This window comes from Taudactylus pleione, unplaced genomic scaffold (genome assembly GCF_031769625.1).
Source record: "Taudactylus pleione unplaced genomic scaffold, aTauple2 ptg000490l, whole genome shotgun sequence".
Taxonomy (NCBI): Eukaryota; Metazoa; Chordata; class Amphibia; order Anura; family Myobatrachidae; genus Taudactylus; species Taudactylus pleione.
In genome coordinates this window covers 4199548-4271636 of record NW_028284892.1, presented here as the reverse complement: position 1 = coordinate 4271636, position 72089 = coordinate 4199548, and the positions used below count along the sequence as shown (strand labels likewise).

General features: G+C 46.6%; 1 protein-coding gene across 4 annotated transcripts; it reads right to left on the bottom strand.

Moving 5' to 3' along the window:
- Positions 1-46733: 46733 nt before the first annotated feature.
- On the bottom strand, positions 46734-62151 carry CIART (circadian associated repressor of transcription). Of its 4 annotated transcripts, none has more exons than XM_088449681.1 (6): positions 62092-62151; positions 54955-55512; positions 53637-53712; positions 50623-50701; positions 49740-49872; positions 46734-49535 (listed from the first exon to the last, which is right to left on the bottom strand). In XM_088449681.1, exons 1-6 carry the CDS (start codon positions 62149-62151, stop codon positions 49005-49007), a joined length of 1437 nt encoding a protein of 478 aa, XP_088305807.1. In that variant the 3' UTR covers positions 46734-49004. The 4 variants fall into 4 exon arrangements, with proteins under 4 accessions (XP_088305807.1, XP_088305804.1, XP_088305806.1 ...); XM_088449678.1 differs by lacking the exon at positions 62092-62151 and adding an exon at positions 61881-61967; XM_088449680.1 differs by lacking the exon at positions 62092-62151 and adding an exon at positions 61767-61807.
- Positions 62152-72089: the final 9938 nt, after the last annotated feature.

Sequence of the window (72089 nt, the reverse complement as noted above, 5' to 3'; positions counted from 1 at the left end):
AATGCCCCTAGTTGTAATGCCCCCTGTAGTAATGCCCCTTCCCGAGTAATGCCCCCTGTAGTAATGCCGAGTAATGCCCCCCAGTAATGCTCCCTGTAGTAATGCCCCCCCGAGCAATGCCCTCAGTAGTAATGCCCCCCCAGTAATGCCCCCCAGTAGTAATGCCTCCCCAGTAATGCCCCCTGTAATAATGCCCCTTCCCGAGTAATGCCCCCTGTAGTAATGCCGAGTAATGCCCCCCCAGTAATGCCTACTGTAGTAATGCCCCCAGTAGTAATGCCCCCCCGAGCAATGCCCTCAGTAGTAATGCCCCCCCAGTAATGCCCCCTGTAGTGATGCCCCCCAGTAGTAATGCCCCCCCAAGCAATGCACTCAGTAGTAAATCCCCCCTGTAATGCCCCCTGTAGTAATGCCCCCCAGTAGTAATGCCTCCCCCGAGCAATGCCCTCAATGGAAAAGCCGCTTGCGCTAAAAAGAAAAAAACCTCATACTTACCTTAAGCCCGGCTCCCGCTGCCTTCTGGTCCGCCCGGGTGCTCCTCTGCACTATGGGAGAGTCATGACGCCTCTCCCATAGTGCACTGCGTGAGCCGGAAGCCAGAGCTCACGAGTGAGCTCTAGCCTCCGGCTCTGGCTGCCATTGCGGGGAGGGAGCCGGGCGCCCGCTGGTTACAATCTCAGCTGGCGCCTGGTCAATGGTGCCTCCCTGCGGCGCCGGGGTTAGGCGTCTGGAGGAGGCAGAACTGGTTCCGTTTCCTCTGGTTCACTTTAACCCCGATGGCTGGATGTGGGGGCCCTTCAGGTGTGGGGGCCCAGGGACGATCGCACCTGTCGCCTCCCCTTTAATCCGGCCCTGCCCCCCGGGGATGCCTAAACCTAACCCTCTCCCACGCGGCTACATGCTACGATTCCCCGCATTAGTTCGGGATGCCGTCTGTCGGGCTTTCGGCGTCTGGCCAGGTCGGGCTTCCAACGTCGGGATTACATCAGCGGGCATTCCGGACGCCGGTAACTGAACTGCAATTGGACACTCTGACGGTTTGTCTCAGTGTGTGCCCAGCATTATATATTGGTTTGCTCATATATTATCGTTGCCTTGTCAAACTCAAATAAAAGTCACATTAGCTTGTAGAGATTACAGAAACCGCGCAGACCAGTCTAGCAACATTCTATCTATATATTTCCTTACCCTATAGCTAGTGAACGTGATATGGGAGTGGTTACTGATAACAATAACACAGTTACTGTGCCTTGTATCATTCTACATCTCTCATGAACAGCGAGGTGGACATCTTTAAGGCAAAAATAGGTAAAACTTTCTGTTTAATTTGAATTTGTGTCTGTTTATTTTACCTGACTGCTGTCTAGTACACCTAAAGCAAGAGAGACAGAGCATAATGGCACATGTCACAATTCTCTCTGACTTTATTATACAACACATTGGTGTAGCTAAAAACCAGTGAAAAGTGTAAGAAAGGAAAGTATAATTATTAGATCATGATATAACAACGCCTCTCTAAAGCAAAGTGAATTTAGCCTCTTACATTCTGCATTGTGTAGCCACAGTTATTCAACATCAGTGGCAAACACAGGATTTCTAGAGGGGGGTTTCCAAATGCTTGATTTTAGAACGAGTGTTACCAGTCCATGAAGAGGGCAGAATTAGTACTTTATTAGCTTTAATATGCATGATACAAAGTGTATTGTGTGTCATAATATCAGCATATACAGGACCAGCGATCACAGTAAGCCATTATATGCATCATACAAAGTATATGTGTGTCATAATTCCAGCATATAGAGGACCAGCAATCACAGTGAGCCATTGCATGCAGCAATAGGGCCATCCTGCCTGAGCTGGATGTTTTTATTTTAGATGTGGGCACCATTCCAAGAACATGCAGCACTTGTAAAATTCTATTATATTTCTATTTCTATTGTGGTAATGGTGTGGACTGGGGAGGGGGGTTTCCAGGCAGACGGAAACCCCCCCTGCTTTTGCCTATGAACATAGTTCATTTTTCTTTATCCCTACAACATTTAATCCATTGTAATTCTGCCTTGTGTGCTTATAGATTAAGGGGGGAAATCAATTAAGGGTGAACCTGTTCGGCAGGAGCCGCGCTTTACTGCAGCGGGATCTCACACAAAAGTGTTTGCCACCCCAAAGGGTAGCAAGCACTTTTGTGCGAATCGGGCATTCTGCCAGCCAGACAAAGGGTGCGAGATGGGATACTGTTGCCTGAGTTTAAACGCCACAGCAATGGCAATTCGCAACCTTTGCCGGGAAAATAAATTCCCCCCAAAATGTAAGTATTGGAAACTATTATTGTATTAAAAAAAAAAAAAAATACTTATTATTGATCAGTGTGAACAATTTTACATCATCATTTTGTGCCCACCATCATTTTGTGCCCACTTGGTATAGGGATGGTTGTAACCATATTATATGGTAGACAGAGCTGCCTCTAGCATTCAGATGATTGATGAGGTAACTGAAATGGCATTTTCTCATCTCTACTGTAAATTACCATAGATCAGTGGTTCTCAGTCATTTACCCAGCAGGTACCCCAGTTGTGTTATTTATACCCCCAACGTCTGCAAAGCAATACATTTTTAATTAATTAAATTCCTATTATATAAAAAGTATAGATGCTTCTATATATATATATACAAAATCAATTCAAGTACTATAAACAAGATTTAAAAAGACACATGGCTAGAATGCATTGTACATAGATATATCACACATTTAGGAAATATATAGTCTACGCATATTTTCTCAGCGATTTTGACAGCTTTATAATGTCCTAACAATTCTAGGAAAAGGATAGACATTTTGAGCCCTATTCATAAAACAATAAATGACCCTGTAACCATGCGGAAACACTAGTTTCCGCATATTTTAGTTACCGGGCCATTCATCATCAGGGGTCCGACAGGACCCCCTGATATTCAGCAAACTCCGAAAACTGAACGATTTCGGATTTTGCTCACAAGAAAAGTGCCATCTTCAGACGACGCTTGCTCTCATGGCCGCTGTCCCCTCACCGGAGCAATGATGAATTGCTCCGGGCGAAACTATCCCCCGCTGCGAGTTGGATACTTAAGTATCACTCGCAGCGAGTTCAATACTTAATCATTGGAGGCCATACGGCCTTCACTGCGTGCGATGAAGTTAGCAATTTCTGAGTAAGATCAGACCTGTAGCAATTGTACATGATGCTCCGATGGTACTCGATGTAAACAATGTTTTCGCTTTTTTGCTAAGTATTACGGATGTGTGTAAGGTGAGGTGGGCGTCCTGATGTTATGCTGCAACATCATTGCGATAGCAATCATTAGCATATTTTCGCAGTGAGACTGTGTGCGATTACGGAGCTGCGTCACAGCTGTGATCCGTAATGAATCTGGCCCTTAATACAGAACTGAATATTGCAATCTTTATTGGATAATATTATTATATGTAAAGGTGCACAGCAATGTTTTTATACACACTTTCTTGTTATCTCTTCATCCTTTTTCTATGGATATGTAATAAAAGGTAAGTTTTAATTAGAGCACCCCACCCCAAGACAGCAGACTCACAAAAATGTTAGACCAAAAAAAGACAATTTTTTTTTTTTAAATTTCAGCTCCAGAACTTGGACCCAGAGCACCAATTGATCATGACTGGAGTCGGGCAGCACTAGGTTGCAACTTGCGTTGCTGGCTGGATCTTATGCGGTTAAGCCTAACACTTACACACAGACAGAAAATAAATTGACAAAAAAATATATATATTTTTCAGCTCCAGAACTTGGGCCCAGAGCACCAATTGATCACGACTGGAGTCGGGCAGCACTAGGTTGCGTTGCTGACTTGCTAGATCTTGTGTGGCTAAGCCTAACACGCACAGACACACAGACAATTATTAGAAAAAAAAGACAATTCTTTTTTATTTTTTTTCAGCTCCAGAACTTGGGCCCAGAGCACAGATTGATCACGACTGGAGTCGGGCAGCACTAGGTTGCAACTTGCGTTGCTGGCGGTATCTTGTGTGGTTAAGCCTAACACGCACACACACACACACAGAAAAATATTACACAAAAAGACACTTTTATTGTTTTGGGGTTTTTTGACAATATTTTTTTTTTTAGTCCAGAACTTGGGCCCAGATGGACGCAGCACCAGCCCAGATGTATTCTGAACCAGCCCAGATGGACACAGCAGACGGCACAGCACCAGCCCAGAATGGATCAGCAGCACCAGCCCAGGACACAGCAAACAACAGACAGCACAGCACCAGCACCTCTCCCCGCCCTACACTACCCACCCTCCCTGTTCAGTCTCCACAGCCGGAGTGAACAGGCATCCGCCGCGTGGTCCCTATATACTATATTGATCATAGAGACGTAAGCTCGCGAGCCGCGAGATTTCCGACTCCATGGTTTTGCCTCAGTTTTGAGATCCGAGTCAGGCGGGAAACCCCGAGACTGCTTGGATCCGACTCGGATCTGCTAAATTTGGGTGGGTTCGGATCTCTGAGATCCGAACCTGCTCATCTCTAATTTTGACACATCTATGCCAGTGGCAATCTGTATGACATACCACCGGGTGTAAGCACGGCAGATGTAATACCGATGCCGGAAGGCAGAAAGCTGAAAATCCCGACAAAGGTAAGTTCTAACCCTAACCCTCTCCTCTCCCCCCCCTAGCCCTCCCTTAGGGGTGCCTAACCCTAACCTCCCCCCTAGTGCCTAACCATAACCTCCCCCCAGTGGTGCCTAAACCTAACCCCCCTCCACGCACACTAAACCTAACCCTCCCTGGGGGGTACCTAAACCTAACCTCCCCTCTGGTGTGCCTAACCACCCCTTCCCGTAGCCTAGCCCTAACCATCCTGGGGGGGAGTGCCTAACCCTAAGTCCCCCCGGGAGTCCCTAAACCTAACCCCCCCTCCCGCAGCTAAGAGGTCCCGACGACCGGTTTACCTTTGTTCGGTATGTCGGGCGTCGGGATTTCGGCGTCTGGATAATGATAGGCGTCGGTATTTCGACGCCTATCATTAGTCCAATGCCGAGATTTCACGGTCAGGAAGCCGGCGGTCGGCACTTCGCCCGCCGGCTTCGTGACTACATACCATGCCAGTGTTATATGTACATGACTGTTTGCACAGGAAAGCTATATTTCTGATAAAGATGAATAAATCAGTTGACTCACCATTGCCAGTGAGTCATTGACACCTGGCGGTCAGTGTTGCCAACTGTATAAGGGGAAAAAAGGTCAAATTAAATTCCAAAACAAGCCCAAGCCATTACCAGAAAAAGCCCAAGTGTACCCCCTCAGTATCAAATTAGGGCCAATCCCAAAAAGAGTAGTCTCTCATTACAAACTATACCCATAGCTAGATTAAGATTTTGGAAGGGCTAGGGTACTTAAGACAACGTTACCTAAAATTAGGGGTGAGCGGGTTCGGATCTCTGAAATCCGAACCCCCCCGATCCGAGGCCGATCCGAGGCCGATCCGAGTCAGGCTCGACTTTTCCCGCCTGACTCGGATCTGAAATCGAGGCAAAACGTCATCATCCCGCCTTCCGGGTCTCGCGGGTTTTGGATCCTATATAAGGTACCCGCGTCGGCGGCATTTTCTCACTCGGCTGTGGACAATGAAGAGGGAGGGTGGGAATTAGGGCTGGCTGGGCTGTGTAGTGTAGTGTAGTGCAGAGTAGTGTTGTGCTGTGCTGCGCTGTGCTGCTGTTGTCCATAGGGGCTGTGTCCACTACTTCAAAGTCCATAGGGGCTGGCTGTGTTGTGCTGTGCTGCTGTTGTCCATAGGGGCTGTGTCCACTACTTCAAAGTCCATAGGGGCTGGCTGGACTGTGTTGTGCAGTCAGTTGTCCATAGGGGCTGTGTCCACTCCAAAGTCCTGTGCAGTGTCCCAGTCCTAAAGGGATGCTGTAGTGTTGTCCAGGGGGTGCTCTGTCCGTCAGGGGTGCTCCCCCCAAGTGCTAAAAAAATATATATTTTTTCTGTGTTTGTGAATTGTGTGCGCAGTAGCCGCACGTGCATCAACAAAGTAGTGCCAAGCGTGCGCCTGTTTCATAAGTAAAGGGCCGGCTGGCTTGACCGTTAAAGGGTGCTGTAGCCCCCAAAGTACACTCCAAACCAAATAAAAAAATATTTTCTGTGTTTGTGAATTGTGTGCGCAGTAGCCGCACGTGCATCAACAAAGTAGTGCCAAGCGTGCGCCTGTGTCATAAGTAAAGGGCCGGCTGGCTTGACCGTTAAAGGGTGGTGTAACCCCCAAAGTACACTCCAAACCAAATAAAAATATATTTTCTGTGTTTGTGAATTGTGTGCACTGTGGCTGCACGTGCATCAACAAAGGAGCAGTGCCAAGTGTGCGCCTGTGTCCCATAAGTAAAGAGCCGGCTGGCTCATTTCTTAAAGGGTGGTGTAACCCACAAAGTGCACTACTCTCCAGCAAAAAGAAAAAAATATTTTCTGTGTTTGTGTGCGCCTTAGCCGCACGTATATATCAATATAACATAAATGGAGGACCAAACTTTCTCCGATAAAAATAAAATAGGGAAAGATCAAGAACCACTTCCTCCTAGTGCTGTTGCTGCTGCTGGGAGTTGTTCATCATCCCAGAGAGGAAGTAGGAACTACACTACTTTTACTAAACAATTGACCCTCCAACAGTCCCTAGCGATGAGGATGAAGTACGACAGCAGTCATCCTGAAGCAAAATGTATAACTGAGGCCTTGACTGCTATGTTGGTGTTAGACATGCATCCGGTATCCGCCATTAGTGCAGTGGGATTTAGACAATTGATGAAGGTAGTGTGTCCCCGGTTCCAAATCCCGTCTAGATTCCACCTGCATCCTCAAAGCAGCAGCGACAAGCGTGCATCTGTCTGTTAAAGGGTGGTGTAACCCTCAAAGTGCGCTCCACAAACAATAAAAAAATTCTTCTTTTTGAGGTGTGGCCTAACTCCTGAACAGAGCAGACGTGTTCTCCAACAGCTCCCTATACCACCCACCTATAAGCCTGTCTCCTGCTGGACCCCGCTGCCTTAGTGGGTCCACTTTACCACCACCGACCGCCTGCTGCCCCGCTGACCCTTTACCCGGACTCTGGGAGTGACCTGAGGCTCCGGAATCGCTGAGGCCTACACCTCTTCCAGAAGCCCCGGCCTCAATTTTGGAGCTCCACAGACCGGAGCGGGCCGGAGCGATTGCAGTCGCCGCTGGACGGGACCGCGCTCTCCATATGCCCTCCGGACCCCTGCTTGCAGCCAAAGACTCCAGGTGAGGCCGCATGTGACCCCAAAGGACCTCCTGAAACACCCGCGATCGGAAGCGCGGGAGGCCGCCATCTTCCCTGCAGGACTCCACAGCTTGGTGGTGACTCCGCTTGGGGCCTGAACTTGCGGGTGTCTGACTCTGACTTTGACTTTCACTCTCACTGACTCTCGATGGCTTTACTGCCGCTGCACTACTATTAGCACGACTTACCTTTATCAGGGGATATTGGAGCTGCGAGCCTTCTCACTCAAGTGCCCACAAGTTTATACTGCAGCCCTGCAAGCTGCGTGGTGCCTGTTTACAACCACTATTGACAAGCCCCATATAGGTTTATTGGCCCTGATTTATTTATTTTTATTTATTTATTTATTTATTTATTTTTTTATTTTTATTTTTTCCCTGCAACCCTCCATATTACAGAGGTCTAAACAGTCAATCCCAATAGACTGCAGACTAATAATATTGTTTTTCTATTATATTGTTGTACATACAACTCAAACAAAAACCTAGATCAACTAACTAAACCATATTACAACCTATATAAAGAAATAAAGATCAAGTGACAAGGAAAAAAAAGTGAGATGAAGAAATTATTTGCTCTTAATTCTGAAGTACTGGCTCCCTCTTGTGACGACTTGTTGTAATTTCACTATCTGTACAACTACAACACTCTTTAACAGTTCCATTTAACATCTCAGTACCTCATTTATGGCTCCCTAAACAACAGATTTCATACCCTCTGGAAGTCTATTCACTGGCCTTATCACCAATCATCTCCCTGACCTCTCTCCGACAGTAAACTGCCTTAACATCATGAACAGATCCAATACGAGAACCAAGAAACCAAGTGGCGATATCGCTCAACATTTCGCGAAAACGGACAAAATGTCACAACCGCAAAATTCTACCTCTCCCTCACTCTCGCTTCCAGATGAAGATAGATCATCTTCCCCTGCCCTTTCTACCAAGGACGATATTCTAGCCCTAAGATCACTAATCACCGATTTTAAAGATTCCTTGGAGACCAAATTTGACAAAGCAGTTTTATCTATTAAATCAGATATCTCCTCCTTGGCCTCTAGAACGTCTAAACTGGAATCACGTCAGGATATTCTTCATAAAGCTCAGACTGAGACCCACAAAGACCTAGATCATATAGCACAAGAACTTTCGGATCTTCGCACGAAAAATGAGGATCTTGAGAACCGTGAAAGGCGAAATAACCTCCGTATTCGAAATATACCAGAATCCATAACCTTAGAATCTTTGGAACCGTACCTTTATAGGATGTTCTCTTTTATCCTCCCAGATCTGGGCTCTCGTCACATGCCTCTGGAACGGGCACATAGAGCACTCAGACCCAAACCTCGGGAGGGCGACCCCCCGAGAGATGTCATTATAAGATTTCTCAGCTTCAAAGATAAAGAATCTATCCTAGCCCCAACCCGAGGCAAACCTCACGTCCTATACGAGAACACCAAACTTCAGTTTTACCAAGATCTTGCACCTACCACAATAATTAAAAGAAGAGAACTCAGAGAACTGACAAGAGCTCTATGTGATCGTGGGATTCGATACCGCTGGGGGTTCCCCTTCAAACTTATTATCGATCTACACGGAAAAACGATTATTATTCGAGACCCTAGAGAGGGTAAAGACTTGCTGAATCACCTTGAAGAATCCGGACCCCCTCCTCATTCAACTAATGACAGCACTTGAACTTTTCATTAATCAAAAATGAAAATACACTCGTCTAATAGGTTTTGTTATTTTACATAGATCCTACTCAGTCATACCTATTACCTTGGTTTTTTGACTCCCACTCATACATCAATATCTAAGTCGGCCTATATTTTTTATTTTTTATTTTTATTTTTTTTTGTCATTATAGGCTTTTCTTATTGCAAAATTTAAACACCATGATGTTTTTGTTTTCCTACCTATATGTTGTTTATCCACAAATGGTTCATCAGTCGTTTACCACATATTCTAGAAAATGTCTTTCAAACTTATTTCAGTTTAAAATTATAGCGAATGTCTTATTTTACGGTTCTTGAAGTTCTTATTACTGGATTATATATACTAATTATATGTTTTTTCTAATACAATATAGGCCTTATCATACATTTATTATTGTTAGAACACACCCAGAGGGTTCTATCTAAATCCAATTCTGTTTAGATTAATTTATATTTAACCAGTGAATATTTTGCATACTAAAATCATTATTATTTTTCTTTTCTGTTTGCTACTTTTTTATTTTTATTATTTACATATTCCCTAGAGGTTATAGAGATCAAGTTTCTTAAACCTCTCTGGACTCTTAAGTCCTAATCTCTGTATGTGATATTCTCCGCTAGACTCGGGGATTTCATAACCGATCTTCTTCCTTATCCCCTTTTTTTTTTTTTTCTCTTTTCTTCCTTCTTTCCTCTCCTCCCTTTACCCCGTAGGCGAGTCAGGACCCAACATTTATTTACTTTCCCCCTAAACCTAATCTTGCATTCTAAAATCCATCAAAATGCCTTTGACCTTCGCTTCCATGAACGTCAAGGGTCTCAATACGCCACAGAAACGATCACTATTATTTCGCTCCATTCGTGGCCTTAAAGCTGGCATTGTACTCCTACAGGAAACCCATTTTCGTGCTTCCTCTCACCCGTCTCTCCAATCTAAACATTTCTCAAACGTGTTTTACTCCTCCAGTCCGACTAAACACAACGGTGTAGCTATACTAATCAACAATAAACTACCCTTTGTTCAAGACTCTGTCTTTACCGACACAGATGGCAGGTTCATTATTATAACAGGAAAATTGGGACATATAGACCTGACGATAGCTAATGTATATGCTTCTAACACAAACCAAATTTCCTTCTTCAATTCATTTTTTTCAACTCTAAATAAACGAAGGAAGGGTTGTCTCATTGTAGGTGGGGACTTTAATGCGGTTCTTAACCCAGAACTCGATAAATCGCACTCTCCAAATCGTCCCCAATCACATCAATTAAGCAAATCTCTTAACAAACACCTACGAGAATCGGGACTTTTTGACGCTTGGCGAGCATTTAATCCCTCCTCTCGTGACTACACTTTTTTTTCTCCCCCCCATCAAACCTATTCTAGAATTGATCTATTTCTCTGTTGCACTCAATTCTCAGAACACATAGTCAATTCCTCTATTCTACCCAATACGTGGTCGGATCATTCTATTCTTACAATTGCACTCAATCTCCTAGAGACACCTATGTCTAAACATCCTTGGCGCTTAAATGAAACGCTTTTGAGGATACCCCAATTTCAAGAAAAAATTAGATCTGCATTGACCGATTATTTTTCTATTAATAAAGCAAATTCCTCCTGTTCACCCTTAGTTTGGGAAGCTCATAAATCAGTTATACGCGGACGTATAATTAGCTATGCCTCCTATAGAAATAAGACTAATAAACTTCAATTAGCTCATTTAACTGAAGAAGTTCAAAGATTAGAAACCTCTCACAAAAACAATCCTTCTTCCCATATTTATAAACAACTCACATCAGCTAAAAATGATCTTAACGCCCTTCTGGCTGAAAAAACAGAGAAATCCCTCCGCTGGCTTAACCAACGTTTCTATGAAAAAAGTAATAGGGCGGACACTCTACTAGCTAATAGATTAAAATCCCGGAAAGCTAAATCTGCCATTCAAGTCCTTAAAGATGACAATGGGGAATCTCAATACAACCCAGCCATAAATACTATTTTTAAGACCTATTATAGCCATTTATATAACCTTTCAGAATCAGCCAGTTCAGATCCCAATGCTGACTCTCAAACTGTAGATTATTTATCCTCATGTGATCTCCCTTGTATTGACCAACAATTGTCGGGAACACTTGGTCTCCCCATAACAGAAGAAGAAACATGTAATGCTCTGAAATCACAAAAACCATCTAAAGCACCTGGCCCTGATGGATTCCCAATTTCCTATTACAAAACGTTTCAAGCTTCTTTAATTCCCCATCTTACTGAAATGTTTAACCAAATTTTAAATGGTGAAACTTTTCATCCCTCTACCACAAGAGCTACCATCACGGTCATTCCCAAACCGGGTAAGGACCCACTCCTCACCTCTAATTATCGACCCATTTCATTACTTAACGCGGATTTAAAAATCTTCGCTAAGATCCTGGCAAACAGGCTTAACCCCCTTCTACCCAACCTTATTCACCCGGATCAGGTAGGCTTTGTTCCGTCCAGGCAAGCACTTGATAATACTAGGCGACCAGTGGACATTATCCACTATATAAATAATCATCAACTTCCTTCTCTTGTGCTTGCTCTGGACGCGGAGAAAGCCTTTGATAGGGTTTCCTGGTCATTTATGATGCACACGCTTACATCTTTTGGTCTCGGGGGTAAATTTTTACAAGCTATTAAATCCCTTTATTTTAATCCAACTGCATCTGTTCTGGCTGGGGGGATACGCTCAGATCCTTTTTCTATAACTAATGGCACCCGACAGGGTTGCCCGTTATCGCCCCTTATATTTGCAATGATTATCGAACCACTAGCTAGGAGAATACGGGCTAACCCTGACATATCTGGTGTAACTATTGGAAACTCTCAATACACTCTCTCTTTATTTGCTGATGATATTCTTCTTACTTTGACCAAACCACTTACCTCTCTACCAAATTTATTCCATGAATTGTCCCTATATGGAGACCTGTCGGACTACAAAGTCAATCAAACTAAATCTGAGGCTCTTCCCATTCACCTCCCAGGTGATCTGAAACGGCTATTGCAATTGAATTTTAATTTCCATTGGAGAGTAGACTCTTTGCGATATCTTGGTGTTAATATTACTAAAACATATGATCACCTATATAAAGCGAATTATCCTCCTTTGTTTAAAACAATTGAACAGGATATCCTGCAGTGGAAAACTTATTTTATCTCATGGATTGGGTGTATCAATGCCATAAAGATGAATGTTTTACCAAAATTGCTTTATCTGTTTCAGACTCTACCTGTGGCAATACCAACCGAAGTCCTCAACCAACTCCAATCTTTATATTGTAAATTTATATGGAACTATAAGAGACCTCGTATACGTTGAGATATCTTAGCTAGAAGACCATCAGACGGAGGTCTAGGTTTGCCTCTTTTGTCACGCTACTATAAAGCTTCCCATTTGAGTCAGATGGTGGCCTGGCATGCTCCTAGTTTTACTAAACGCTGGGTTGATATCGAAAATGATTTAGTGGGTTATGATTCAATCTCACATCTGCCTTGGTTACCTTTCAAACTCAGACCACGCACTGCCCTCTCCGTACCAACGGTAGCTCTGACACTCCTCATATGGGATAATCTTAATAAAAAACTCTCTCTCTCCACCTATCCGTCTCCTCAAACCCCCATATGGAACAACCCTTCCTTCCCACCAGGCCTCTCACCTATCATGGCATCTACCTGGACCAGGGCGGGTATTACCCGCCTTCGTCATATTATAGGACAATTCGCCCCTCAAACGTTTAATGATATTCAGGAAAAACACATGATTCCCAACTCGTTACACTATCAATACTTACAAATTCGCCACTTCATCACCTCCTTATTTTCCACTACCTCGCCCCGAAATCCTTCTCCTATAGAAAGATACTGCATTCACCGATCCACTGACAAGGGTACTATATCTTTTCTTTACCATTCTATATTGGCACCGGAATCCCCCTTAGCCTTGACACACGAGCTGGCATGGGAGTCAGATTTGGGACACCCATTGGGCGATGACACCTGGGAGACAATACATCTTACTATTTCTAAATGTTCCATCAGTGTAGCAATCAAAGAAAATTCATATAAGGTTCTCACAAGATGGTATTTAGTCCCAGAACGCCTCCATCATATGTATCCCAACACCTCTAACCTGTGCTGGAGACAGTGTGGTCATGTCGGCACATTTTTTCACATTTGGTGGTCGTGCCCAAGGATAGTCCCATTCTGGAATATGCTTTGCTCCCTCATATCATCTGCTGTCACCCTACCTATCTCTCTTTCCCCCGCTAACATCTTACTTTGTCTCCCGTTGGATCAGGTTTCCAAAGACACTAATAAATTAATTCTCCACATCTCCTGTGCGGCTAAGTATCAACTAGCACGCAACTGGAAAAAAAATAATACCCCAACTAAACAAGAACTTTTAAATAGAATCTGGTTTGTTTCTAAAATGGAGTATACTACCAGCCTCTTGAATAACTCAGTGCAGAAATTCCATTCAATTTGGTCACCCTGGTACTCCTCTCAAGCAACTCCTCTTCCAGGTCTTTCATGAATCGTATCCTCTATATCTATTCTCGATGTTTTCATTTATTTATTTATTTAATATCTATTTATTTTTTCTTGCATTACCCCGACTCGCCTACACACTCCCCCCCCTCGTCCTTTTTTAATTTTTTTTTTTAGACTTTCCCTTCGTCCCAAATATCCTTCACCTGAATTAAAATTTTTACTTTCTTACCACATTCTACCGATGTTGTTATAACTACTTAAGATAATATTTTTTTTCAATCTCAAATTAGTTGAAGAACTTCTTCTATTATAACATTACCGGTGTATTTTTTTCTATATGATTATGTGTATGTGTATGTATATATATGTATGCATGTGTATATATATATATATATATATATATATATATATTGTTTTCGAAGAATATATTTACTGTGACACCAAATTGTACTGTTGTTTACCTTTAATTCTAATAAACGATTTAAAAAAAAAATTCTTCTTTTTTTTTCTCTTTGTGAAATGTGTGGGCTGTATCCGCACCTGCATCCTTAAAGCAGCAGCGAAAAGCGTGCGTCTGTCTGTTAAAGGGTGGTGTAACCCTCAAAGTGCGCTCCACAAACAATAAAAAAATTCTTCTTTTTTTTCTGTCTTTGTGAATTGTGTGGGCTGTAGCCGCACTTGCATCCTCAAAGCAGCAGCGACAAACGTGCGTCTATCTGTTAAAGGGTGGTGTAACCCTCAAAGTGCTCCAAAAAATAAAAAACTATTTTTTTATGTGTTTGTGACTTGTGTGCGATGTAGCCGCACGTGCATCAACACAGTAGCAGCGCCAAGCATGCGCCTGTGTCATAAGTCAAGGGCCGGTTTGGACATCTGGTCCGGACTGAAGGACGTGCCAACAATTTCTGACAAGTCTACTGTCACTGCATATGATACTGTCCTCAAAGCAGCAGCGACAAGCGTGTGTCTGTCTGTTAAAGGGTGGTGTAACCCTCAAAGTGCGCTCCACAAACAATAAAAATATTCTTCTTTTTTTTCTGTCTTTGTGAAATGTGTGGGCTGTAGCCGCACCTGCATCCTTAAAGCAGCAGCGACAAGCGTGCGTCTGTCTGTTAAAGGGTGGTGACACCCTCAAAGTGTGCTCCACAAACAATAAAAATATTCTTCTTTTTTTTTCTGTCTTTGTGAAATGTGTGGGCTGTAGCCGCACCAGCATCCTTAAAGCAGCAGCGACAAGCGTTCGTCTGTCTGTTAAAGGGTGGTGTAACCCTCAAAGTGCGCTCCACAAACAATAAAAAAATTATTCTTTTTTTTTCTGTCTTTGTGAAATGTGTGGGCTGTAGCCGCACCTGCATCCTTAAAGCAGCAGCGACAAGCGTGCATATGTCTGTTAAAGGGTGGTGTAACCCTCAAAGTGTGCTCCACAAACAATAAAAAAATTCTTCTTTTTTTTTCTGTCTTTGTGAAATGTGTGGGCTGTAGCCGCACCTGCATCCTTAAAGCAGCAGCGACAAGCGTGCGTCTGTCTGTTAAAGGATTACATCGGTGACAGCATCCAAGTAGACATGTCAGACAGTCCGTACCTGTACTGGCAGGAAAAAGAAGCAATTTGGAGGTCCCTGTACAAACTGGCTCTATTTTACCTGAGTTGCCCCCCCTCCAGTGTGTACTCCAAAAGAGTGTTTAGTGCAGCCGGGAACCTTGTCAGCGAAAGGCGTAGGAGGTTGGTTCCACAAAATGTGGAGAAGATGATGTTCATAAAATGAATTATCAACTCTTCCAGGGAGATCAGCCTCCAGAACGTACAGAGGGACCTGTGGTTGTGGATTCCAGCGGGGACGAATTAATACTCTGTGAGGATGAGGATGTACACAACACTGAAGAGGGTGAGGAATCGGTGGATGAGGAGGATGAGGACGACATCTTGCCTCCGTAGAGCCAGTTTGTGCAGGGACAGATTAATTGCCAGTTTGTTTTGTGGGGGCCCAAACGAACCAATCATTTCAGCCACAGTCGTGTGGCAGACCCTGGCGCTGAAATGTTTGGTTTGTTAAAGTGTGCATGTCCTGTTTATACAACATAAGGGTGGGTGGGAGAGCCCAAGGACAATTCCATCTTGCACCTCTTTTTTTTCTTTGAATTATGTACTGTTTGGGGCCTAGTTTTTCAAACTGCCATCCTGTCTGCCACTGCAGTGTCACTCCTAGATGGGCCACGTGTTTGTGCCGCCCACTCGTATCTCTTAGCATAGTCATCCAGCTACCTCGGGGCAACCTTTTGGATATAAAAACACTATTGTGAGGTGTTCAGAATAGACTGGAAATGAGTGGAAATTAAGGTTATTGAGGTTAATAATAGCATAGGAGCAGAAAAACCCCAAAATTCTGTGATTTTAGCTGTTTTTATGCTTTTTTTAAAAAAAAATACAGATCCAAAACACAAAACCCAGAACCCAAAACACGGAAGGGTGGTTTTGGCAAAACCAATCCAGATCCAAAACACGAAGAAAGATCCAAAACCAAAACACAGAACACAAAAAGTGGCCGGTGCACACCCCTAATATGTATGTGTATATATATATATATATTAGGGGTGAGCGGGTTCGGATTTCTGAAATCCGAACCCCCCCGAGCCCCCCGATCCGAGGCCGATCCGAGTCAGGCTCAACTTTTCCCGCCTGACTCGGATTTGAAATCGAGGCAAAACGTCATCATCCCGCCTTCCGGGTCTCGCGGGTTTTGGATTCTATATAAGGTACCCGTGTCGGCGCCATTTTCTCACTCGGCTGTGGACAGTGAAGAGGGAGGGTGGGAGTTAGGGCTGGCTGGGCTGTGTAGTGTAGTGTAGTGTAGTGCAGAGTAGTGTTGTGCTGTGCTGTGCTGCGCTGTGCTGCTGTTGTCCATAGGGGCTGTGTCCACTACTTCAAAGTCTATAGGGGCTGGCTGGACTGTGTTGTGCAGTCAGTTGTCCATAGGGGCTGTGTCCACTCCAAAGTCCTGTGCAGTGTCCCAGTCCTAAAGGGTAGTGTTGTCCAGGGGGTGCTCTGTCCGTCAGGGGTGCTCCCCTCAAGTGCTAAAAAAATATATATTTTTTCTGTGTTTGTGAATTGTGTGTGCAGTAGCCGCACGTGCATCAACAAAGTAGTGCCAAGCGTGGGCCTGTGTCATAAGTAAATGGCCGGCTGGCTTGACCGTTAAAGGGTGCTGTAACCCCCAAAGTACACTCCAAACCAAATAAAAAAATATTTTCTGTGTTTGTGAATTGTGTGCGCAGTAGCTGCACGTGCATCAACAAAGTAGTGCCAAGCGTGCGCCTGTGTCATAAGTAAAGGGCCGGCTGGCTTGACCGTTAAAAGGTGCTGTAACCCCCAAAGTACACTCCAAACCAAATAAAAAAATATTTTCTGTGTTTGTGAATTGTGTGCGCAGTAGCCGCACGTGCATCAACAAAGGAGCAGTGCCAAGTGTGCGCCTGTGTCCCATAAGTAAAGAGCCGGCTGGCTCATTTCTTAAAGGGTGGTGTAACCCACAAAGTGCACTACTCTCCAGCAAAAAGAAAAAAATATTTTCTGTGTTTGTGTGCGCCTTAGCCGCACGTATATATCAATATAACATAAATGGAGGACCAAACTTTCTCCGATAAAAATAAAATAGGGAAAGATCAAGAACCACGTCTTCCTAGTGCTGTTGCTGCTGCTGGGAGTTGTTCATCATCCCAGAGAGGAAGTAGGAACTACACTACTTTTACTAAACAATTGACCCTCCAACAGTCCCTAGCGATGAGGATGAAGTACGACAGCAGTCATCCTGAAGCAAAATGTATAACTGAGGCCTTGACTGCTATGTTGGTGTTAGACGTGCGTCCGGTATCCGCCATTAGTGCAGTGGGATTTAGACAATTGATGGAGGTAGTGTGTCCCCGGTTCCAAATCCCGTCTAGATTCCACCTGCATCCTCAAAGCAGCAGCGACAAGCGTGCGTCTGTCTGTTAAAGGGTGGTGTAACCCTCAAAGTGCGCTCCACAAACAATGAAAAAATTCTTCTTTTTTTTTCTCTTTGTGAAATGTGTGGGCTGTAGCTGCACCTGCATCCTTAAAGCAGCAGCGACAAGCATGCATCTGTCTGTTAAAGGGTGGTTTAACCCTCAAAGTGCGCTCCACAAACAATAAAAATATTCTTCTTTTTTTTCTGTCTTTGTGAAATGTGTGGGCTGTAGCCGCACCTGCATCCTTAAAGCAGCAGCGACAAGCGTGCGTCTGTCTGTTAAAGGGTGGTGTAACCCTCAAAGTGCGCTCCACAAACAATAAAAAAATTCTTCTTTTTTTTTCTGTCTTTGTGAAATGTGTGGGCTGTAGCCGCACCTGCATCCTTAAAGCAGCAGCAACAAGCGTGCGTCTGTCTGTTAAAGGGTGGTGTAACCCTCAAAGTGTGCTCCACAAACAATAAAAAAATTCTTCTTTTTTTTTCTGTCTTTGTGAAATGTGTGAGCTGTAGCCGCACCTGCATCCTTAAAGCAGCAGCGACAAGCGTGCGTCTGTCTGTTAAAGGATTACATCGGTGACAGCATCCAAGTAGACATGTCAGACAGTCCGTACCTGTACTGGCAGGAAAAAGAAGCAATTTGGAGGTCCCTGTACAAACTGGCTCTATTTTACCTGAGTTGCCCCCCCTCCAGTGTGTACTCCGAAAGAGTGTTTAGTGCAGCCGGGAACCTTGTCAGCGAAAGGCGTAGGAGGTTGGTTCCACAAAATGTGGAGAAGATGATGTTCATAAAATGAATTATCAACTCTTCCAGGGAGATCAGCCTCCAGAACGTACAGAGGGACCTGTGGTTGTGGATTCCAGCGGGGACGAATTAATACTCTGTGAGGATGAGGATGTACACAACACTGAAGAGGGTGAGGAATCGGTGGATGAGGAGGATGAGGACGACATCTTGCCTCCGTAGAGCCAGTTTGTGCAGGGACAGATTAATTGCCAGTTTGTTTTGTGGGGGCCCAAACGAACCAATCATTTCAGCCACAGTCGTGTGGCAGACCCTGGCGCTGAAATGTTTGGTTTGTTAAAATGTGCATGTCCTGTTTATACAACATAAGGGTGGGTGGGAGGGCCCAAGGACAATTCCATCTTGCACCTCTTTTTTTTCTTTGAATTATGTACTGTTTGGGGCCTAGTTTTTCAAACTGCCATCCTGTCTGCCACTGCAGTGTCACTCCTAGATGGACCACGTGTTTGTGCCGCCCACTCGTATCTCTTAGCATAGTCATCCAGCTACCTCGGTGCAACCTTTTGGATATAAAAACACTATTGTGAGGTGTTCAGAATAGACTGGAAATGAGTGGAAATTAAGGTTATTGAGGTTAATAATAGCATAGGAGCAGAAAAACACACAAATTCTGTGATTTTAGCTGTTTTTATGCTTTTTTAAAAAAAAAATACAGATCCAAAACACAAAACCCAGAACCCAAAACACGGAAGGGTGGTTTTGGCAAAACCAATCCAGATCCAAAACACGAAGAAAGATCCAAAACCAAAACACAGAACACAAAAAGTGGCCGGTGCACACCCCTAATATGTATGTGTATATATATATATATATATTAGGGGTGAGCGGGTTCGGATTTCTGAAATCTGAACCCCCCCGAGCCCCCCGATCCGAGGCCGATCCGAGTTAGGCTCGACTTTTCCCGCCTGACTCGGATTTGAAATCGAGGCAAAACGTCATCATCCCGCCTTCCGGGTCTCGCGGGTTTTGGATTCTATATAAGGTACCCGTGTCGGCGCCATTTTCTCACTCGGCTGTGGACAGTGAAGAGGGAGGGTGGGAGTTAGGGCTGGCTGGGCTGTGTAGTGTAGTGTAGTGTAGTGTAGTGCAGAGTAGTGTTGTGCTGTGCTGTGCTGCGCTGTGCTGCTGTTGTCCATAGGGGCTGTGTCCACTACTTCAAAGTCTATAGGGGCTGGCTGGACTGTGTTGTGCAGTCAGTTGTCCATAGGGGCTGTGTCCACTCCAAAGTCCTGTGCAGTGTCCCAGTCCTAAAGGGTAGTGTTGTCCAGGGGGTGCTCTGTCCGTCAGGGGTGCTCCCCCCTAAGTGCTAAAAAAATATATATTTTTTCTGTGTTTGTGAATTGTGTGCGCAGTAGCCGTACGTGCATCAACAAAGTAGTGCCAAGCGTGGGCCTGTGTCATAAGTAAATGGCCGGCTGGCTTGACCGTTAAAGGGTGCTGTAACCCCCAAAGTACACTCCAAACCAAATAAAAAAATATTTTCTGTGTTTGTGAATTGTGTGCGCAGTAGCCGCACGTGCATCAACAAAGTACTGCCAAGCGTGTGCCTGTGTCATAAGTAAAGGGCCGGCTGGCTTGACCGTTAAAGGGTGCTGTAACCCCCAAAGTACACTCCAAACTAAATAAAAAAATATTTTCTGTGTTTGTGAATTGTGTGCGCAGTAGCCGCACTTGCATCAACAAAGGAGCAGTGCCAAGTGTGCGCCTGTGTCCCATAAGTAAAGAGCCGGCTGGCTCATTTCTTAAAGGGTGGTGTAACCCACAAAGTGCACTACTCTCCAGCAAATAAAAAAATATTTTCTGTGTTTGTGTGTGCCTTAGCCGCACGTATATATCAATATAACATAAATGGAGGACCAAACTTTCTCCGATAAAAATAAAATAGGGAAAGATCAAGAACCACGTCTTCCTAGTGCTGTTGCTGCTGCTGGGAGTTGTTCATCATCCCAGAGAGGAAGTAGGAACTACACTACTTTTACTAAACAATTGACCCTCCAACAGTCCCTAGCGATGAGGATGAAGTACGACAGCAGTCATCCTGAAGCAAAACGTATAACTGAGGCCTTGACTGCTATGTTGGTGTTAGACGTGCGTCCGGTATCCGCCATTAGTGCAGTGTGATTTAGACAATTGATGGAGGTAGTGTGTCCCCGGTTCCAAATCCCATCTAGATTCCACCTGCATCCTCAAAGCAGCAGCGACAAGCGTGCGTCTGTCTGTTAAAGGGTGGTGTAACCCTCAAAGTGCGCTCCACAAACAATGAAAAAATTCTTCTTTTTTTTCTCTTTGTGAAATGTGTGGGCTGTAGCTGCACCTGCATCCTTAAAGCAGCAGCGACAAGCATGCATCTGTCTGTTAAAGGGTGGTGTAACCCTCAAAGTGCGCTCCACAAACAATAAAAAAATTCTTCTTTTTTTTTCTCTTTGTGAAATGTGTGGGCTGTAGCCGCACCTGCATCCTTAAAGCAGCAGCGTCAAGCGTGCGTCTGTCTGTTAAAGGGTGGTGTAACCCTCAAAGTGTGCTCCACAAACAATAAAAATATTATTTTTTTTTCTGTCTTTGTGAAATGTGTGGGCTGTAGCCGCACCTGCATCCTTAAAGCAGCAGCGACAAGCGTGCGTCTGTCTCTTAAAGGGTGGTGTAACCCTCAAAGTGCGCTCCACAAACAATAAAAATATTCTTCTTTTTTTCTGTCTTTGTGAATTGTGTGGGCTGTAGCCGCACTTGCATCCTCAAAGCAGCAGCGACAAGCGTGCGTCTATCTGTTAAAGGGTGGTGTAACCCTCAAAGTGCTCCAAAAAATAAAAAACTATTTTTTTTATGTGTTTGTGACTTGTGTGCGATGTAGCCACACGAGCATCAACACAGTAGCAGTGCCAAGCATGCGCCTGTGTCATAAGTCAAGGGCCGGTTTGGACATCTGGTCCGGACTGAAGGACGTGCCAACAATTTCTGACAAGTCTACTGTCACTGCATATGATACTGTCCTCAAAGCAGCAGCGACAAGCGTGCGTCTGTCTGTTAAAGGGTGGTGTAACCCTCAAAGTGTGCTCCACAAACAATAAAAATATTCTTCTTTTTTTCTGTCTTTGTGAATTGTGTGGGCTGTAGCCGCACCTGCATCCTTAAAGCAGCAGCGACAAGCGTGCGTCTGTCTGTTAAAGGGTGGTGACACCCTCAAAGTGTGCTCCACAAACAATAAAAAAAATCTTTTTTTTTCTGTCTTTGTGAATTGTGTGGGCTGTAGCCGCACTTGCATCCTCAAAGCAGCAGCGACAAGCGTGCGTCTGTCTGTTAAAGGATTACATCAGTGACAGTATCCAAGTAGGCATGTCAGACAGTCCGTACCTTACTGGCAGGAAAAAGAAGCAATTTGGAGGTCCCTGTACAAACTGGCTCTATTTTACCTGAGTTGCCCCCCCTCCAGTGTGTACTCCGAAAGAGTGTTTAGTGCAGCCGGGAACCGTGTCAGCGAAAGGCGTAGGAGGTTGGTTCCACAAAATGTGGAGAAGATGATGTTCATAAAATTAATTATCAACTCTTCCAGGGAGACCAGCCTCCAGAACGTACAGAGGGACCTGTGGTTGTGGATTCCAGCGGGGACGAATTAATACTCTGTGAGGATGAGGATGTACACAACACTGAAGAGGGTGAGGAATCGGTAGATGAGGAGGATGAGGACGACATCTTGCCTCCGTAGAGCCAGTTTGTGCAGGGACAGATTAATTGCCAGCTTGTTTTGTGGGGGCCCAAACGAACCAATCATTTCAGCCACAGTCGTGTGGCAGACCCTGGTGCTGAAATGTTTGGTTTGTTAAAGTGTGCATGTCCTGTTTATACAACATAAGGGTGGGTGGGAGGGCCCAAGGACAATTCCATCTTGCGCCTCTTTTTTTTCTTTGAATTATGTACTGTTTGGGGCCTAGTTTTTCAAACTGCCATCCTGTCTGCCACTGCAGTGTCACTCCTAGATGGACCACGTGTTTGTGCCGCCCACTCGTATCTCTTAGCATAGTCATCCAGCTACCTCGGTGCAACCTTTTGGATATAAAAACACTATTGTGAGGTGTTCAGAATAGACTGGAAATGAGTGGAAATTAAGGTTATTGAGGTTAATAATAGCATAGGAGCAGAAAAACACACAAATTCTGTGATTTTAGCTGTTTTTATGCTTTTTTTTAAAAAAAATACAGATCCAAAACACAAAACCCAGAACCCAAAACACGGAAGGGTGGTTTTGGCAAAACCAATCCAGATCCAAAACACGAAGAAAGATCCAAAACCAAAACACAGAACACAAAAAGTGGCCGGTGCACACCCCTAATATGTATGTGTATATATATATATATATATATTAGGGGTGAGCGGGTTCGGATTTCTGAAATCCGAACCCCCCCGAGCCCCCTGATCCGAGGCCGATCCGAGTCAGTCTCGACTTTTCCCGCCTGACTCAGATTTGAAATCGAGGCAAAACGTCATCATCCCGCCTTCCGGGTCTCGCGGGTTTTGGATTCTATATAAGGTACCCGTGTCGGCGCCATTTTCTCACTCGGCTGTGGACAGTGAAGAGGGAGGGTGGGAGTTAGGGCTGGCTGGGCTGTGTAGTGTAGTGTAGTGTAGTGCAGAGTAGTGTTGTGCTGTGCTGTGCTGTGCTGCGCTGTGCTGCTGTTGTCCATAGGGGCTGTGTCCACTACTTCAAAGTCTATAGGGGCTGGCTGGACTGTGTTGTGCAGTCAGTTGTCCATAGGGGCTGTGTCCACTCCAAAGTCCTGTGCAGTGTCCCAGCCCTAAAGGGTAGTGTTGTCCAGGGGGTGCTCTGTCCGTCAGGGGTGCTCCCCCCTAAGTGCTAAAAAAATATATATTTTTTCTGTGTTTGTGAATTGTGTGCGCAGTAGCCGTACGTGCATCAACAAAGTAGTGCCAAGCGTGGGCCTGTGTCATAAGTAAATGGCCGGCTGGCTTGACCGTTAAAGGGTGCTGTAACCCCCAAAGTACACTCCAAACCAAATAAAAAAATATTTTCTGTGTTTGTGAATTGTGTGCGCAGTAGCCGCACGTGCATCAACAAAGTAGTGCCAAGCGTGCGCCTGTGTCATAAGTAAAGGGCCGGCTGGCTTGACCGTTAAAGGGTGCTGTAACCCCCAAAGTACACTCCAAACCAAATAAAAAAATATTTTCTGTGTTTGTGAATTGTGTGCGCAGTAGCCGCACGTGCATCAACAAAGGAGCAGTGCCAAGTGTGCGCCTGTGTCCCATAAGTAAAGAGCCGGCTGGCTCATTTCTTAAAGGGTGGTGTAACCCACAAAGTGCACTACTCTCCAGCAAAAATAAAAAAATATTTTCTGTGTTTGTGTGTGCCTTAGCCGCACGTATATATCAATATAAGATAAATGGAGGACCAAACTTTCTCCGATAAAAATAAAATAGGGAAAGATCAAGAACCACGTCTTCCTAGTGCTGTTGCTGCTGCTGGGAGTTGTTCATCATCCCAGAGAGGAAGTAGGAACTACACTACTTTTACTAAACAATTGACCCTCCAACAGTCCCTAGCGATGAGGATGAAGTACGACAGCAGTCATCCTGAAGCAAAACGTATAACTGAGGCCTTGACTGCTATGTTGGTGTTAGACGTGCGTCCGGTATCCGCCATTAGTGCAGTGTGATTTAGACAATTGATGGAGGTAGTGTGTCCCCGGTTCCAAATCCCGTCTAGATTCCACCTGCATCCTCAAAGCAGCAGCGACAAGCGTGCGTCTGTCTGTTAAAGGGTGGTGTAACCCTCAAAGTGCGCTCCACAAACAATGAAAAAATTCTTCTTTTTTTTTCTCTTTGTGAAATGTGTGGGCTGTAGCTGCACCTGCATCCTTAAAGCAGCAGCGACAAGCATGCATCTGTCTGTTAAAGGGTGGTGTAACCCTCAAAGTGCGCTCCACAAACAATAAAAAAATTCTTCTTTTTTTTTCTCTTTGTGAAATGTGTGGGCTGTAGCCGCACCTGCATCCTTAAAGCAGCAGCATCAAGCGTGCGTCTGTCTGTTAAAGGGTGGTGTAACCCTCAAAGTGTGCTCCACAAACAATAAAAATATTATTTTTTTTTCTGTCTTTGTGAAATGTGTGGGCTGTAGCCGCACCTGCATCCTTAAAGCAGCAGCGACAAGCGTGCGTCTGTCTGTTAAAGGGTGGTGTAACCCTCAAAGTGCGCTCCACAAACAATAAAAAAATTCTTCTTTTTTTTCTGTCTTTGTGAATTGTGTGGGCTGTAGCCGCACTTGCATCCTCAAAGCAGCAGCGACAAGCGTGCGTCTATCTGTTAAAGGGTGGTGTAACCCTCAAAGTGCTCCAAAAAATAAAAAACTATTTTTTTTATGTGTTTGTGACTTGTGTGCGATGTAGCCACACGTGCATCAACACAGTAGCAGTGCCAAGCGTGCGCCTGTGTCATAAGTCAAGGGCCGGTTTGGACATCTGGTCCGGACTGAAGGACGTGCCAACAATTTCTGACAAGTCTACTGTCACTGCATATGATACTGTCCTCAAAGCAGCAGCGACAAGCGTGCGTCTGTCTGTTAAAGGGTGGTGTAACCCTCAAAGTGTGCTCCACAAACAATAAAAATATTCATCTTTTTTTCTGTCTTTGTGAATTGTGTGGGCTGTAGCCGCACCTGCATCCTTAAAGCAGCAGCGACAAGCGTGCGTCTGTCTGTTAAAGGGTGGTGACACCCTCAAAGTGTGCTCCACAAACAATAAAAAAATTCTTCTTTTTTTTTCTGTCTTTGTGAATTGTGTGGGCTGTAGCCGCACTTGCATCCTCAAAGCAGCAGCGACAAGCGTGCGTCTGTCTGTTAAAGGATTACATCAGTGACAGTATCCAAGTAGGCATGTCAGACAGTCCGTACCTTACTGGCAGGAAAAAGAAGCAATTTGGAGGTCCCTGTACAAACTGGCTCTATTTTACCTGAGTTGCCCCCCCTCCAGTGTGTACTCCGAAAGAGTGTTTAGTGCAGCCGGGAACCGTGTCAGCGAAAGGCGTAGGAGGTTGGTTCCACAAAATGTGGAGAAGATGATGTTCATAAAATTAATTATCAACTCTTCCAGGGAGACCAGCCTCCAGAACGTACAGAGGGACCTGTGGTTGTGGATTCCAGCGGGGACGAATTAATACTCTGTGAGGATGAGGATGTACACAACACTGAAGAGGGTGAGGAATCGGTAGATGAGGAGGATGAGGACGACATCTTGCCTCCGTAGAGCCAGTTTGTGCAGGGACAGATTAATTGCCAGCTTGTTTTGTGGGGGCCCAAACGAACCAATCATTTCAGCCACAGTCGTGTGGCAGACCCTGGTGCTGAAATGTTTGGTTTGTTAAAGTGTGCATGTCCTGTTTATACAACATAAGGGTGGGTGGGAGGGCCCAAGGACAATTCCATCTTGCACCTCTTTTTTTTCTTTGAATTATGTACTGTTTGGGGCCTAGTTTTTCAAACTGCCATCCTGTCTGCCACTGCAGTGTCACTCCTAGATGGACCACGTGTTTGTGCCGCCCACTCGTATCTCTTAGCATAGTCATCCAGCTACCTCGGTGCAACCTTTTGGATATAAAAACACTATTGTGAGGTGTTCAGAATAGACTGGAAATGAGTGGAAATTAAGGTTATTGAGGTTAATAATAGCATAGGAGCAGAAAAACACACAAATTCTATGATTTTAGCTGTTTTTATGCTTTTTTTTAAAAAAAATACAGATCCAAAACACAAAACCCAGAACCCAAAACACGGAAGGGTGGTTTTGGCAAAACCAATCCAGATCCAAAACACGAAGAAAGATCCAAAACCAAAACACAGAACACAAAAAGTGGCCGGTGCACACCCCTAATATGTATGTGTATATATATATATATATATATTAGGGGTGAGCGGGTTCGGATTTCTGAAATCCGAACCCCCCCGAGCCCCCCGATCCGAGGCCGATCCGAGTCAGGCTCGACTTTTCCCGCCTGACTCGGATTTGAAATCGAGGCAAAACGTCATCATCCCGCCTTCCGGGTCTCGCGGGTTTTGGATTCTATATAAGGTACCCGTGTCGGCGCCATTTTCTCACTCGGCTGTGGACAGTGAAGAGGGAGGGTGGGAGTTAGGGCTGGCTGGGCTGTGTAGTGTAGTGTAGTGTAGTGTAGTGCAGAGTAGTGTTGTGCTGTGCTGTGCTGCGCTGTGCTGCTGTTGTCCATAGGGGCTGTGTCCACTACTTCAAAGTCTATAGGGGCTGGCTGGACTGTGTTGTGCAGTCAGTTGTCCATAGGGGCTGTGTCCACTCCAAAGTCCTGTGCAGTGTCCCAGCCCTAAAGGGTAGTGTTGTCCAGGGGGTGCTCTGTCCGTCAGGGGTGCTCCCCCCTAAGTGCTAAAAAAATATATATTTTTTCTGTGTTTGTGAATTGTGTGCGCAGTAGCCGTACGTGCATCAACAAAGTAGTGCCAAGCGTGGGCCTGTGTCATAAGTAAATGGCCGGCTGGCTTGACCGTTAAAGGGTGCTGTAACCCCCAAAGTACACTCCAAACCAAATAAAAAAATATTTTCTGTGTTTGTGAATTGTGTGCGCAGTAGCCGCACGTGCATCAACAAAGTAGTGCCAAGCGTGCGCCTGTGTCATAAGTAAAGGGCCGGCTGGCTTGACCGTTAAAGGGTGCTGTAACTCCCAAAGTACACTCCAAACCAAATAAAAAAATATTTTCTGTGTTTGTGAATTGTGTGCGCAGTAGCCGCACGTGCATCAACAAAGGAGCAGTGCCAAGTGTGCGCCTGTGTCCCATAAGTAAAGAGCCGGCTGGCTCATTTCTTAAAGGGTGGTGTAACCCACAAAGTGCACTACTCTCCAGCAAAAATAAAAAAATATTTTCTGTGTTTGTGTGCGCCTTAGCCGCACGTATATATCAATATAACATAAATGGAGGACCAAACTTTCTCCGATAAAAATAAAATAGGGAAAGATCAAGAACCACGTCTTCCTAGTGCTGTTGCTGCTGCTGGGAGTTGTTCATCATCCCAGAGAGGAAGTAGGAACTACACTACTTTTACTAAACAATTGACCCTCCAACAGTCCCTAGCGATGAGGATGAAGTACGACAGCAGTCATCCTGAAGCAAAACGTATAACTGAGGCCTTGACTGCTATGTTGGTGTTAGACGTGCGTCCGGTATCCGCTATTAGTGCAGTGGGATTTAGACAATTGATGGAGGTAGTGTGTCCCCGGTTCCAAATCCCGTCTAGATTCCACCTGCATCCTCAAAGCAGCAGCGACAAGCGTGCGTCTGTCTGTTAAAGGGTGGTGTAACCCTCAAAGTGCGCTCCACAAACAATGAAAAAATTCTTCTTTTTTTTTCTCTTTGTGAAATGTGTGGGCTGTAGCTGCACCTGCATCCTTAAAGCAGCAGCGACAAGCATGCATCTGTCTGTTAAAGGGTGGTGTAACCCTCAAAGTGCGCTCCACAAACAATAAAAAAATTCTTCTTTTTTTTTCTCTTTGTGAAATGTGTGGGCTGTAGCCGCACCTGCATCCTTAAAGCAGCAGCTTTTCAGCCACAGTCGTGTGGCAGACCCTGGTGCTGAAATGTTTGGTTTGTTAAAGTGTGCATGTCCTGTTTATACAACATAAGGGTGGGTGGGAGGGCCCAAGGACAATTCCATCTTGCACCTCTTTTTTTTCTTTGAATTATGTACTGTTTGGGGCCTAGTTTTTCAAACTGCCATCCTGTCTGCCACTGCAGTGTCACTCCTAGATGGACCATGTGTTTGTGCCGCCCACTCGTATCTCTTAGCATAGTCATCCAGCTACCTCGGTGCAACCTTTTGGATATAAAAACACTATTGTGAGGTGTTCAGAATAGACTGGAAATGAGTGGAAATTAAGGTTATTGAGGTTAATAATAGCATAGGAGCAGAAAAACACACAAATTCTGTGATTTTAGCTATTTTTATGCTTTTTTTTAAAAAAATACAGATCCAAAACACAAAACCCAGAACCCAAAACACGGAAGGGTGGTTTTGGCAAAACCAATCCAGATCCAAAACACGAAGAAAGATCCAGATCCAAAACCAAAACACAAAACACGAAAAGTGGCCGGTGCACACCCCTACCTAAAATTAATTGCATAGTGTCTTTATGTATGAGAAATAAATTGCTAAAAAAGGTGCTAAATACAAAATATCTCTAAATACAAAATATACAAAATGAAACAAACAAGATGTGCTTCAACTGCAGACTTTCAGATTTAATTTGAGGGTAATTACATCCAAATCAGGTGAACGGTGTAGGAATTACAACAGTTTCTATATGTGCCTCCCACTTTTTAAGGGGCCAAAAGTAATGGGACTATCAACTCAAAAGCTATTTCATGGACAGGTGTGGGCTATTCCCTCATTATTTCATTATCAATTAAGCAGGTAAAAGGTCTGGAGTTGATTATAGGTGTGACATTTGCATTTGGAATCAGTTACTGTGGACTTTCAATATGAGATCCAAAGAGCTGTCACTATCAGTGAAGCAAGCCATCATTAGGCTGAAAAATCAAGACAAACCCATCAGAGAGATAGCAAAAACATTAGGTGTGGCCAAATCAACTGTTTGGAATATTCTTAAAAAGAAAGAACGCACCGGAGAGCTCAGCAACACCAAAAGACCAGGAAGACCACGGAAAACAACTGTGGTGGATGACAGAAGAATTATTTCCCTGGTGAAGAAAAACCCCTTCACAACAGTTGGCAAAATCTAGAACACTCTCCAGGAGGTAGGTGTATATGTGTCAAAGTCAACAATCAAGATAAGACTTCATAAGAGTGAATATAGAGGGTTCACCACAAGATGTAAACCATTGGTGAGCCACAAAAACAGGAAGACCAGATTCGAGTTTGCCAAACAACATCTAAAAAAGCATTTACAGTTCTGGAACAACATCCTATGAACAGATGAGACAAAGATCAACTTGTACCAGAGTGATGGGAAGAGAAGAGTATGGAGAAGGAAAGGAACTGCTCATGATCCAAAACATAAAACCTCATCAGTGAAGCATGGTGGTGATAGTGTCATGGCATGGGCATGTATGGCTGCCAATGGAACTGGTTCCCTTGTATTTATTGATGAGGTGACTGCTGTCAAAAGCAGAATGAATTCTGAAGTGTTTCGGGCAATATTATATGCTCATATTCAGTCAAATGCTTCAGAACTCATTGGACGGCGCTTCACAGTGCAGATGGACAATGACCCGAAACATACTGCAAAAGTAACCAAAGAGTTTTTTTAAGGCTAAAAAGTGGAATGTTATGCAATGGCCAAGTCAATCCCCTGACCTGAATCCAATTGAGCATGCATTTCACTTGATAAAGAAAAAACTGAAGGGAAAATGCCCCAAGAACAAGCAGGAACTGAAGACATTTGCAGTAGAGGCCTGGCAGAACATCACCAGGGATGAAACCCAGCGTCTGGTGATATCTATGCATTCCAGACTTCAGGCTGTAATTGCCTGCAAAGGATTTGCAACAAAGTATTAAAAAGTGAAAGCTAGATTTAGGATTGTTTCGTTTGTCCCATTACTTTTGGCCCCTTAAAAAGTGGGAGGCACATATAGAAACCGTTGTAATTCCTACACCGTTCACCTGATTTGGATGTAATTACTCTCAAATTAAATCTGAAATTCTGCAGTTAAAGCACATCTTGTTTGTTTCATTTCAAAGCCATTGTGGTGGTGAATAGAGGCCAAAATATGAAAATTCTTTCAATATCCCAATATTTATGCACCTGACTGTATATACTATATATATATATATATATATATATATATATATATATATATGTATATATATATATATATATATATGAAAAGTAATATATTGTTATAGGATCACTGGTAAAGTGGTCTGTGGCAGGTACATTTGTCCCAGATTCCTGTCTTTTGTGTTTTAAACCCCCAGGAGAAAGTCTGCACTGTAGCAGGTTTGAGTTTTGGCTTTTTGAAAAGCCGGTTTGGGACCTGGGGGTTGTGGGTGAGAGGAGAGGGAGGGCTCCACCCACGGCCACTCCAGGTTTTGGTTCTCGCAGCCTGGTAACAGGTTGTTAGGGTTTCCACCTGAGAGTGGCCAATATAAGCCTAGTGTGTTTAGGGCTGAGTGTCTCACCTGGGAGAGCAGGCAGGGAGTTTGCTCAGAGACACTGGAAAAACCTAACTGTAAGTGTTGTGCTGTGCTTTTGTTGCTGGTGAGGGCATTAGGCTCTGCCAGGTTCTGGTAGTGAGGGAACTACCTGTGAAGTTAGTGCCCCGACAGGGCTAGGATTTATGTTTATGGTTTCTTTTGTTGTTTCTGTTTTGTACAATAAAGACTGGCGCCGACCAGCTTGTACTTGCATCCAGACTGGTGTGCTGCTTCCCTGCTGCTGTGTGTGTGTGTAAGGAAGGAGTCCTCTACCCAGGAGAGGGACCCCCTAACCTAACTGTGTCACAATATATATATATACACACACACATACACACTGGTGGCAAAATTGCCGACACATTTTGAAATTAGAATGTTTTTCAATTTTGAATGCTTATAAAAACTGTTTCACTTCTCGCAGTGCAATGATTCATGTATCAAATGAAAACCTGACGGTAAGCGGCCGGCTATTTTCAGGCACTCAGTGCCTTTCACAAGTAGCGGCTTTGAGCCGCTTTTATGTTTTTTTTTTGTTTTTTTTTAAACCTTTTTAAGCCACTGCTGCACAAGCCCTGCCGGCACAAGCCAGTGTGTGTGAAAGGAAACATTATTTCCTTTACACCACTGGCGTGCAGGGATGGCGCGGACAGATATTCCTGGCTTTAACACGGCGACCATGCCGTGGCCGTGCCGTGTGAAAGGAGACAGCAGATTCCCTGCTGTACTATATTTCACAGCTGGTTAAAAACCGGCAAATGTGAAATAGCCCATAGACTGTTAGAGGACGGGACGGCCGCCATGCTGCTGCGCTGTTCAGCTGCCCGATCAGAGCTGATAGCGGCAGCGTGAGGGTCATTGAAGGGTGCGTGGTAGGCTCGGTGGCTGCCGGCCACCAGGGGGACCGGCCCAGCGGGAACTGGCCCGGCAGCCTAATCCGCCACTGGGTACAGGTGTGAGGACAGGACATTACCCAGTGCCCCCAGTCACACTGACCATGCATCAGGTACGGGGAGGTACAGGTGTGAGGACAGGACATTACTCAGTGCCCCCAGTCACACTGACCATGCATCAGGTACGGGGAGGTACAGGTGTGAGGACAGGACATTACTCAGTGCCCCCAGTCACACTGTCCATGCATCAGGTACGGGGAAGTCCAGGTGTGAGGACAGGACATTACTTAGTGCCCCCAGTCACACTGACCATGCAACAGGTTCGGGGAGGTACAGGTGTGAGGACAGGACGTTACTCAGTGCCCCCAGTCACACTGTCCATGCATCAGGTACAGGGAGGTACAGGTGTGAGGACAGGACATTACTCAGTGCCCCCAGTCACACTGTCCATTCATCAGGTACAGGGAAGTACAGGTGTGAGGACAGGACGTTACTCAGTGCCCCCAGTCACACTGTCCATGCATCAGGTACGGGGAGGTACAGGTGTGAGGACAGGACATTACTCAGTGCCCCCAGTCACACTGACCATGCATCAGGTACGGGGAGGTACAGGTGTGAGGACAGGACATTACTCAGTACCCCCAGTCACACTGACCATGAATCAGGTACGGGGAGGTACAGGTGTGAGGACAGGACATTACTCAGTGCCCCCGGTCACACTGACCATGAATCAGGTCCTGGGAGGTACAGGTGTGAGGACAGGACATTACTCAGTGCCCCCAGTCACACTGACCATGAATCAGGTCCTGGGAAGTACAGGTGTGAGGACAGGACGTTACTCAGTGCCCCCAGTCACACTGACCATGCATCAGGTACGGGGAGGTACAGGTGTGAGGACAGGACGTTACTCAGTGCCCCCAGTCACACTGACCATGCATCAGGTACAGGGAGGTACAGGTGTGAGGACAGGACATTACTCAGTGCCCCCAGTCACACTGTCCATGCATCAGGTACGGGGAGGTACAGGTGTGAGGACAGGACGTTACTCAGTGCCCCCAGTCACACTGTCCATGCATCAGATACGGGGAGGTACAGGTGTGAGGACAGGACATTACTCAGTGCCCCCAGTCACACTGTCCATGCATCAGGTACGGGGAGGTACAGGTGTGAGGACAGGACATTACTCAGTGCCCCCAGTCACACTGATCATGCATCAGGTACGGGGAGGTACAGGTGTGAGGACAGGACTTTACTCAGTGCCCCCAGTCACACTGACCATGCATCAGGTACGGGGAGGTACAGGTGTGAGGACAGGACATTACTCAGTGCCCCCAGTCACACTGACCATGCATCAGGTACGGGGAGGTACAGGTGTGAGGACAGGACGTTACTCAGTGCCCCCAGTCACACTGTCCATGCATCAGGTACGGGAAGGTACAGGTGTGAGGACAGGACATTTCTCAGTGCCCCCAGTCACACTGACCATGCATCAGGTACGGGGAGGTACAGGTGTGAGGACAGGACATTACTCAGTGCCCCCAGTCACACTGACCATGAATCAGGTACAGGGAGGTACAGGTGTGAGGACAGGACATTACTCAGTGCCCTCAGTCACACTGTCCATGCATCAGGTACGGGGAAGTACAGGTGTGAGGACAGGACATTACTCAGTGCCCCCAGTCACACTGACCATGCATGAGGTACGGGGAGGTACAGGTGTGAGGACAGGACATTACTCAGTGCCCCCAGTCACACTGACCATGAATCAGGTACGGGGAGGTACAGGTGTGAGGACAGGACATTACTCAGTGCCCCCAGTCACACTGTCCATGCATCAGGTACGGGGAAGTACAGGTGTGAGGACAGGATATTACTCAGTGCCCCCAGTCACACTGACCATGCATCAGGTACGGGGAGGTACAGGTGTGAGGACAGGACATTACTCAGTACCCCCGGTCACACTGACCATGCATCAGGTACGGGAAGGTACAGGTGTGAGGACAGGACATTACTCAGTGCCCCCGGTCACACTGACCATGAATCAGGTCCTGGGAGGTACAGGTGTGAGGACAGGACATTACTCAGTGCCCCCAGTCACACTGACCATGAATCAGGTACGGGGAGGTACAGGTGTGAGGCCAGGACATTACTCAGTGCCCCCAGTCACACTGACCATGCATCAGGTACGGGGAGGTACAGGTGTGAGGAAATCCGGGAGGGCCCTTAGTGCCCCCCATCGGGGTAAGGTAGGGGTGACCGGGGCATCAGCAGCAGCATACCCTCATGTCACAATGACTGACCCGGGGGCAGCTATGTAAGGTAATAACCACTGTACTGTATTATACTGCTGATCATTACACATGACAAGACTACAACTCCCATGATGCAGCGTGACACAGAGACCAGATATCCAGCCAGGGCGGCTGACATGTCCTTGGTGAGGGGGCAAGTGTCGGATTTACATTCACCACTGACTGACTGAGCAGAAGGGGGCTCATGGTGTGTAGCTGCTGATTTCCATTCATTAGCACGGACCATGGGTTCCCTCATGGTGATGGGCAAGGAACCCAGCTTTACATACAGCAGAAGAAGAAGCTGTGACTGATCATAGGGGTCATCCAAGCTGTGTTCCATCTGCTGGGGGTCCAACAGGAATTTGCTGAGAGTAGACAGCAGAGGCCGATGATGATCCCGGACAGCAGTCATAGGGCCTGATTCAGCACGGAACGCAATTCTGCAATCGCACACACCAACTTGATGTGAAAATATGCAAATTAAGCAATCGCAGCGCGAGTGCAGCAAAATATAAAGACGCTGACCACTTTATCCAGCCGCCCACTTCCCTTTACTTACATCCGCGATTCCTTGCGAAAACATCGGTAACATCGAGTAACATCGGACCCATACGCACAGTTGTAGGTGACCTGGCCTCACTCACAAACTGCTAAACTTCCTACACGCAGTGAGACCTCAGGCTGGGTATGCCATCGCAACGGATAATTTAGCACGTCCCTGCAACGGCGTTCAAACGCACTGGCACACCTGCGTTTCATTGACCACACCCCCGTCACCACCACCCAAAGGAGCACTTCCTGTCAATCACTTATGTATGCGCAGAATGCAAACATCGGCCAGGTGTGTCCAAATTGCGTCTGCGTTCCTTTCTGAATCAGGCCCATAGTGACTACAGCAAATCACTTATTCCTCGGTGATCCCCTGGTTGCAATAAAGAATCCAAATAAATCGGGGAATTTGATTTACAATGCAAAGGAGAGGGAGATTCAAGCTTGAAAAGGGACTCTCCCAGATGATTCGGGAGTGAGGGCAACTATGGAAGGGTCCTGTCTCCCATAGTTGCTGCTCTCCATTCAGTTTTATAAATCAGTGGTTCCCTGGTACCAAGGCTGGCTCCAGGGGGAGCCGTGCCCTGTGCAGAACGAGACTTAGGCGCCCTCTTCCTGCACTGAATGGATGCCTCCGGGGAAGGCACCGCCACATAACTGGGTTGGTGTAGGTGCCCAACTTCCCGACCGCCCTCGGGACTCTACGCCCCGCGGGTAGATCAGCAGGGCAGTGCCCGAAAAAAGGGACTGTCCCGTTGAAATTGGGAATGGTTGGGAGGGGTGGCGCCCTCTATGGGGCGGCGCCCCTGTTCGACTGCACTGGTCGAAAGTGTCTCGAGCCGGCTCTGCCTGGTGTTTTCTGAGAACCCTATAAACATACCTCCCAACTGTCCCGCTTCCAGCGGGAGAGACCCGTTTTTCTGGGACTGTCCCGCCCGCGGGCCGCAGTGTTCCGTGGTGGGGGTGAAGTTGGGAGAGCACAAACCGCTGCTCTGCATGTGCAGTAGGAGAACAGATGCCGTGCGCATGCGCACGGCATCTGTTCTCTTGTGTAGGGAGAGCCTGGGGGCTGCCCAGCGTCTCAGAGACTGCTGGGCATGCCCTCAAAGTGACGAAAACGGGGAAGCTGTGAGGCTCCGCCCCATTTTCTGTAAGCTCCGCCCATTTTTATTAAGCTACGCCCTCATCTTCGGCCGCACGCACGACCTGTCCCTCCTTTGCAGGATGAAAAGTTGGGAGGTATGCTATAAACATATCCTTGTACATTCAGGTATCTCAATTTGAACCCAATCATACATCCAATCTGTATCTGTGCCATGTGATTATACAGTGTACACATATACTGTACATGTGAGAAGAGCAACAACCTGCCATACACTCCCCATGATAATCTGAGTTGCACCACTCCCAGCTTCTGTTTGTACTAGACCAGTACTGGGAAGGAGGCAGACAGTGGTGTCATGCAGCAATAAGATAGGGAAACAATATAATACTGCAAGATCCACCTGAAAATAGAGAACTCGTTATTTACAAAACAAAGTCAACAAATTAAAAATTAGTTTTCGGGCCTCACATGGCCATGCCGTGTAAGAAAGCTCCAGGCACATGTCTGCATTACCGTGATATTCACTGCTCAGTAAATTTACTGACGAATAACAGCCAGACAGGGCCTGATTAAAATAAAAAATCTGTTTGATTTAACCAATTTGTCCGTTTTCTGGCATTTGGGAGCAAATGGCGATTGTCATTTGCTCCCAAACATTACCAGATTTTTGTTCCGACCAGCCAGATTGCACAGATAATCTTAAAGTGTGTACCCAGTTTTAGTAGTTATAATCAGACACTTTTCTCATGTACGGTTCATTTGTGTATCCTCGCCCTGACCGCACTAAACTTATACGATGATGTCTGTATCCAGCGATGGGACGACGTGATGGAACGATACATCGAGTGTCCGTACACACGCACGATGCAGTGGAGAATGGCGCGATGCATCATTCCATGCTGCGTTTAACAGCATGGCGTCGTTCATAGCACAACAGATGGGTCGTTGCGATGAACGACCCACGGGCACGCGCTATAGCGGGTACACACAATGCGATCCACACGATATATCATTACGATCCGCGTCGGAACGATATATCGTGCTATAGATTGCAAAGTGTGTACCCAGTGTCTTTCTAAAAATTTTAATTTCAAGAGAGGTATTCATTCTGATAAACAGGAGCAGAGTGGTTGGTACTTTTATCTCTCTCCAAGCCTTGATACATCTCCCCCTGACACATACGAAACACACTTCAATAACCTACAGCATCCAATCCAATGGGTGCTTTTATCTGTTTTGTGCGAGTGAAACTAATATATATGCTAATATGCGATTGGTTTGTTTGGGTTACAATTGTGCATTTCTTCACTGTGGGGGAGATTTATCAAATCTTCTAAAAGCTGGGGTATTCAACATGCGTCCCACCAGCTGCTGTGAAACTACACATCCCAGCATGCCCTGCCACAGTTTTGCTATTAGGGCATGCTAAAACTGTAGCAGGGCATGTTGGGATGTTTTGTTCTATAGCAGTTGCTGCATGTTGAATTACCCCTGTTCTAAAGAGTGAAGAAGGGGAGGAGTTGCCCATAGCAACCAAGAAGCTTATAGCTAGCATTTATCGTTATGTAGCTACTATGTCGACAATTAGAATGTCGACGCTGTAATTTCGAAAGGTTCAGAATGTCAGCATATTCTGTCAGAACGTCGACACGTTCATAATGTCTATACTAAATATCAACATGTTTAAAATGTCTATATTATGAATATATGAGAGTTAGGGTTAAGGCGTAGGGCATCCATTGAGTGCTGGCGTTGTTCCTGCTGTCAGCATTGTGGGTAACAACGTTGTACAAGGACGGAGGAATGACGGCTCACATGGACTAGCAAGGTACAGCCGTGAGGCACATTACTCACGCCCCTGTTCCATCTGCAGTTATAACTTTTTGTTCTTACCTACTGCACGTGGAGTGTGTAAGCATATGTTCCTGGGGCCGAGCCAAGTTCTTACACAGAAAGCTGGCACAGAGCTCGCTGTTTATAGACATGTAACCTTTACTAGGCATCCTGCAAAGTCAGGCTCGTTGTCTACTGGTGAAAATATTAATGACTGAAGGAGTCAGTCAGTAAAGTGTAATCCTGGGCTCCAGCCAGGAGATATGGAAAACATGCCCTGTTAGTGGTTCCGGAGGAACATATGGGCGATTGGCGAAACCTTGCTCTACAACATCTCAAAATATTGTTTGAATTACCTCCACTTTGAAGCACCCCCTGTTGGGTTAATACCAAAGACAGTGAAGTCTTGGGTGGAGTAGACCTGTGGTTCTCAAGCTCGGTCCTCAGGACCTCACATTTTCCAGGTCACCCAGGCAGGGGCAGAACTATGGGAGACAATGGAGGCGCCTGCCGCCGGGTTCCAGCTCTAAAGGGGCACTTCCTCCACTGTCCACAAGATATTCACCCCACTTAGGGCTGTAACTATGTACCGGAGTGTACCGTCACGGCCGCCCAATACATGGCACCCCTTCCCGGCATCCGAGAAGCCACCATACACTAGTGGAGAGCTCCATGTCAGTCCATCACCTGCCTTTCATCTATCTATAGCCTGTCTGCATGCAAATTGTTACATTACAGTGTCAGCGACTGTGACCGGGGTGGGGGTGCGCCAAATTATAACTTGCCTCCGGGCGTCTGGGATGAACCTACGCCACTGCACCCAGCAGGAGCACAGGTGTATTCATGACTCACTGACACATTTTAAAAGATCCACAAGTGGAGCTAATTATTTCACTAACCATGAGGGTGAACTGGGAGAAAGGGAGAAAGGGACTGGTAGTGTAGTAGTTCACTAACGTATTTCCACACTGGTCATTGATTGTTAGCAAAAAGCGTTTGGAACAACCCCTACATGGATAGCTACAGACAGCATATATTTACATTTTGATATACTTGTTAAATTTAAGTATTTTAACTACTCAATCATGTTTTATTTTTCTTATATTTTATTATTTATGTCCCATGTATCATTCAAATTATCTATCCTTTATTTAATTTTATTCCTTTAGTTTTATTCAGGTACTAATTATTGTTTAAGAATCTGCTTCTAATTAGGATGGCCTATATCTCTTGAGCCTATACTTACTGGCATTACCCACATAACATTCATTTATTTATTTATTTTAACACTTGCATGAAACTAAAGAATATTTTGGTGCCCTGGTATTTTATCTCATTTGCGTATTGTGCGAGGTGTCCTCTAATATTTGGGGTGTTCCTACTTGCCTAACTGATATAGGTGAATTTCCCCTCGATTATCAATATTACCCAGCATTTGCAAAATTAGATGAACTTATAGCTTTTACTGTTTGGTAGAATAGCCATCATTGACTGTCACCCCCTCTCCTTACAAACCACCCCTCACCCATTTATCATGCTACCCATTTTTTTTTTTTGTATTAATGTTTTACTACAGTATGTTAGTGTTGTTTCTTACAATGCTCTTTTGTCTGATAATATTTACGCCTGGATCTGTACTATCACAATCACCATGTTCAGGATCTTTGATCGTTTTTTTTTTTTTCTACATAATTCTAGCCATAGGAGACTCTTTCTATTTCCAATATATAATAATTTAGACTATCTATACAAATAGCTCAATTTGTATTATTCTCTACCATTGTGAACTATCATTCCTAGGGGATATATGTGACCCGGATTATTTACTATCAAATACAATATAATTTTTTATATATATATATATATATATATATATATTATATATATATGTATATTATATATATTTAGTTAATATTGCATATTTCTATCTTGTATTACATCTGTATATTACTTTGCATTGGTGTGTCTTGACCATTACTTATTCTGCCATACCGGTATTTAATAATTTTTTTCATATGGATATTCTGTATTGTCGAAGCTGGATAATTGGCTGAGACAAGATCAGTTTAAAATTGGATCGCAGCGATGCCATCTTGCGACTGGCCGCAAGACGCCATCTTGGAAATGAGATCGCAAGACGCCATTTTGCGAATGGCCGCCTAAGCGCCATTTTTAGATAAACTCACACTTTAGTACATGTGGCGATATTACTATTAGCATCATGCGATTGCACCTTTCACCATTTCTCATACACAGATTAATACGCACAATTGCGCTGTTAACTAGTCGCATATTAGCGAATGCATAAGATCCTGTATGAAAACGCTGAATATTAGCTCCATGCATACGCATCTGCCCCAAGTTAACTAGCGTCTTTGCACCAAACCCCACATACTCACACATAACATATTCACATACAAGGTTCCATAAGCTATAAGGTACAAGATTCGAGTATGCACATTTATTATCATTGCTAGGAAGTAAAGGTTATTTCGTAACTAAGGTTTTATACGTGATAAGTAAGCCATGTTTGGTATTGTACTGATGCGTACTCTCTCAACAGTATTCCGGTAATATCGATGGAGAGATCGCAACATGCATTCTCAACTTATGGACCGCAGAGACTTCAAGCAACAAAATGTACTTTATATGAACAACTGTTAGGATTTGCATGAGGCGGGAAACCAGAGACCACCAGTTGTTAGAGGCTGGGCTGTGTCTATTTGAACCAACCTGTTAAATGCCTTGTAACATATGCCCTCTCCTTTAGAACCAATGGTATTAGCAGCAAACTTCTCTATTGTGTTGCTTATTTCTGAGGGGTATAAATATGTGTGCTCTGACCCTGGGTTCCTAGTCTTCGTGCTGAATGCTGATTGACGGGGGTTTCTTGCTGATGCCTAACATTTGGACCAGAGAGCTCTGCGTATGTATAATTGTACTTGGGTCTGTATAATCTAGGTCTGGAGTCTTTATTTACTGGATGACTGCGTACGCAAATCAGCGTCATCCTTAGAGGTTTATAGGCAGGATATTAGAAGGTATAGGCAGGGGTATATAGAGGTTCAAAGGCAGTATCCTTAGTATTAATTAGTGCAGGTCACTTGTTTGTCATTGCTATCATTCTTGGGCTTAAGGACTGTACTATTCTTTATTTACTGTACAATAAAAAACTATATATTACTTTTGTTTGGTTAATATATTAATTTGTACATTTTCTTGTCGGCAGGTTTGTCTCATCAGGGAGGCAATCGGGAAGCCGACTGCCTAAATACCGGCAGCCGGCTTCCCGACTGTCTTATCCCGGCAAGGGTGAAATGCCGGGCGTCTAGATGTAGACGCCCGCATTTCCCCGACGCCGGGAGACCGGCGCTCGGCATCACGATCGTAGTGATGCCGGGCGCCGCGAGCGGACAGCCGCGGGGGGGAGGGATAGGTTTAGGGCTCCCGGGGGGGACTTAGGGTTAGGCACCCCCCGGGAGGGTTAGGGTTAGGCTAGGGGGAGGGAGGGTTAGGGTTAGGGTTAGGCACCCCCGGGGGGGACTCTTAGGGTTAGGCACCCCCCGGGAGGGTTAGGGTTAGGCTAGGGGGAGGGAGGGTTAGGGTTAGGCACCCCCCGGGGGACTTAGGTTTAGGCAGCGGGGAAGGGCGTGGTTAGGGTTAGGCACTTAGAGGGGGGATTAGGGTTAGGCACTTGGGGGGGAAGTTAGGGTTAGGCACCCCTAAGGAAGGTTAGGGGGGTTAGGTTAGTGGATACTTACCTATCCACGATCGGGATTTCCAGCGCTGTCGGGCTTCCGCTGCGTCGCACTCTGCTTCTGTCGGGCTGCTGCTCACGGGAATCGAACCGCCGGCCATGCGGCCGACGGTATTTCATACCAAATCCGTCTCATCATCACGTATTTATCGCACCTCCATTCTGCCCAATGCCCCACTTCTTTTCATGATTCCAAGTGCCAATTTGTCCATTAGTACCTTTCTGTATTGTCATTTCCTCTGTTCATCTTAATTTCTAATATTATTTTTATTGTTATTTATTTGTATCTTAATTCTCTGTAGTTCTCTTCTCACCTTTTTTGCCTATATTTCCTTTTGTAACCATTTCTCCTCAGTCCACTTTGCTTACCCGCATATCATAACTTGCTCCACTAAACCATTTCACTTATATGTACACTGAGCCACCTTTTGCCTTTAATACGGATTGAGGTCTTCTAGGCATGGATTCTGCTAACTGTCGGTATGTATCATGGGGAATATTAGCCCAAATGCTATGTACACTATGTAGACAAAAGTGACTGGACACCCCCGTGCAAGCGAAGTGGTGCGCTCCTGCAGCAGACACGTGTTCGCGAAGGTATAAAATGAGCAGTATAGAGATGTTCTCGATAACTCTGTGCTCCCTACATTGTGGCAGTTCTACGGATGACAATGCCACCTGTCATGTTTCCAGGGAGATGCTGGACTGGTATACAGAAAATTCGGGAACCTGGATGGACAGGTCAGCTCTGAGTCCAGATCTTAACCCTATTGAGAACCTCTGGGACAAATTGGAGCGACGGGTGTGTCCTATGCAGACTCAACCTTCCTCAGTGTCACAGTTGGTCACTACTCAAGGCGGAATGGGAAAACATACCGCCTGCTGCTGTCCAGGAAGTTGTGGACAGCTTTAACTGCAATTTGATGCATTGTTGCCCGTCTGCAGACCTGAACAAGTCTGCCCACTGTGCGTTCCGCTCGAGTATCCAGTAGTCCTTTACGACCACAGGCCTTGGACCCAGTTGTCTATCTCTTGGTCCAGTCTGCGTGCACTTGAAATATTGCCGCTCTCTAACAATTCACCAGTGCAGCCATTTTTCTAATGATCGCACCGCTACTGCGAACGCCAACAAAACATTCCACAGTCAGAGGCCATCAGATCAGGTCGTTTTCCCATGATTTCATGAGCGATACACTTCATTAGTCTCTGCATACATTTGCCTTTCCATTCTTATACAGAACCACACATCTCAGCATTGCCTGCGGAATAGCTACTTTGCATAAAAGCACCCCCATGTTCTTAATAATTTGGCCACTGATACCCCTTTTCCACTAGCAGCAATAACCCGGGTTACTGTGCAGTGTGAAAAGGCCAGGTTGAAATAAGCCAGGTCGAGTGACCTGGCATTTCAACCCTGATCATCACCCTGCTCATGATGCAGTGTGAACGGGTAACTCTGGGTCCCATTCTCTGCATAGGAAGAGCTGGCGCTTGGAGATGAGGCCAGCTCCAAACGTAATACCATTGGTGTCATTGACCTGGCATTAGTGCCTGGTCAGGCCGCCTGTCTATATGGGGGTCTCAGCCGGGTCACGCCCGGGATAAGCGAATGAACATAGGGCCTGATTCAGAGTCGGACGCTCTGACCAGAGCGCTCGCTCTGAATCAGGGCCCTCCTCCATGAAAATGGACCAGCCTCCTGGCCGCTCGTATAGCTGTGGGTGACCATCCACAGCATATGCGAGCAGCCAAAAAGATGGTCGCGATGGTCTTGACCATCGGACTTGCGACGGAGACCCTGCGGTAGGGTCTCCCTGCCACAAGCCCTGGAGTGATTTTGGCTCTATCACTAGTGATGTCAGTGGGGCCGGCTTAAGACGGTAGGCGTTCCCATGGGAACGCCTCCGTCTGGCAGGCACGCCCACCAAAGGGGGCGTGCTGTCAATCAACATCGACAGCACGCCCCCTTTGGTGCGAGACCTGGAGCAATGGAAAGCCCGTCGCTCCCCGGGTCTCGCGCATGCGCACGATGGAGCTCCCTCCGTCGTGCGCATGCGCAGTGGGGAACATCGACCCGCTTGCGAGCGGGTCTGAATGACCCCCATAATCCCGGGTTCAACTCGGCAGTCTAAAGGAAAAGCAGTATCAGTGTATTTCTTCACTTCTCCCACTAGGTGGGCTTATTGTAACTGGATGAGCGAGAAGTTGTAATTATGCTTAAGATGTGGGCTAAACGTTTATGATGTTGCTTTTAATAACTGTTGTTTGAAATGATTACGCAATGTCTTTTTAATTAATTTATTGTAAGACATAATGTACCCAGTAACAGATTATGCGGCCAAAATAAACTTTACCGATGACTAGCGATGTTGTATCTTTATTCTTTAGATGTTAAGTAAATGTAGAATCTACCACGGGTGCTTGGTCCCAGCATTTGCACAGAATGTCTGCAGCATCAGGGGAGGAGTCCGTAATAGATATTAGGGGGTCAATCCAATTAGGTGCAAGTTGTGAGGTGCGGTTTTCTCTGCAAATTAATGTTGCAATCCAATTAGCAGCTTGCATTGAACCAGTCAGTGTAAACGCGCATATTTCTGTTTGGGGGGGGGTGTTGAAAAAAAAAAAAAAAAATCAGAAATTACCCCAAATTTAATTACAATTTTTATTTTATATATTTTTGTTTTAAATATATACAATTACCTTTTATGTTTTTTTTTTTTTTTTTTTTACAGGGTTCTTTTGTCATCTTTTGCATTTTTTGTAGTTGTATAAAAGTAATTTTTTTTATTTTTTCTTTTATAAAGAAAAAAAATATCAGCCATTTAACACTGTTTAATACCAGTACTTTTCTTGTGCCCAATAATAGCCTTCTATATGATTCAGCAAACTAAATTGCCAGCTTTGTGGGAAGGTCACGCCACTTTTTCATGCACTTCTCTCACATCGCATTTGTCTGACAATTCGCAAACCCCCCGCTGTAGGTTCCGTGAATAGGCATTTTTAATTGGAGAATTCTCGGGTGCGCGCAATTGTGCAAAGTTTGCAAGTTTCATTAAACAGACTCGCACCTAATTGAATTAACCCCTAGATCTATAATGGCATACAGATAAATTGTGTGGTAGCAAGAACCACGCACTAATCAACATGCCCTCCAAGAATAAACTTACAAGTGTATACTATTTCAACACCATGACCTTCTCATAATAAAATGGGAAGAGTCGAATGTATCATTCCAACTTGATTATTCATCCAAGCAGAACTATCCTTACAACATAAATGGAATACCTTTGCACACTTTCCAAATGGTCAAAGAGAAATGCCTTTGCGATGTCATGATGCAACACACACTTAGGCTCTGATTCACTACAGAACGCAACTGCAATAGCAATTACATACGCAGTTCAACTGCGATTAGTATGCTAATCCATTGTTCTCACAATGCCGCCGCTGCGCTACATAGGGACGCCCTCCTTACCTTACACACATTCGTAATGTTTAGCAAGACTGCGAAACCATCGAGTACCATCGCAGCCTCACGCACACTTGCACAAGGTCTGACCTTACTCAGAAATTGCTAAATGCAGTGCATGCTATGAGACCTCTGGCTGCGTAGGGCATAGCAGTGGATAATTTATGCACACCCCTGCAACGGCGTTCGAACGCACTGGCACATCTGCGTTGCTCCGACCATCCCCCCTTCCCCAAGCGGCACTTCCTGTCAATCACTTTGCGATGGGTCTGCATAGTCACTGCGATCATAGGGCCTGATTCAGAGCCGATCGTAAGCGCCGAGCGATGTTCGCACATCTGCGCATGCGTATGGGTGTAATGCGCATGCGCCAACCAGTCAGTGCGGTCGGAAAACGTGTGTTCGCAAACTTGCGAGTGCCTGCTAATTTGAGTGACAGAATGAGGCGTTTGTGGGTGGTAACGGGAAGGTGCTTGAAAACAGGGAGTGGAGATCCGAACGCAGGCGTGCCAAACGGTCAAAACGGGCGTTTTATGGGTGTGCATAATTAACAAAGCAGCGTCATCGGCCACGTCACTTGGTTGTTTCTTAGCCTGAACTGTTCGCATGATTGCGGTAGGAAAATCCAACCACAAGCACTGCGAGCAGTTCAGACGCCTTTCGATGTACTCGATTAATCTAATAAATAGCGGAGATGACGTATGATGCAAGCGGCCAGGGGGCGTCTTTACAAAATAGCAAGCGCATGTTTCGTTCGCTCATAGAGGCGTCAACAGACCGCAAAGAGCGAGCGCTCAATTTAAATAGCCGTCCCCTTTTTCTGAATAAGCGAGCGCAAATAGCGTCCGGCTCTGAATCAGGCCCATAGTCCCAATCGCAGTGGCTGGTTCACGCGCGCGCGCACACACACACACACACACACACACACACACATACTGCGATGCATCCTCAGAATGCAACAATCAGCCGCTTGCGTGCCTATTAGCAGTTGCGTTCCTTGCTGAATCAGGCCCTTATGAGTATATAGCAGAGGTTTCCAAACTCAGCCATTACAGCCCAGCTTTTATGGATATCCATGCTTGAGCACAGGTGTCTTAATTAGCACCTCAGTCAATTTAACTATCTGGGCTCAAGCATGGATATCGGTAAAACCTCTGGTATACAGGGCAGACGTGATTATAAATTAACGACTCAGTCACATTTGGGAATCAATGCTGAAGCAGATGCATAGCGATGGCCACATGATTGTGGAGTAAGGGTACATGATTGTGGGTACACAGAGGGATTTGGGAGGTGAGGGAGAGGCAGAAGGTATGTCCGTTTTAAACCAATGGAGCGTCCATCCTTAGTAATTATTGAAATCACTGATTTTGGATGTTTATTAAAAGCGCAACCGAGGGTAAAAAAAAAAAAAAAATACATAAAAATTACAAAAAAAAATAAATCAATAAAAAAAAAAAATCAGTGTTTGACATCAATCATGTTTTAATAATGTAAATATTACCATGGTCTTCTTAGGCAGTATCGAATTGATGAAGGGTCAATATAATGCAATAAGGCAGGAGGTTCCCACTCTGTCATTACAGACCATGTTTTAAGGGATATCCATGCTTGAGTGCAGATGGTTAAACCAAATTGACTGGGGTACTAATTAAGTCACCTGTGCTCAAGCATGGATATCTTTAAAACGTGGACTTGAATGGCAGAGTTTGGGAACCTCTGCAATAAGGTATCATATTAATCTGTAGTTTTGTATTCAGATTCCGTTCCGAAGCTATCCAAGTAAACGCTGCAACAACGCAGTTATACAAATCTAAATAGGATGTATGGACTGTGTTTAAGATGGTCTTCCCGAGTCAGGAACCTCACTTCACTGTGCTGCTGGGGGATCCTGTTATTTCCACTATAGAACTCTCAGTCTGTGGTTTCCAGCTGCCTCCATTCCCCTCCTCACATCATGTCACTGCCCCTGTCACATGCAGCCCTGCCCTCACTAACACATCACTCATCTCCTGATATATAGTGGAAGGGGCAAAGTCCCCCAGCAGCACAAAGTATAACTGGCTGCGGCTTCCTGCTGCCCACATCCTTACATCATGACACTGCCACAGTCACATGCAGCCCTGTCCCTCAGTCACCTTCTGCCACAGGATATGCACACTCCTCAAAATACTCTGTACTGCTATCAATATATTTTGATGATGCGATTGGCTGTTCAATGCACACTCACTTCCAACATTTGGGATCACAGGGACATGCAGGATACTAACCACCCACTGATTGGCTGTATAAGGAAATCATACAAAGTATAACAATGAGAGGTGGCACAGGATGCCCATTTTATTGACAGTAATACAAAATCAGAGCAGCCTGTATTGTTCTCTATCCACAACATATGGATGTTTGTAAAACTGCATAGAGCTACTCGGTGCATAGAGGACGTTGCCGCAGTTTAAAACAGCATCAAACGGCAGAAACGCTCGTGCTACACATTTCATACCTGAAGCAGAGCCTCAGATTTACTTTCATTAACAATCGTAAAATATTAAAGAGCATGTAAAGCCACTATTAGGCTTCAATGTGTAATTACAGTCTCCTAGGTAACAAAAGCTTTGTACATACAGCGGATTGGTGGATTGATACATCGGTTTAGGGCTAGCGATGTCACTGCATGCATAACCAACATGTTACATTTAGCATTTGAGATTTTGCCCCATATCAGCTGCCTTTTAATATCATGGTTTAAAGAGCATTTGCTTTTTGAGATGGGAAATGAGAAATACTCCTAAACACTCTACCATTAAACGCAGCTGCAACAAAAAATGATAGGTGTAAAAGTTGGGATGTAACAGTTCTGAGCTGCTGTGGCCCAAAAAAAAAAAAAAAAAAACATTCTTAGGCATAAAGTAAAATAATCATTTACCCCAAAAAAACTTTGATTTAAATTGAGAATTTATTGACCAATATATTTCTAAAAAGAAAAAAAAAGAAAAAAAGTTTAACCGACACCCGTTTCTGAAATGGTGGAAAAAGGACCATTTTGATCTCCTTCTGCTTTGATTTCACTACCAAAGAAACTCAGGAGTAAAATAAAAAAAATAATAGGTCATTTAAAAGCAGCAACCGCCACATAGCAAGTATCTTTTTACTTAGCTATACCTTACAGGTTATCTTTTTTTCAAAATCTCTCTGGAAGGAAGGCAATATGGCTGCCAGACACACCCACACACACAAACACACAGCAGGGTTCGAGGGGATCTCCCAGTGCACAGTGAGGTCAGGGGGCATTCTAAAGCCTCCATCACGTGACTGTAGTTGCCATGGTCATCACATAAATCATTAATAGCAGTTTGAAGAAACAAACCAAGAAAAAAATGGCAATTACAGTACCAAGGTTACAAAAACACACATCTCATTATCATGGGATTGCCGCTTTAAGAATAAAATGTTCCTAACAAAAAAACAAAGCAAAAAAAACATTACACTACAAACCCATCCAATGAGATCAAAGCCATCAACACAAGGGATTTACGTGTGTGCGCCCTTCCCCCCATTCACCATATGCAGACACTCAAATGTTAATTATTTTGTCCTGGCCACCAGGAGAATTGTTCACTAGTTTGGTTTTAGTCCCCCAACAGCTGGAACCAACTAACAGGTAATATTAGAGCCATGGTTGACAGCACTTGTCCAGTCCTGCAGATCCATGCAAACATGGGCTCCATCACCGTTTGAAGAATCCAGTGCTGTATGGGGTAATCTTTGTGAGTCTGTGGGCTCATGTAAACCAATCAGGTTTTGCCTTTATAATGATTGCTGCTTTAAAAATACGGGAAGGCTCGCAGGAGTTCCTGCAGCGTGCAACATATTACATAAGCCCATGCATCTGCAGGACAGACATTCTGCTTTGAATTGACATCAGTGACCCACACCTCTCATAGTGGACCCATCACTTATATTCAGTTGAATCAGTCTTTTTTTGGTGGGAGGCTAAATCAATATCTAGAGGATCACCTCGTACCTCATGCCTCCATGTTACTAGAACCTAACTTTCAGGCTCCGTTCTAACTAGTACTAGCCTGGGCCACAAAATGGCTGCATCCAGTGATATAGGTGACGAGTCCACCTAAATAGCCCCAATACACGAAACTTTGCTACATTGTGTTTTGTAGTTACTATGAGCAGGTCCCCTTAGGATTTAGGCTAAAAAGGGAGATATGGTAATCTATGAAAATGGATTACTGTCTGTTTACTAGGACGTTATTAAGACAAACAGCTGAAAAGATAAAAGTTCTTGTGAAGACATTAAAGGGTATATGAAATATTGCCGTTTTTTGGACTGGGGACAGCCATCTTGTTTCTCCGTAATGTCTTTGGAAGCCAGCTCTTACCCTCAATGATATATAGGATAAAGTCCTAGAGCCTCCATGGAAGATGCCATACATAAAACAGCAAAACGTGACACGTCCAGCTCTGGTTTCCCCCTCTTGTCTCGAAGAGTGGGTCCTTCCCCGTTTCCAAGACTGGGCGGTATGGATGATGTTGACGGAGAGTGTTATTACCGACCTGGGAGACACAGTCTAAGTATTTTCTCCTACAGGTCTCTGAGTACATGTTGGGAGGTGAGGGAGTGAGCGTGAATGGGCCTTGGCCTCAAGCCGATGTCTGTCACAGTGAAGGATGGCTGGGGCGCTCTGGCTGCGAAGAGGGCGCTCCCCTTGTTTTCTTTCTCTGCAAGGATGAGGGACAAGTTTCTCTTTCTGTACTACAGACAGAGGCTGAGATGGAGAGGCCTGATTGTCCTGCACCAAGAAAATGATGCCGCAGCTGCTCGCGTTTGGCACAAGCATGTCCTGGTCGAGCGCCCTGTTGAGTTGACGCAGATCCACTTGGCTGAGGGTAGAGTTGTAGATGGGTGCGGTGTGCATCAAAGTCAAGTTCATGGCTGGCCAGTCTGCCAAAACCGGAATCCCTTTGTTGCAGCAGATGCACTCAGTTTGTAGATGGACCACCGCAGGACCTTCTGATGGTTCACTCGCCGACTGGCTGCCCGGCAAAGGAGCCTTCTTCAACTGGTAGCTGTCCCGTTCTGCAGAGCCGGCATCAGAATGCTAGAGAGTGAAAAGAAGAATTGATTATTTCTTTAGATAATTATGCAAAAACAATAAAAACCTGTGCTTTAGATACATCTATGTCCTTGTGGATGTGTTGCGCACACAATCAATTCACTATATTTATTTTCCACCAAAATGTCCAGGAATAAATTCGGTCCGGTTTTGGCCAAGCAATAATTAAGCTCGAACAGGGGTCCTTACCTTGGCCATTTTATACTGAGGTTCCTCCATATCATCATCGGAGGAGGAAGGAGAGGATGAGGAGCTGGTGACACTGGGGAACCAGATCTTTAACATCATTTCCACTTGCAACAAAGTGCCCAGATACCGTTCACTGAAAATAAAATACATTCATATAAATGGGTGTATGACAGACGTAGCTGGTATGGAGTATGCAGAAGGAATGAGCTGTAGATAGCAGGTATGTAAGAGGAATTGGTTTCAATAAAGGTAGGGCTGAGGTGATAGAGGGTAGATGTGTCATATGAAGTAGGTAGGATATATAGGTGGGTCATATGGTGTAGGTAGGATATATAGACTGAGCAAAACTGGTAGAGGTTTAGACGCAAATGTATCAAGCAATAAACAGAGTAGAGAAGTGGACCTGTGCAGAAGTTGCCATAGCAACCAATTAGCTCCTACCTATTATTTCATAGAATGTAATTAATAAATGCTACCTCAAAGCTAATTGGTTGCTATGGGTAACTTCTACACTGGTTCACTTCTCCAATCTTTTCACTCCCTTGTCCATCCCGCCATTGGTGTGTTATATGGAGTAGGATGAATATAGACAGTGTTGAGGTGTGGGGGGGTGTGTATGTAATGTAGAGTAGGCAGTGGAGAGGTGGTAACGGTTGGTTAAACAATGGATTATAGACAATGCAGAGGTAGAGGATGGTGCACATGTAATGAATAGAGTGCAGGTTTCCGAGGGTGGTGCACATGTAATGGAAAGAGTGCAGGTTTCCGAGGGTGGTGCACATGTAATGGAAAGAGTGCAGGTTTCCGAGGGTGGTGCACATGTAATGGAAAGAGTGCAGGTGCAGTGGAAATATATAACAGCGATCATTTTGGAAACACTCACCCCATCTCTGGCTTCTGTAGTACCCCAACAATCCTCTGTATCCGATCCATGGCTACACTCTGCTGGAAACTGCTTAATCCTGCAAGAACAGCATAAAATGGGAGATTCCAGTAAGGTGATGTGCTCAGCATTATATCCTTATATCAGCAAGGAGACTAAACCTCACATCTTACAGACCTTACAGCCGCTGGGGCAGGGAGCAAACGTTTCATCAAAGAGGTGATGGAACCCCATGCAGTGCGGCTGCGTGACATTGCCCCCCTCTGCTTAGTCTCATTTTACAGAAGATTTTACGCTCAAATGTATTTGTCGACGGAGTTCACCAAGATGACAAGTTATAGTCATCTACCCTGCTCCATACAAAAGCTACGACAGTCCGGTGCCAAGCACCTATCTCCTGCTACTGTCCGTCAGGCAACGATGTTGGCAATTTCTCTGATGAGCTCCACATGTGAGAAGTGGAAAAGGTGTCAACGATATCACTGGTTTAAGGCGGCAGACATTAGCGCAGTGCTTGGTAATCGGAGCTATCAGGGGGACCCACACTATCATGTCACCAGACAGCTTGGTATTAGATCTTATCTTAGTGAGCGCCTGTTTCCTTTCAAAGGTTGTGAGATCTACAAAACTAAATCAGCTCCAAAAAATAATCCATCTACTATAAAACAGTCATTAAATACAGACACAATTAGAAAAGTGTTTGCAATCACTTCATGCACTTTAAAGCAGGGCTGAATATGTTCCAGGAACCAGAAATCTGTGACAGCAACCTGGGAAGTAACTGAGGTTTTATACGTGTACAGAATGTATTGACTGTCAACTGTAATTACAATGCACACTGAATACAATTCGAGTGGTGAACAGTGGGACAGCGATTAGCATGCTAGCCGGGGTGTATAATATGCTAATTAGAAAGATGAGTGCTTTAATCTCCAAGCACATTCATATCCACCCCAGGCAATTTATTATTATTTTTTTATTATTCTGTTTACAGTCATTTGGACTCAAGGCTCTTTCAGCTTTCACCCCATGCGTTTGCCGGCTCTGTGAAAAACATTGTGCTCTCAGTGGGGCCCTGGCACCAGCAATGCACCAGTGCGCCAGCAATGTGTGGAAATGGTGTCATTATGGGCTATTCTGAAATTCAGTTCTCTGCGGGATCAGCATGCCGTATAAATGTGACCTGGATCCAAGACCCATCGCAAAGAAGTAACGCACTATTTTATTTGTTTGCCGTAAAAATGGGTCAAAGTCTCGAACCTGACATGCGGACCCCTGAGTCTTATCAGTTATTAGAGCCGCTACATGTTCCCGTAAAGTGGAGAATGTTCGCAAAACGAACCAACCCCTCATGATTAATTTAAGACCTTAAGTGAGGCAAACCCAGCTGGATTTTTATTTCTTTAAGCCAATTTTTGTTTCCACTGCAGGAGAATCTGACAACCAGCAAAACTGGATGAAAATTGTTTATACGGGACCGCCAAGGGGTTATGCCCCTGAAATATGTTTGGTGGCCATTTAGATGTAAAAAAAAGCATTTGCCGTTATTTGTAGTTTGCAAATTAAAATGAGCGAAAAGTACCCGCCAGCAAAACGATTTAGTGCTTTAGTTAAGTGTCAGTTTCGCAAAGTGAATAAATCTGCTGTTACGCTACACAATACTCAGTGGAGTTTTGATTTTAAGTGTGGTTCCGCCAGGCTTTTCAGTTCCCAGCATTTTATTTGTGTCCTTGCTACGTATAGAGCGCTGACTCATGAATTTGTAACTCTAAACAATCCCTGCAGCAGCTCTGCGATCAATGGCTTCAGTACGACGTGTGTGCGAGGCTCTTTTGGATTAATCCCGGCACAGCGGGGTGCCTCGCAGAACGAGAGGAAGGCTCGCAGCGGTGGCATGCAAACCAGTGACATATCGCACTAGCTGACATTGAGGCACAAGACTGGATCTTGCAGTATTGTGTGGTTCACACTAGTGAGCAGGGAAAAGGTGCGATCACCTATAGCAATGTAATCTTGCATAGATGGAATTTGATGGTGGATAGTCTACTCAGCTGTACACAGATTTTCTACCCCCCAAAAAAAGTGTAATGGAGCAATACCTCCCAGTATGGACAATTTCATTTAAAAGGTGCAGTGACATCATATATCTGTCTCTGTGCAGAGAATGTATGCCAACCCTCCCAAACACTCCTGATTCATTGATTTAAAAGGGGTGTGGCTTGTGATACAATGGGCAGAGTTTCACTTACTAGCCATCGTACTGCAATCATGATGATGGTCAAGACCATTGCGACCATCAGGCTTGCAAACGAGACCCTTGTGGTAGGGACTCGTCCATCGCAAGCCCCAGAGAGCTTTCGGCTTCTCATGGGAACGCCTCCGTTTGGGCAGCCACCCCCCAACATCGACAGCTCGCCCCCTTTGGTGCGAGACCCGGAGCGACGGATTGCCCGTCGCTAGCCGGGTCTCGCGCATGCGCACGACGGAGCCGGCTCCGTCAAACGCATGCGCTGTGGGCAACCATCGACCCGGTTGCGAGCGCTCAGCGCTTGCGCCCGGGTCTGAATCAGGCCCTGTGTGCTTCCACGCCCATCCACAATAGACAGCCAGCAATCGAACTCCCGGTATTCGATGGAAAAAGTACTTCAATTAAATCGGAAACATTGACAGTTGCTAACCATCGGCTTCTGATGTCCATCCCTACTATTCTGTCCTAATCTCACATGTCTAAATGCTGGGAGGGATGCATATACACACTTAGGGGTATATTTACTAAAGTGAGAGTTTATAGAAGTGGAGATGTTGCCCATAGCAACCAATCGGATTCTACTTAACATTTATCTAGCACCTTCTAGAAGATAATAGCTAGAATCTGGTTGCTATGGGCAACATCTCCACTTCTAAAAACTCACTTTAGCAAATGTACCCCTTAGATGAATTGATTTCCTGGTATTCAATGAATAAAACAAGATTCCCTGGCTCATTCTTATTGCAGATTAAATAGTAATAATCACCTCGGTCGTATCTGCCCCGTTTCAGCCCGTTCAGTAGTTCGGTCAGCGGCTTTATGAATCCCTGTAGTTCACGACACTGTAAGAAGAAACCAAATTTTAGAGCGTCTACTAAGTGCTAATTATATACCCATTAACATTGATTGATATGGCACCAGCCTAAGCAGAAGTTCTGCATAGGGCTATGAAGGAGGTTCACAAATTCAGAGCACAAACCTGTTCTATTAATTAAGAGTCATTTTAAAAATGTAAAAGAGACTTAAGTGTGAAAATATAATCACGAAACAAAACAAATTAAAATAAATGCAATTTTTTATTTTATTTATTTCTTTAGCGCTGTCGAAACTAATAATCTCTCCCCCCCCCCCCCAAGAGAGGTTACTTGTCACCTGCTCGGGAGTTTACATTTAAAAAGTGAATGTATTAATAAAATGACCTTTAAAAAAAAAAACAACACAGTTGGCAGCTCGTTGTTGCTGTATCATCTGAAAGACCTGTGGCTTAGATGGGATACGTCAGGGGATCACTACATGGGCACTGACACGTTGCGGCTATAGCAGCCTGGTGGATTATTATAATACCGGGAGGATAGAACACAATCCAGCTGCAAAAGCCTGATGGGCACATCCAGAGCTGTCATTTATTAACAGCAAGCCCGTCCCTCACCTGGCTCTACACTGGCATTCGATGATTTATTACAAAATAAGTCAGGGGGGTGGAAAATGCCTTTTTCCCACCATAGTAAGAAGACAATATGCAATAAAGAAATAAAAAAAAGGAACTGTACAATCTGGGGACCGGCCCTCCTTAACTCGCCAGAAAACATTCTGACCTGTGGTAGTAGCGTATGAAGTTCCTTTGCATTTATAGATCTTTAAAATGAAACAGAAAAAGGTTCACTGCGCACTGAAACTAAAAAGTCACCGACTTGCATCAATACTTGGACTGCACTTTGCATTCATTTCAGCATTCATATGCTGCGGTTATGTTTATACGCTGACAGAAAGTGATGAAACCTAACTATACATCCAATACACAGAAGTACCTCTCCATGACAATGCAAACACCCGCAGTGTAAAGACTGATAGCAACCAAACAGTACAGCAATAGCAATCAGATGCAATGGGTACAACACAACATGTGTCTGCAAATAAGACACCAAGGGGGTAAATTTACTAAAGTGCCGGCTTTTAGAAGTGGAGATGTTGCCCATAGCAACCAGATTCTAGCTGTTACTAGAATCTGATTGGTTGCTATGGGCAACAACTCCACTTCCAAAAACCTGCACTTTCGTAAATATGCCTGTAAATCCCCGACGTACCTTTTGAGCAAATATTCGGTCTCCTTCAGATACTGGAAGGCTCTGTTCTTCGCTCTCTCCCCACCAACTTGAAGACAACTCAGCCTCTTGTGTCCGCTGCCTTTTAAGTCCTTGTGGGGATTCCAGCTTAGCGTCCCCCTGGCCTACAAAGTGCTTGAGTGGCTTGTCTTGTTTTCTGCTACTAAGCTCAGACCCACCACTTGTGAGGTTGTTCTGGTTAGGGCATGTGGACCTTCCCTCCACCTCTTGGAGGTACCTGCAATACTGTCCTGGACGTTGGTGCCAAAAGGTTCTCCTGGCCTGGTACTCATTCTCTAAGCGTATTAAGACGGGGTGATCTGCGCTGCTCAGCCGGGAATTTGGGATCATGCTCACATTCTCAAAGTCCTCCTCCACTTTGCTGGCGGCTTCGTCCAAACCATCGGAGAAGACTACATCGAAATCTATGTAGCTCTGGTCCTCCCGGTCGGTAGCGGCGGCGCTACTGGCTGAATAAAGGGAATCGTAAGAGGACAAAAAGTCGGACGACTCTGTATCTTCCATGAGTGAATCAACAACCTATGGTGAAGAAAAAACAAACAAAAAATTCTCAGTTCAGCACATTAATAAATGCAACATGATTATTATGGCAATAGCGCCAAGTGCTGACATGTGTCTTCTGTAAGGAATTATATAAACGCATACATATACCCCATCAAATGCACTTTTTTTTTTATGTCAGTCAGGAGCCAATTAACCTACCAGTATATTTTTGGATTGTGGGAGGAAACCCATGCAAACACGGGGAGAACATACAAACTCCACAAAGTTAGGGCAGTGGTGGGAAATGAAACCTCAGTGCTGCAAGGAAGTAATGCTAACCATTACACCATCCGTGCTGCCCGTACCCATCACCGTTTCACCATTGCATAACAGTACAAGTGAAACATCCACTTTAAAAAGCCATCATCATGGTATAGTGGGAAAATGCAACACAATTTTAAAAATAAATACTATCTAATAATTCATATGATTCTCTAGAAGCAGAAAGCCTAAACAAATAAATAAAAAAAAATACCCCAAATATTATGGAGGATATGTACTAAGCCTTGGAGAGAGATGAAGTACCAACCAACCAGCTCCTAACTGTCACTTTACAGGCTGTATTTAAAAAATTACAGGAGCGGTTTGGTTGGTACTTTCGCTCTCTCCCAAGGCTTAGTACATCTACCCCTAATTTTACCCAAGTTTGAGGCCAAGTCATCAATAAATGCACATCTTCGGTGGCTCCTTAAAAAGGACCTTTTGCTCTTGCATTTAACAAATAGGCTCCTGAGCTTTATTTTGTCCACTCCCCCAATTAAAGTTATTTCTAACCTATCTACCGGTGAGCTGAAAATTTCAGCCAAGTAATCGAGTTTAAACATATTGTAGCCCAAACTCTCAACATCCCCCCTCCCTCCCACATTCACTACAAAGAACCTGATCAAGCAGTCACCCCAAGTTTCCTACTTTGATGAACAATGCTACTGCACCCCCCTCCCATGACAGCACAACGTAGGGTCCCAAGCCACTTCCTGAGGATACTATCCCTAGCAGTGCTGTCCACAGTCTGGTTTACCAGAATACAACTCCCAATGTAGCCTTCTCACAAGAATACAGCTATTAATGCAGCCTTCTCGTGGAAACAGCGCTTTGTATTCACACAGGGCTGGCGTCAGCCACTGGAGAATAAGACACTTGTTAGCCCCCGCAGGGATAAGCTGTTGGTAAGTAAAAGACATTGACCTTGGCAGTCCTGCTGGGGGGGGGGGGGGGGGGGTGGGATATGTTCCTTCATTCCTACTGTCTGAACATTACAGAAGAAGATGAATCTCTGCAAGAACACAGGAGCTGACAATCTAACATGGTCTCCAACCCAAAATCGATTCACAGACGCCGCTCAGGAGTTTAGCCGAATCTCTATATTTCAATCACCCTACCTGGTGAATTCAAGCTGGATTACACACTTGTGAAGCAGTGAGCTTTCCACGGTGTACGAACATGTGTCACCCCATGAGTTATGCCTCAATCCGGTACACCGACATCTGATACATCATTCAAGGGCAGCTCGGCAATATCCCGCCAGTGAACACGTATTAGACTTATATAACCGAGCAATCACAAACATATCAGCATTATGTAACCCAGCAATCGTAATACTAGAGTGGAAAAAGAGAGGGATCCTTGTTAGTAAGAGACACAGGGATGCAGCAGGGGGACGGCACCACAAGGGGGTGTGTTACAAGTTGGCATCCTTCCCTGATTAGGCGGGCACCAAGCACAGGGCCAGCTGACCAGGTTTTACGACCAGCCTGGCTGGCACAGACATGTGCGTGCGGAGTTTTTGTATACAATATGTGGCATATTCAGTTTTTTTCTCCTCCTATCAGGTGACAATTTTCCTTCCCTGTCCTAGATTTCCCGAGCTGGGGATTTGAAAGCCATTAACGCAAGAATAAAATGAGGCTGAGGCCAGGTGTGTTCCCCTTCCATATCTATCTACACACATACCATAGCATTCAAAGCTAGTTCAGTATATAACATAGTTCACTTGTTACGTACGCTCCCAAACTTGTTCGCCCAATCACCTTGTGGCTGCAATACTGTGATTGCACCACAGATGTGTAGGAACATTTATTCATCATTAACTATATGTCAATATTGGGGTAAATCTCTCCATCCCCGAGGCTCTCTTAGGACATGTGTGCTCGCCCGATGATGTAATGTGGATTGTCCTCTACAAGATGCAGATGATAACCACCCACATGTAATCTATAGGTGGGGCTCTGTCATTTAGAAACAAAATCCATCAAACCCATTCTCTCAGGCTTTTACACACAAGACGTACATTCTTTTCATTCAATGCGATGCTGCATCAAAACTTGGAGAGCGCTAAAGTACCAACCAATCAGCTGCTAACTGTCTTTTTACAGACTGTAAAAATGACAGCAGATTGGTTGGCGCTTTTTTTTTTCCCCCTCTCCCAAGGCTTGATACATCTCCCACAATATTGCGAATAAATCTCACAGGCTGATGGCCCGACTATATTGAACACACATTTTCACTGTATAAGTGAAGGTGCTGCCCCTAGACATAAGCCTGGGTACAGAGATATGGCCATGTGAGTACTGTGTCTGGGACAGTGGTATCAACTTAGTACATTCCCTCCACTGCGTTTACATGTCTATTTTGCACAGGTGGAGCAGCGTTTACAGCAGCATAATAAGCACCGTCCGCTGCTTTGTTACAATAGGGCCTGATCCACCTATAGCTAATGCTCTCGTGTGGTATCCTGTAGTGCTATATAAAACACCAGGAGAAATAGGACACTTCCTGACCACAATGTTACATGATAACAATGCTTGCATTCCACAGTACATTGCTCTCACGCTTAGGATTTCCTCTATACTCAGGGCCACAATACCACAAAACAGGCAAACGCAATGCTGATCGCAAAGGAATCACGGCTAAAAATGCCCAACACGTATAAAGACCCCCCCACCCACACACAATGGCACCGTAAATTTGTCACACATCGGATCGAACATTGGACAACCACCATTTTTTTTCCTTCTATTTGTCACAAATGTTACGAAGTTGTTGTAAAGGTCATTAGCACTAACTGCAAGCCCCGCCCTATTCTCTTCTAAGCCCCACCCCCTTCAAACCATCTTTCAGCATTTTAAGTGTTGGCGCTTTAGCGGGTGCTATTATTGCAGATAGTTATTTTGCAAAATAGTGATACAAAGGCTCCTAATGGTCTGCTTATTCCAAAAGTGTCAGGCCTGCTCCTTATATCCTCAACAGGCTTCAGTTTTTATAATATAACCTCGTAATTAAACATAACAAAATGTCTTTACATTGTGAAATAACCACCCTACCTACTCACGCTGAAACAACCTCGCTGCCCAATACTCCTAACCAAATACTTATGTTGTACACCACCATTAAAATAAAGGATTAGAGAACCACTGTGGATTTGTCCAGCAGTACCACAATAGCAAAATATAGTAAATAAATATATATATATATATATATATATATATATATATATACACACACACACACACACACACACATACATACACACACTGCAGAGGAAGCAGCAGCACATGCATTTCATAGCAGAATGTGATGTGGGAGAGGCCGTGGTAGAATATATAATAGGGGTAATTGCGTGGACCCGTATTACAGAGAGTATACTCGCCTCTGCTTGCCCTGTCTGGATCCCTGATTGCCTGTTTCCAGTCTGTCTGGTAAAGTCTCTCCTGTCTCTACTGTGGGTGGTGTCCCAGGCTGTGTCTAATGGGGAAGTCTCCTCCCTGTCACTGGCAGTATGAGAACCTGCGCTCGCTCTCGCTCTCCCAATGCAGGAACACAAAAAGTAGTGTGTGTAACGCAATATGTCTAATTAGGTGTCTCCCTCCTGTAACTATAGCCAAGGGAATATGAAACGTCTTTATTCACGTATTAAAGGCTGGACGTGCCCAGGGTGTCTCTACTCAGCTGTCAGTGAGTGTCTCTGGAAGTGACTACCTCAGCAGCAGTGGGGGGGGGTAAGGTCTAAGAATCTTGTATCTCTGGGTAACAGGGGATGTCTCACTAGTAGTGAAAGTATCAGATGTGTAAGCAGCAGTGGGTGCCAGTAGCAGTCTCTGGGTGTCTCTGAAGCAGAGTGTCTCTGGATATTGGGGGATATACCAGGGTATCTGGGGATGTCTCAACAACAGCGGCCATCTCTCGATATCTGTGTAGGCCTAAGCAGTGGGGGCTGTCTCCGGGGGTCTCCACAGTAGTGTGTGTTTCTCTGGATATTGGTGGTCGTACCCTCAGAGTGTCTGTGGATGTCACACATGTAGTAGGTGTCTCAGCAGTGCTGGCAGTAACAGTGTGTCTTGGGATATTGGTGGCTACACCCTCAGAGTTTCTGGGAATGTCTCTCCTGAGGTGGGTGTCTCAGCAGCAGTGCTGACTTCTCTGGGGAGCAGAGTGTGTGTGACTGGATGGTGGTGGAGAGTGTGTGTGACTGGATGGTGGTGGAAGTACCCCATGAGTGTCTAGGAATGTCTGTGGTGGGGGTCTCGGCAGCAGTCCTGTCTCCCTCCCTCTGGGGGGGGGGGGGGTCTAGGCAGCAGTCCTGTCTCCCTCCCTCTGGGGGGGGGGGGGGGGGTCTAGGCAGCAGTCCTGCCAGACTCCCTCTGAAGGGGGGGCTGGTCTCAGCAGCAGTCCTGTCTTCTCAGCAGCAGTCCTGTCTTCTCAGCAGCAGTCCTGTCGGACTCCCTCTGAGGGGGGGGGGGTCTCAGCAGCAGTCCTGTCGGACTCCCTCTGCAGGGGGGGGGGTCTCAGCAGCAGTCCTGTCGGACTCCCTCTGCGGGGGGGGGGGGTGTCTCAACAGCAGTCCTGTCTGTCTCCCTCTGAAGGGGGGGGGGGGGGCTGGTCTCAGCAGCAGTCCTGTCTTCTCAGCAGTAATCCTGTCTGACTCCCTCTGAGGGGGGGGGGGGGTCTCAGCAGCAGTCCTGTCGGACTCCCTCTGAGGGGGGGGGGGTCTCAGCAGCAGTCCTGTCGGACTCCCTCTGAGGGGGGGGGGGTCTCAGCAGCAGTCCTGTCGGACTCCCTCTGAGGGGGGGGGGGTCTCAGCAGCAGTCCTGTCGGACTCCCTCTGAGAGGGGGGGGGGGTCTCAGCAGCAGTCCTGTCGGACTCCCTCTGAGAGGGGGGGGGTCTCAGCAGCAGTCCTGTCGGACTCCCTCTGAGAGGGGGGGGGGTCTCAGCAGCAGTCCTGTCGGACTCCCTCTGAGGGGGGGGGGGTCTCAGCAGCAGTCCTGTCGGACTCCCTCTGAGGGGGGGGGGGTCTCAGCAGCAGTCCTGTCGGACTCCCTCTGAGGGGGGGGGGGGTCTCAGCAGCAGTCCTGTCGGACTCCCTCTGAGGGGGGGGGGGGGTCTCAGCAGCAGTCCTGTCGGACTCCCTCTGAGGGGGGGGGGGTCTCAGCAGCAGTCCTGTCGGACTCCCTCCGAGGGGGGGGGGGGGTCTCAGCAGCAGTCCTGTCGGACTCCCCCTGAGGGGGGGGGGGGTCTCAGCAGCAGTCCTGTCGGACTCCCCCTGAGGGGGGGGGGGGGTCTCAGCAGCAGTCCTGTCTGTCTCCCTCTGAAGGGGTCGGGGCCTGGTCTCAGCAGCAGTCCTGTCTTCTCGGCAGTAGTCCTGTCGGACTCCCTCTGAGGGGGGGGGGGTCTTAGCAGCAGTCCTGTCGGACTCCCTCTGAGGGGGGGGGGTCTTAGCAGCAGTCCTGTCGGACTCCCTCTGAGGGGGGGGGTCTCAGCAGCAGTCCTGTCGGACCCTCTGAGGGGGGGTCTCAGCAGCAGTCCTGTCGGACCCTCTGAGGGGGGGGGTCTCAGCAGCAGTCCTGTCGGACTCCCTCTGAGGGGAGGGGGGGTCTCAGCAGCAGTCCTGTCGGACTCCCTCTGAAGGGGGGGGGCCTGGTCTCAGCAGCAGTCCTGTCTTCTCAGCAGTAGTCCTGTCGGACTCCCTCTGAGGGGGGGGTTTCAGCAGCAGTCCTGTCGGACTCCCTCTGAGGGGGGGGGGGGTCTCAGCAGCAGTCCTGTCGGACTCCCTCTGAGGGGGGGGGGTTTCAGCAGCAGTCCTGTCGGACTCCCTCTGAGGGGGGGGGGGTCTCAGCAGCAGTCCTGTCTGCCTGTCTCTGAGGGGGGGGGGGGTCTCAGCAGCAGCCCTGTCTGTCTGTCTCTGAGGGGGGGGGGGGGTCTCAGCAGCAGTCCTGTCTGTCTGGGGGGGTCTCACCAGTACTTGCTGTCTCTGGGGGTCTCGTCAGTGCTGGCTGTCTGTGGAGGTCTCAGCATCAGAGTGTGTGGCTGGATAGTAGTGATACCCTATGAGTGCCTGGGGATAGCTCACCTGCGGTGGGGGGTCTCAGAAGTAGTGGCTGGATCTGGGTGTCTCCTGATACCGGTAGCAGTGTGTGTATGGAGGTCTCGGCGGCAGCAGCAGTAAGGGAATGTCTCTCTCTCTCTGGGTGCCTCTGTCTCCGGATGGCAGCAGCAGCAGCGGACGGATGATAGCGCTCAGTCCCCCCCACCTCTGTGTGTGATGCTGAGAGAACACTTACACGCAGACACGTGAAGGCCAGCACGTGCCTCCCCCTGTGCACCCGTGTGTGCCTCCCCATTGGCCAACCCAGCCCTCCCTCCGCGGCCGCAGCACGCAGATCGCCGCCCGCCGATTAGCCAACGGAGCAGAGGGGCAGGTAAAAGGGGCGTCGGAGGCGCCGGATTGGCCGAGGCCGGGCGCACCTGACCCCGCCCCTACATGTGGACATGCACAGCAGCAACGCCGCAGCCTGGCTGCAATGTGAGGGCTCAAGAAGGGGCGGGGCCACGCGGGCGAATGGAAGGAGAGCTGGTGCGCCATTGGCGGGACAGCGCTCAGTGGGCGGGGTTGCGAGGATGAGAAAAAACGTGCCTGGGGCGGGGCTGAGTCGCCTCAGTCACTCAGAGACCTTGTCGTGATCATGTTAATGGTCCCGGCCGGGGAGATAGTGATACATTATACATACATTATACATACATACATACATAATAATGGTGGGTGGGGAGGAAATGGCGGGAACAGGGATGTGTGTAGGCCAGGGGGTATTACAGTATTGCTTTTATCAGGGACACACGAATTCAACAAGTTCCGTGTCTGGCTGACTTCAAGGCTGCATCTCACCATATTTTTTTATCAGCCACAGAACCTGTGCAATTCATACGTGACCCTGAGTAAAGAGATAATCTCTGGCCCAGGAATGGGTATGCATGGCCGGCGGTCGGAAGACCGACAGCGGCATCCCGATCTGCAAATTCCCGACAGGCTGGTAAGTATACTCCCCGTTCCCCCTAACCCGCACCCAGTGGTGAGTAACCCTAACCTCCCCCTCGGTGGTGCCTAATATCCCCCCAGGGTGCCAAACCCTAGCCCCCCCTTCCCACACCCTAAACCTAACCCTCCCCGGGGAATGGGTATGATATACCGCCGGCCGATATCCGTCAGAGGCAGCCCGACAGGAGCAGAGTGCGACGCAGCGGAAGCCCGACAGCGCTGGAAATCCCGATGGTGTATAGGTAAGTATCCACTAAAAATAAGTAAGCATGAAGCTAGGACCAACAAGCGCTCGCAAACAATCAACTAAATGACACTGTATACAGTAAAAATGTGCACGTTGCGGTTCCCCACATCAATCAATGTAAACCATTAGTGTAATGGAAAGGATGTATAAACGAGAATCAATGATCATATAAAAACATGAATGGTATTTTAATGAGTTACAGACATCCACTATCCACTAACCTAACCCTCCTTAGGGGTGCCTAACCCTAATTTCCTCCCCAAGTGCCTAACCCTAATCCCCCCTCTAAGTGCCTAACCACCCACTTTCCCGCCACCTATACCTAAGTCCCCCGGGGGGTGCCTAACCCTAAGTGCCCCCCAGGGGTGCCTAACCCTCCCTCCCCCTAGCCTAACCCTCCCGGGGGGGTGCCTAACCCTAAGTCCCCCCCGGGAGCCCTAAACCTAACCCTCCCCCCCCCCCGCGGCTGTCCTCTCGCGGCTCCCGGCATCACTACGATCGTGATGCCGCGCACCGGTGTCGGGAAAATGCTGGCGTCTACATCTATATAGGCAGTCGGCTTCCCGATTGCTTCTCCTCCCCCGTGGTGCATAACCCCCCCTCGCCATAGCCTAACCCACTCCGGGAGGTCCCTAATCCTAACCCCCCCTATCCGTGGGCTAACGCTATGCCTGAGCCGCATACTTACAATATCGTAATCGTACCGTCGCTTCCCTAAGGAGTGCAGTGCCTACACTGAACGATTGATCATTCAGTGTAGGCACATCAATCATCCCCGAACATGGCCAATCTGTAGTTATTGGCAGATTAGCCTGCATGTTTGGTCGTTGATTGAGGTCGGAAACGGCCAGTGGGAGTGCACATCGCTGGTCGTTTCCGACATTTGGTTGCATGATTTGTGCCCGATTACTGAGTGATTGCACGATTCCGATGTAATCGTGAAATCGTACAGTGTAAGCGGCTAGTCAGGGCCGGCTCTAGGGTTGTTCGACCAGTGCGGTCGCACAGGGGCGGCACCCGTAGAGGGGCGGCACCCCTCCCCAGCATCCCGATTTCAGCGGGACAGTACCGTCCTGCTGTTCTACCCGCGGGCCGAAGTGGCCCGCGGGTGGTCAAATCAGTAGGTTGGGTACCACCGCAGCTGTGTCGGAGCCCCGGAGTGTGAATGGATGCCGCACGCATACGCGCGGCAACCATTTACTGACGGGAGAGGGCTGGGGGAAGCCCAGCCAGTGACGGAGTGATGGGCTTTACACCCAGCCTGATGTTATTTGGAGGCGTGCCATGCGGGCACGCCTCCAAATAATGTCACATGGGGGGGCGTGGTCTATGGTAATCAGGTCACGCCCCCAAATCCGGAAGCGCGCGATGTAAGGGCGTCTTCTCGAGGGCCGTCACAGGGTGCTCCGAACCCTGGAGCTGGCCCTGCGGCTAGTGGATGGGCACCTTTAAAGTGTCTTGTGGACCGGGTTTGGGAACCTCTACTCTAACCTAGCCAGTTCTGGGGTTGCCACCCATCCTGACTCTGTTTAACACGGGATCGCACCGGATCTCAAAGTAAAATGCTGTGTCCCTTATTGATTGAAGGACAAGCACAGTTTGTCACGTATTAGGTGCTACGGAGTTCAGAATTGCATTTTTACTGGTGCGGTGACTGTGTGAGGCTGAGCTCCAGGCCCAGTCTCTCATAGGCCCAGCCTCTGTGTGCAGCAGGAGAGTGCACAATACGCCAGTGTCATTGTCGTTGCTTCAGTGCGGTATACTTGCTGTAGCATTACCAAGGCCTATTGTTAGTAGCAGGGCGCCAGACCACAGCTACTCCAAGTAAGTGCTTTAAGCTTGGACTTGGAGATTAGATGCTACAACAACAATTATTTGCTCTTTCTCAACCGCTGTTATAGCGATACGCATTTTCAGGATGTATATAGTTTTTTTTTTACTGCTGACATCTGTCAGTTTGTTATGAGCTACTCATTGGTTGCTATACTTTGATACACTCCTCTCCTATGTCTTATGTTCAGGGCTCTTTGGGTGGCACTGTCGCTGTCCCACGGCCCTTGGTTCTGGCTAGCAGGGTACCGTTCCAGCCAGGGTCGCTGCTACAGCGCTGCCGGGGCGTCCTTTAGATGCTCCAGACAGGCAACCTGCAGCCTCGATGGCCGTCCAAAGGGTCTTCAGGACGCTCCAGTCAGCGCTGCACTTAACCGGTGCTGCCGGGCCAGCCCCTTCTGAGAGACGTAATGGGGGGCTGGCCAGCACAGGTCGCATTTGAGCCCTGTTACGGTTCTGTTTAGGGGTTATATGGAATCACCCTTGCACCCAGCAGCTATATAGTGGGCAGCCAGGCCTGTGGTGCACGAAACTGTAGGGAAGGCCATGGGAGGGTCTCTCGGGAGCTTTGAGTCATATAGTGTGGCATGAGGGGGCTGTGACTATATAAAGAGGCATGATGGGGCTCTGAGGCATAAAAAGGGGTATGGAGAGGCTCTGGGCTGGCATATAATGGCATGATGGGGCTCTGAGGCATTTAAAGGAGCATGAATGGGCCCTGAGGCATATGAAGGGGTGCTTTACTATACTGGTTAGATAATAGCATGAAATCTGACAAATGGTTGTAAACTTCTGGTGATTTTGGTCACTCCCCCTGGCCACGCCCTCTCCCATGGAATTTGAAAGGTGGTAACCCTACTAGCAACCCAAGATGTGTGAGGAAACTGTCACAGACCTGCCAACTTTCCTTACACGGGGAGATGATTTCCTCATGCAGTATCACTGTAAGGGGTCAACTGGGAACCAACATGCCACGTTTACCCCTCCTATGACATGGTAGATGTGCTACACTCCAGGATCCTGAACTTTCTCACCCAGAAGCCACTAAAACCCTCAATCACGCCCTCGTCATCTCTCACTTAGATTTCTGTTTTCTAATTCCCCTCCCTCCTGAACTCCCATCTTGCCCCTCTTCATTCTGTCCTTACTCTGCTGCCCAACTCATTTCCTCTCTCATCGCTCCACCTCTGCTGCCACCCTCTTCCAGTTGCTCCATTGTCTTCCATTCACACTCACAAGCAAATGCCTTTCAAAATAATCTAATGAATGCAAATATGAGGCCTGATTCCGAGATGGATGGATTTGCAGAGCCGCACACAAGCATCTGTGCAAATCCGTCCATCTAAGATGCAAATGCAGAAGGAGGTATCTGATGCCTCCCTTGCTGCATTTGCGATCCCAGCACTGCGACCGACATCGCAATCGTGGTTCCCCATAGCCACCAATCAGATTCTACTTATCATTTATCTACCACCTTCTAGAAGGTAATAGCTAGAATCTGATTGGTGGCTATGGGCAACAACTCCATTTCTAAAAAACCCGCACTTTAGTAAATATACTCCCTAGTGTCTTCGGCTTGGGCACAATTGCAGCACATACTGCATCAGCCCCAATATTCTTAATGGCGTTTGTGGTGCTATAAAGTTTGTCAACCCTTTAGAATTTTCTGAAGTTCTGATGACATTTGACCTAAACATGTGTTTAATAAAATTATCCAAAATTATATTTCTATGTCAGAAAAAAAAGTGTGAGCTGCCTGGGATTCAGTAACTGCTGTGACCACCTTGAGGGGTAATTGCTGAAGTCAAACATTTACAGTGAATCGGCTTGGAGGTGCTTTGGCCCATTCCTTATTACAGGTCTGCTTCAACTCATGAATGTTGGTGGGTTTTGTTGCATGAACACCCTGCTTCAGGTCCTGCCACAACAATTCTATTGGATTAAGGTCTGGACTTTGACTCGGCCATTCCACAATGCCACATTTTATTTTTTTCATGTTTGGGTCACTGTCTTGCTTCATGACCCACCTTCTGATGAGCTTCAGGATACCTTGACTTTCTCCTGGGAAATCTGCAGAGATAATCCAGAATGCATAGTTCCATCAATGACGTTAAGCCGCCCTGGTAATGTGGCAGCAAAACCATAATACTGCCACCGTGTTTCACGGTTGGGTTGAGGTTCTCCTGTTAGAATGCTGAGTTTGGTTTGCTACAAATGTAGTGTTACATTTATGCAAAAAAAGTTCCATTTTACACTCATCTGTCCACAGAACAATATTCCAGTAGTCATCTGGCTTCACCAGGTGGTGTTTTGAAAACTTCCAATAAGCAGCAATGTTCTCCTTGGAGGATAGTGGTTTCCTCCTTGCACACTGCGTGTTCAGTGTTTGCCTGATGGTGAACACTGGCAGTACTCAGTGCAAGAGGGGTCTACAGATCCATGTCACCGTAGGGTTCTTCGTGCTTTCCGGGAATAAAATAAATGACAACTCCTGGGAGAGGGTAACAATGGTGTTGAATTTTCGCCATTTGTACTATCTGCCTGATAGTGGCTTGGTGAAGACCAAAACCTTTACCGTTTTGTAGCCCTTTTTCATCCTGATGAGTATCGACAACTTTTTCAGAGATCCTCAGAAATATCCTTTGATCCATTAACAAACCTGTATGGTGAAGACAAAACTTGGACACTGAAGACTATGTTTCTGAACCCCCTTCATTGTGGACAACGATTGGGGGTCACAGTTTAAAATACCTTAATCTAATAATAACATACCTTAAAACTGTGGATGACAAGTCCTACTAGTTGTATGCTCCTGTCAAAAAGACAAACCCTTTCTTCCCACCAGTACTAATCACCAGTGGAGTTTCGATGGTGGCTATTAGGATGGTCTCATAGTAGTGACACTGTGTATGTCGTGCTGATTTTGTGGCAAAAACCAGGAGACATTTTGGGCCACAGTCTTGCAGGAATTCAGAATTGTTGCATTTTTTTCATTCCTTTATGTCTGGTTATTTATTAATATTCCACCGCTGACTTCTCCACATGCCATCCGAGTGCCCGCTCAGATTTTGTTACCAGCGGGTACCCGGCGGCTCCCTCCCTTCAGCCAGACCCCGGAGCTCACTCCTGAGCTCTGCCTTTTGGCTCTCGCTCTGGGTGTTGGGAAAGACATCATGCAGTCTCTCCCTCAGTGCAGAGTGATAAGACGGTGGTGGGCGCAGGAGCAGGGCTTCAGGTAAGTACTGTTTGTGTGTTTGTATGTCATTATGTGTAAGGGGCACGACTATTGTGGGCAATGTATAGGGGACACTACTACTGTGGGCAATGTGTAGGGGGGCACTAGTACTGTGGACATTGCATAAGGGCCACTACTACTGTAGGCATTGCATAAGGGGCAATACTACTGTGGGCATTGTATAGGGGGCACTACTATTGTGTGAATAGTATAGGGGCATCTACTATTGTGTGGCATAATGTGTATAAGGGGTACTACGGTGTGGTACACTAAACTGATAACAAAGGAGTGTGCCTTAAGGACATGCCCCTTTTTAAATGGCCACACCCCTTTTCTCATCACGCGAGCACCTTCGGTGCATGCATAAGTACACTTTTAGATTGTCCATAGCGCCATTTGAAAAATTCCCACTTCGACCACTGGCTATAGCGTATTTTTTATGCGCAATAGGCAACAATGGTTCCATAGAACCTACTCCCGCCAGTAGGGGCTGGCTGAGCGCACTGCAGCCAACAGGAGCTGGCTATGTGTGCTGCAGCCAATAGGAGTTGTTATATTATGAGATTACTTATGTTAGGTAGTGCTAGTGTTTTTTTTGCGATTGAAAACTGGGAACCGCAGCAGATATCTCTGACACATGCTGCAATCCTCCATGCATACATCTGGTTCATAATTAATAATTGTGGTTGCTTTTAGAGGATATCCTGTTATAAATATGCCCCTTAGTAACTAATGGATTGTTCACTATGGGTTTTGTACACAGACAAGTCATATTACATATCGGTAGTGTCGGAAATCCCCGGTGGGCTCCACAGATACAGTACCTTTAGGGGTCAGGTTTCAGACCATGCACTGGTTATACATTGTAACTATACTATTTGAGGTTCACTGACTTGGTGGAGCAGGATCATGGATGAACTTGGGTTCTCGGTATAAAGGGGCCTTGCTCAGGGGTGTATCTAGGGATCGAAGTGCCCCTGGCAATGTAATGGACTGACGCCCCCTACCCCCCCTATGCAGTGCTCCCAGTAGTAATCCCCCCCTTTGCTGCATTTCCCCCAGTAGTAATCCACCCTATATAGTGTCCCCAGTAGTAGTCCCCCCTATACAGTGGCCCCAGTAGTACCACCAATGCTGCATTGCCCCCAGTAGTAGTCCTCCCAATGCTGCATTGGCCCCAGTAGTAGTCCAACCTATACAGTGCCCCCAGTAGTAGTCCCACCTATACAGTGCCCACAGTAGTGGCCACCCCCCCTAAATTGCCCTCAGTAGTGGCCACCTCTGTACAGTGCCCCCAGTAGTGGCCACCGCTGTACAGTGCCCCCAGTAGTGGCCACCCCCCCTAACTTGCCCCCAGTAGTGGCCACCCCTGTACGGTGCCCCCAGTTGTGGGCACCCCCCCTTAAAGTGCCCCCAGTAGCAGCCACCCACTATTTCCCCCCCAGTGCCAGGCTTACACACACGCAGAAAAAAAATACAACTTACCTGGCTGGCTGCTATTACAATCACACAGCCGCCGCTGGCAGCTGTCAGTTTGTAAACTGTGTAGTGCAGACCGCTCTCACTGTGGTCTGCCCTACACTTGTGGGGCCGGGGGACTTGTCCATCCCTTGGCTGCTGGTGGCACTGCCGGACGGAGCCCCCCCCCTTTGGTCAGCACCCCTGGTGAGTGCCATCCTGGCCATGGGTAGATACGCCCCTGGCCTTGCTCGTTGTATGTCCTCTCTAATGGTTGGCCTTTGTGGTGGCTGGACCCACCCCCTCTGTTGGCTGGCCACACTCCTTCAATTTTGGTCACGTAACTTTTTTTAAAGTGAAGGGTCCTTAAGACCCACATATTTTTTTGCTCAGCGCGATCATTGATTCATGCTATCCTCAACAATATCGTCATAGAGGCGGAAGTTTTCTGACGTTACTGTGAAATACAGCACGCGGTACTATTAGATTAATTAACTTGCAATTTCTTTTGTGTGCTACATGTTATTTTGTTCCCTTCTGAATGGAAGGCAGCAGCCCAGCTGATGAAGAGGCGGCTTTGGGGTTTAACGTTTTAGATGAGTCATTAGCAGAACTGCCAGGAAGCCTCTGTTCTCCATACACAGATTCATTCAACACAAACCAAGCACTGAGTATGGGAAGGAGTAACTGAAAATTACCGTAACTCCTCATGAAGACTGTGGAGTATTTAAGATAAAAAAAAAATTCTCTCTCTCTCTCTCTCTCTGATATCACCATGCATGCGATTAGCCCTCAATGCAGCAGTTAACACTGATTTCTGCTCACGTCAATGTCTGGATGTAGTGGTTCGCATTACTGCCATCAGTTTAATTTGAACTAAGGGCTCGATTCAGACCCGCTCGCTAGATGCGTGCGTACGCATCGAAAGTATGCAAATCCGCAATCGCACGGCAAGGAATTAGCACCCCCACTATGTCTTGGCGTGCGATCGCTGTGTGTATTTAGACGCCCACCAGCCTGTCTTTAGACGCCCACTTATACACGTCATTTCCAGGATGTGTATGCAACCATCGGTAACATCGAGTACCATCGGAAGCAATCGCAGCACTTGTGGCTGACCATACCCTACCGCAACCACTGCGAGTGCTTCAGTGTGATTATCAACCATGTGACGTGTACTATGACGCTGCGTCTTAATTATGCACGCCTCTTAAAAGGCGTTAAGACGCTCAGGCACGCCTGCGTTCGCACCACCACTCCCCCGTTTCCATCGACCAACCCGTCACCATCCACAAACGGCTTGCCCTGTCACTCACTCGGGCTGTCTATGCGCAGTGAGCGAACGCTTCCCGGTCGCATGGACAAGTTCGCGTACAGCACTGCGATGAATACGCATGCGCAGATTGCAAAAATCGGCAGGCTGCGTGCAAACGCAACCTAGCGAGTGGCTCTGAATCAGGCCCTAAGAGACTGATTCAGGGATGTGCGCTAATGCAAGCGCAACTGCATACTCTCATGGATCCCATTCGCTAAAATATGCTGACGCCTTCCAAAGCACAGCCCAGCATAGAGACGCCCACTGCTGCCTTCTCATATACGTCCGGCGAAGTGCAACAGCGTAAACACTGGTAACATCCAGGGCCGGCCCTAGCCAAAATTTTTTGGTAAGCGAGTATATTTATTGGCGCCCCCCTATGCAGTGCCCCTTTTACAGTGCCACCGGTAGTGGTCCCCCCTGTGCAGTGTCCCTTGTGCCCCCAGTAGTATTCCCCTTATATAGTGCCCCCAGTAGTAGTCCCCCTATGCAGTGCCCCCAGTAGTGGTACCCCCTATGCAGTGCCCCTTTTACAGTGCCCTCGGTAGTGGTCCCCCCTGTGCAGTGCCCCTAGTAGTAAGCCCCTTATATAGTGCCCCAGTAGTACTCCCCCCCTATGCAGTGCCCCCAGTAGTGGTACTCCATATGCAGTGCCCTTTATATAGGGCCCCTAGTAGTAGTCCCCCCTCTTGCAGCCCCCCTTGTAGTGCCCCCAGTAGTAATCCCCCCTTGTAGTGCCCCCAGTAGTATTTCCCCCCCTTGTAGTGCCCCAGTAGTAATCCCGTCTTGTAGTGCCCCCAGTTGTAATCCCCCCTTGCAGTGCTCCCAGTAGTAATCCCCCTTGTAGTAGTCCCCCTGTAGTGCTCCTAGTAGTAGCCCCCCCTTGTAGTGCCCCCAATAGTAGTCCCCCCTTGTAGTGCCCCCAGTAGTAGTCCCCACCCTTGTAGTGCCCCCACTAGTAGCCCCCCTTGTAGTGCCCCCAGTAGTAGTCCCCACCCTTGTAGTGCCCCCAGTAGTAGCCCCCCCTTATAGTGCCCCCAGTAGTAGCCCCCCCTTGTGGTGACCCCAGTAGTGATCCACCTGCTCCTGCCCGCAGTAGAGACGTAATAAAAAAACACTTACCTGAAACCCGCTCCTGCTCCTGGTCCCGCCACCGATTTC

Excerpts from the sequence above, each read along its gene's own strand:
- CIART (XM_088449681.1), bottom strand. The coding sequence starts at position 62,151 with ATGGGGAGGCACACACGGGTGCACAGGGGGAGGCACGTGCTGGCCTTC. Across the intron at positions 53,713-54,954 it reads ACCGAATATTTGCTCAAAAG|TGTCGTGAACTACAGGGATT; the intron begins GTACGTCGGGGA and ends TTCTTCTTACAG. Across the intron at positions 49,873-50,622 it reads CTACAGAAGCCAGAGATGGG|TGAACGGTATCTGGGCACTT; the intron begins GTGAGTGTTTCC and ends TTTTATTTTCAG.